Source organism: Lactuca saligna, chromosome 6, assembly GCF_052625555.1.
Source record: "Lactuca saligna cultivar CGN05327 chromosome 6, ASM5262555v1, whole genome shotgun sequence".
Taxonomy (NCBI): Eukaryota; Viridiplantae; Streptophyta; class Magnoliopsida; order Asterales; family Asteraceae; genus Lactuca; species Lactuca saligna.
In genome coordinates, this window is record NC_136422.1 from 62,314,424 (window position 1) to 62,386,512 (window position 72,089).

The 72,089-nt window shown below is 35.2% G+C and overlaps 4 protein-coding genes across 4 annotated transcripts; 3 read left to right on the forward strand and 1 right to left on the reverse strand.

Annotated features, from left to right (window-relative positions):
* Positions 1 to 10,561: 10,561 nt before the first annotated feature.
* Positions 10,562 to 11,763, forward strand: LOC145001581 (uncharacterized). The gene has a single exon (XM_078960948.1). It carries the CDS (start codon positions 10,605 to 10,607, stop codon positions 11,325 to 11,327), a length of 723 nt encoding a protein of 240 aa, XP_078817074.1. The 5' UTR covers positions 10,562 to 10,604; the 3' UTR covers positions 11,328 to 11,763.
* Positions 11,764 to 12,491: 728 nt separating this feature from the next.
* LOC145002641 (uncharacterized) lies at positions 12,492 to 14,967 on the forward strand. Its single transcript, XM_078961871.1, has 5 exons — positions 12,492 to 12,635; positions 12,906 to 13,256; positions 13,304 to 13,391; positions 13,651 to 13,895; positions 14,020 to 14,967. The coding sequence occupies exons 1-5, from the start codon at positions 12,492 to 12,494 to the stop codon at positions 14,965 to 14,967; spliced, it is 1,776 nt and encodes a 591-aa protein (XP_078817997.1).
* A 12,109-nt stretch (positions 14,968 to 27,076) lies between these two features.
* Positions 27,077 to 27,777, forward strand: LOC145002642 (uncharacterized). Its single transcript, XM_078961872.1, has one exon. The coding sequence runs from the start codon at positions 27,085 to 27,087 to the stop codon at positions 27,775 to 27,777; it is 693 nt and encodes a 230-aa protein (XP_078817998.1). The 5' UTR covers positions 27,077 to 27,084.
* A 40,579-nt stretch (positions 27,778 to 68,356) lies between these two features.
* On the reverse strand, positions 68,357 to 69,630 carry LOC145002643 (protein FAR1-RELATED SEQUENCE 5-like). The gene is made up of 3 exons (XM_078961873.1): positions 68,972 to 69,630; positions 68,666 to 68,861; positions 68,357 to 68,485 (listed from the first exon to the last, which is right to left on the reverse strand). Exons 1-3 carry the CDS (start codon positions 69,628 to 69,630, stop codon positions 68,357 to 68,359), a joined length of 984 nt encoding a protein of 327 aa, XP_078817999.1.
* Positions 69,631 to 72,089: the final 2,459 nt, after the last annotated feature.

Genomic DNA, 72,089 nt, shown 5'->3' on the forward strand with positions numbered 1-72,089 from the left:
TTCATGTGATATGTCATGCGGAATTGATCATAGCACGATGGTAAGGAGCGCAAAATTATATCTATTGCAAGCTCCTCAGGGAGGTCCACATTAAGTTTCAGCAATCGATCCACATATCTTTGCATTTTCTGCATGTGGCTCGTGACGGAATCCCCGTCCTTCATCATGGTTGTTATCATGGAGCAGATGATTTCGTACCTCTCTTGTCGTGCACTTTGATGGTATCTTTCCATCAAATCTTGGTGCATTTCATAAGGGTAGAAATCATCATAAGATTTTTGGAGTTCTGCTGTCATTGTGGCCATCATGATGCATGCTACTTTCGTAGCATCCCTTTCATGTGCCTGAAAGTCAGCGATCTCCTGAGGAGTTGCAGTGGTCTCATCAATCTCCTTAAGCTCCTTGTCAAGGACATATTCTTTGTCCTCGTAGCAGGTAATCATCCTGATGTTTCTAATCCATTCATTGAAGTTGGATCCATCAAAGGTGACTTTCCCACACATACTCATAAGAGTAAAGGAGCCATTAGGATTCGAGCCAGAAGCATTATTTGAAGACATCTGAAAGAGGAGAACAAGCTTAGTATAGATTTAAGAGAGTCCTTAATAAAACACCCAAATGTAATATTAAGGCTAGGATCCAATCACAATATGATATAACTTAGAAGAGGTATGCCGTAATCTAAGCTATACCATATTTGAAAGGTAGGTGAATGACGATTCACCAATTTCCACCACGAAAACCGAAACATTAGGTTTTATAATTGGTTCTTAGAAATTCCTAGATTCTTTGAGATTCAATGAACTTTTCAAAGGCATGTTTCAATCTCGAGAGTGCCCTCTAGGTTTTGTGACTGGGATACCGAGGATCACAAAACGAGGTGTGAAGTAACCATGAAAATCACTTGGTACCCTTAAAGTTTATCACTCAATCGATGTGCCGGTAAACCACACATGCTCCACCGATACTATAATAAACCTTAAGTCACCCTCTACCTACCTTGTTAAGTCCACGTTAGTGTGCCGGTTAACCACACACGCTCCACCAACGACTAAGACAAAGTGTAAAGTTTAATTTCATGGATTAGCACCTTATTCACATTTTCCTAAAGTAACTAAGATTGGGAATTTAATAAAACATTTAGTTACTTTATAATATTCATCATACTTTGAATGAGAGTTTATAAGTCCTTGTCTTACCCGTTCGGATAACGACCCTCCACCAGTCAAGCAAGCAGTGAGTGAGAGTAGACACTCATTAAGTCACCATTTTATAGGCAACAACCTTATACCCACCTTATAGACCGGCTTCGTGAATGAGGCGTACTAGCGGTAAGACGACTTTATTCTTATACATATATATATATATATATATATATATATATATATATATATATATATATATATAATTATTAAATCATAATATAAGGGTTGAATTTTAACTTTTAAAATTCTAGGGGTTGGAACTTAAAGTTTTAACTTAACTTTACTTGTTCCAAAACTTGAGGGAAAGTTTTGTAACTTTTAAAACTTTTCATTTCTTGTAACTTATGAGTTTAATAGAGTAATAAAATGAAGGCTCTTCATTTTTATAACTCTTGTGTTTGTTTTTATGGTTTTTAATTCAAGTGTGACTTTTGGTTTTCCATAACTTGAGGACAAGTTATGGACTCCATTAAAACACATTATGATCAAGAATTAAACTACCACATAGGTTACAACAAATTCCTATGATCATCTAAAACATCATAAGAACAAGAACATGAATATGAACACATTCATATATCAAAAAATTACACTTAAAACTTTGTAATTTTGATAACTAGTTGTTGTAAATGAATTATCAAAGGCATTACACCATCTAAAACAAGTTTTTCAAGTACCAAAAACGTTTAGGGTAATGTTTATAATTCATTTCCAGCAACTAAATCGAAATTCTGCAGTCAATCGACCCTACTCGCCGAGTGCATGAACTTCACTCGCCGAGTTGGTTGAAGATGCACATGAATTCGACGAGTCCCCCCTATAGACTCGACGAGTCCATTCGCAGACAGCAAGATTTCCGATTTCTTTCAACTTTTAAGCACAAATAAGAGCAAACAAGCCTAGGCTCTGATACCACTGATGGGTTTTGAGCATTCTAACACTTCCTAAGTGTACATGCAACCCTAATAACCTTGGATCTATGTTTGTCTAATTATCATGCTAAGTTGAATTCCAAGGTTATATTCCTATCTAGCATACATGGGGAACACTTTTTCCTTAAAGTATAGATAGAATAACTTACCTTGTTGTTGTTTGTGTTCCTTGAAACCTTGTGAGCCTAGCACCCCAAGTGTGATGCCTCAAATGCTTCACACAACACCAAATGCTCTTGGAAGAACTTATGAGAGAACACACACTTCTCAAAATCGGCCAAGCCCTCTTGTTTCTAAGTGTCAACCTTAGTGTAGCCGATTTTAGGTGGAGAACATGTTTCTTATATAGTGTTGACACATCTAGGGTTAAACCCTAATGTGTCATGACTCTTCATTTCCATGACCCATGGGTTTGTAACTCCCATGGAGCATCCTATGGGTGGAACCCAACTTGATAGTCCATGGAGCCTTTTAGCCCACTATACAAGATATGGATGATTTACATAATCAACCCATATATTTAATTAGTTATCTTTTGATCACATAATTAATTTTAAATTAATTCTTGATCAAACTAATCAAATAATATTATTAATATATTAGAACTTATAATATATTAATAATCTCCAAGTGTTATTTCTCTCATTTAGTCTATCCAATTGCATGGTGCCATGCAACCCAAATGGACCATGTCGGGTCGGGTCAAGTACATACCAGAAATAGTTATGGACTTAGACACCTTATCCAACAATTTCTTCCAGAATCGAGAAGTGAAGCGCACATCACGGTCCGAAACAATCGAGATCGGCACCCCATGCCGAGATACAACTTCCCTCACATAAATCTCCGCCAATTTCTCCGCCGAAGAACTCTAACTGATGGCAAGAAAGTGAGCGCTCTTTGTCAATCTATCCACAATCACCCAAATTGCATCGACTCCTCTGGCAGTCCTCGGCAATTTGGTGATGAAATCCATAGTGATCTGTTCCCACTTCCACTCGGGAACCTCCAATGGCTGCAACTTGCCATGCGGTCTCTGGTGCTCGGCCTTCACCCTTCGACTAGTCAAACACCTCTCGACAAACCACGCGACGTCCCTCTTCATACAAGGCCACCAATATTCTTTCCTCAGATCTAAGTACATCTTTGTAGCCCCAGGATGGATCGAAAATTTCGATCTATGAGCTTCCTCCATCAATGTAGTACGCGTACCGCCCACAAACGGTACCCAAATCCGACCTTGATAAGTTATAAGCTCTCGACTATCCGTCACAAACTCAGAAACCAAACCAACAACCCGTTCTCTCTTCTGCATCTCCGGATGCACAGCCTCGGCCTGTGCCCCACGAATGGCGTCCAGAACTGGAGCTATCACGGTCAATCTCAAACATACATTTCGCAGTGGAGTACTCTCCGCCCTGCGACTCAATGCGTCGGCTACCACATTAGCCTTGCCCGAGTGGTACAAGATCTCGCAATCATAATCCTTGACTACATCTAACCACCTCCTTTGCCGCATATTTAGGTTAGGCTGATCCATCAAGTACTTCAAGCTCCTATGGTCCGTGCCCATACAAGTAGTGCCGCCAAATCTTGAGAGCGAGCACCACTGCCCCCAACTCCAAATCATGTGTGGGGTACCTCGTCTCATGAGGCTTCAACTGCCTCGATGCATATGCTATCACATGTCCCTTCTGCATCAGCACCGCTCCCAGCCCTAAAATCGATGCATCACAGAATACCACAAAATCTTCCACCCCTTTCGGAAGAGCTAATACCAGAGCTTCACACAACCTTTGGCGAAGCGTCTCAAAGGAGGTCTGATGCTCGGGACCCCATAAAAATGTAACACCCTTCCGGGTCAATCTGGTGAGTGGCACTGCAATCTTGGAGAAATCCTTGATAAACCTCCGATAATACCCTGCCAACCCAAGGAAGCTCCTGATCTCAGAAGGTGACTTTGGCACCTCCCACCTCATCACCGCGTCAACCTTGGCCGGATCGACCAATATCCCTTTCTAATTAACGAGGTGCCCCAGAAACTGGACCTCCCACAACCAGAAATCGCACTTGGAAAACTTTGCATAAAGTTTCTCCGATCTCAAAACTCCAAGAACCTCCCTCAAATGCTCCTCATGTTGCTCTCTCGATATCGAATATACCAGAATATCATCGATAAACACAATCACCGACCGATCCAACATCGGTCTGTATACCCTGTTCATGAGGTCCATGAACACAGCCGGGGCATTGGTGAGCCTAAAAGGCATCACCACAAACTCATAATGCCCATAACGCGTCCTGAATGCTGTCTTCTGGACGTCCTCGTCCCGCACTCTCACCTGATGATAGCCCGACCTCAAATCGATCTTGGAGAACCAAGATGCTCTCTGCAACTGATCGAATAAATCGTCGATCCTCGACAACGGGTAACGGTTCTTGACTGTCAGCTTATTCAATTCTCGGTAATCAATACACATTCGATGCGAGCCGTCCTTCTTCTTCACAAACAGAATGGGTGCTCCCCACGGCGAGCTACTCGGCCGAATAAACCCCTTCCCCAGCAGTTCCTGAAGCTGCGAGGATAACTCTTGCATCTCTGGAGGTGCAAGGCGATAAGGTACCTTAGCGATAGGCGCGGCTCCCGGAACCAAATCGATACCGAACTCCAGTTGCCTCACGGGAGGCACACCTGGTAACTCTTCGGGAAACACATCTGGAAACTCACGCACCACCGAAACTTCATCCACTGAGCTCGGTCTCTCGGAGATCACTCGCGTATCCATCACATACGCCACGAAACCCTTACACCCTGCTGTAAACACTGCCTTGCCCTAGCGGCCGAACAAAAGGCCGATCCAGAACGTGTACCCTCGCCGTAAACCGAAAGAACTCCCCCACTAGGATCTCGTATGGTCACCAGCTGACGCTCGCAGTCGATAACCGCGCCGAATCGTCTCAACCAGTCCATGCCCACTATGACACAGACATCCCCCATCGCAATAGGAACCAGATCGATCGGAAACTCGACCCCAAAAATCTCTAACACACATCCCCGGAGGACCTCCGTGGCACAAATTACTCTGTCGGCGGCTATGGAAACCCGTAGAGGCCGACTCAATGCCTCACGACTAACACTGATATGCTGACTAAAGGCCAAAGATACAAAAGACCGACTCGCACCCGAGTCAAATAACACTAAAGCAGACACAGAGTTCACAAGGAAGGTACCTATGCATAGCATAATATAAGCATAATATCTCAACACCAAAAATAAATATATAAAAGGAAACGTACCAGCCACAACGTCGGGTGCAGCGCGGACCTCTTCCGCAGTCAGCTGAAAGGCTCTCCCTCGAGCTCTCGGTGCCTCGGCCTTCACGAGCCGACTTTCTATAGCTCTGATGGCGGCGGGAGCAGATCCCTGAGACGCTCCACGCAGCAGCAGACACTCCGCCTTCCGGTGTCCGGTCTGGTTGCAGTGAAAACACACTGCAAACCCCTTGGGGCGGTCCTTGGCCATATGCCCCTCCTTGCTACATTTGTAGCAAGACCCTGCTCGACAAACTCCATCGTGACCCTTGCTGCACTTCCCGCAAGTGCGGCCCTTCTGACTCCCGAGCTTGGGATCAGCGGGCTTGGCCCGCTTGGCTGCCGGCTGAAGCTGTGCCGGCCGCCGATCCCTCCCCAGAGACTCCGCCTCCTCCCTGGCCTGAGTCTCAAGCTCAATCTCCCTCTTCCAGGCATTTGCCTGAAGCTTAGCAAATGTCCGATACGAGGAGTTCGCAGCGAACTCCCGAATATCCCGTCTCAAAATGCTCAGGTAGCGGCTCATACGTGCCTGCTCAGTGGACACGTGCTCAGGGCAAAACATCTCCCTCTCATGAAACATCCTCGTGATCGCTGTAACTGACTCAGTACCCTGCTTGAGGGTCAAAAACTCCTGTGCCAGACGCTTCCTCTCCACCTGGGGAACGTACTCATCTCGGAACATGGTAGTGAACCTCTCCCAGGTCACTGCCGAAAGCTCAGTAGGCGTGAAGTGCGCCGTCACAAACTTCCACCAGTCCTTCGCTCCCAAGCGAAGCTGGTTCAGCGCGAACCGAACCTTCAAATGCTCAGGGGATGAGCAAGTGAAGAAGCACCCCTCCATATCAGATATCCACCTCATAGCTGCCACCGGATCCTGTGTACCATCAAACTCTGGTGGTTTGGTGTTGCTGAACTCCCGAAACAGTGACGCATCACCTCCCTGGGGTCTCACCGCAGCGATCGCTGCGGTAGCCGCTGCAACAGCAGCCTCAGAAAGAGCGGCATAACGCTCGTCAAATGTCTCAATCAGCGCGATCTTAATAGACCCGAACATCTCTGGTATCTCAGCTCTGATGACCGCAGCCACCTCCTCATGAATGATCTGTCGAATCTCCTCATCACTAGCTCCGGCATCCTCTGGCATATGACGTGTCCTCACCATGATCAACCTCTGAAATACAACATGCGATAAATTAGAATTCACTCGAACACTCTTACACCCGACAATTCACCCCTCCTTGATTCTTGGTATCCCAAGATTCTTATTTGGACTCTGTACTGCCCCGGTGCTTTCAGTAGTACGGGCCCAATACTACTGTCCACACCGTCTCAGTACACACCCCAAACCTTCCTCTTCGGATCCCAATTCCCAAGTACTCTATCATGCGTAAACCACTTTCTAACAGATCTCTCATAAACCCCTTGTGCTAACTACTCACTATCAGCATCTCATAGCAGCACACCCCTCCCTAGGCTAAGGCCACTCTAGTCCTATTAGCAATACCTAGCCTACTCTAGCATGCAAATACATCATATTAATATTAATATCACGTAATATAAAGGTATTTTGGGAATTCACCGTTCGGGCGCTGACTGATCGTACACACGTTTCTTCCTGGAATTTGTTTCTTTTTCAAGAAAGTCTTTTACTCTTAGAAAATTTTGGTTTTTATTTTGAAAATATCTTTCCAATTCCTCAGTTTGAGTTCAAATACTCCCGAAGGTGTACCCGAATCCCTCAAACCTAGGCTCTGATACCAATTTGTAACACCGTAAATTTCAAAACAAAATTTTCAATTTTTATAAAACATAATTCCATCAATATTCATCCAACAACCATATTAATTATCCAAAGTAGGCTAATACAAAATCCCAAGATCACAATGTAGAAACTCCGAGTGTGTGTGTGTACGGATCAAGCCGGCGCCTTCCCGCGATCGTCACTAGTACCTGAAACAATAACATCAAACACTGTAAGCGCAAGGCTTAGTGAGTTCCTGAAAATACCACATATAACACATATTAGCCACTCGAGGCTATACCTCTGTGGGTCCGTGCACCCAAACTCTGTGAACCCTCAGGTTCTAGCTCTGATAAACATGCACTACATAAATCACATAGAAATAATGCAGTACAACACATAACATGCATAGCATACAATACTCTATCACATAACTCAGGTTACCTACTCAAGGTAATATAGTATAGTGAGAAGACTCACCTCGCATATCTCGGTATCTCACGAATCCTGGAAATCCCTCGTGCTCGATCCTATGAGCTCTAATCCTCCTATAACATTATATGCTTCTAATTAACACTTTATATCTCTAAGGTTGACTATCTATAAGGAGTCAACAAAGGTCAACTCTGGTCAACGGTCAACGGTCAACTCTGACCGGACTCGGCGAGTACCAAGGCGACTCGGCGAGTCTAGACGTTTTTATCAACCCTCTGAAATCCTCTTACTACACGTCGAGTATCCCCCCCTTTACTCGACAAGTTTCACCTGAATGAATCGCGGGGCCACCCCAACTCAACTCGCCGAGTCTCAAGGACAACTCGGCGAGTCTATGTTTGACTCCGTCCACTCGTCATCCCTCTCCAACTCACCCTGACTCATTGAGTCTACCCATGACTCGATTGGACCACTCGCTGAGCAGTCCCAAGGCAATCTTCAAGCTACTCGCCGAGTCGGATGAACAGACTCGGCGAGTCCATGCCATGCAACCACTCCAACTCGCTTCTAAGGTCAGATCTGCTTCCAAAAACTATAGATCTGGCCTCCCTTGACTGATTCATCACGTAAAGCTCCTATCTTGGTGCTCATAACACACCATATAACTCAATAATGGCGTTTTTGACCCAAGGCATGAGGATTCCAATCCAAAGCCTCCATTGATCCCCAAAAGCTTTGGGTAAAGGGACACTCTGGACCTCTAAGGGTCCAGATCTATGGTTCCAACCTCATAAGGGACCAAAAGAATACCAAATCTTGCCATAAAAGGGTTCAACAAACCCTAAATCTAGATAAGCAACAACAACAAGAAGGTAACTCGGATTTATTACCACAAAAGTGATGCTCTGGACTCCAAACCCACAGAAGTTGCTCCTTCTTGCTTTCCCTTGGCTAGCTCTTCTCCTTTCCTTGCAAAAATGGCACCTCCAAGGTCAATAATGGCCTCCTACTTAGCTCCAATGCTCACACTCGATTAGGGTTTCACTCAAGGGGCTGGTGGGTACAAATGACGGCCATTAGGCCCTTTAAATAAGTCTCAAACCCGAGAAATTAGGGTTTCATTACTCAGCGCAGACTCGCCGAGTCTATATCCTGGACTCGCCGAGTCCAGGCGTGATCCTGCGTCCAAATCCGCATCCCTACTCGGCGAGTCTGAGCTCCAACTCGCCGAGTCCCCCTCACAAATCAACAAAATGCAATAAACAAGATACCTGATAAAATCCGGCTGTTACATTTTCATATGTTGTTGGTTCACTTGGTTGGTAGAGATGAAAATGAAAGAATAGAAAAAAAATGATATGACATCTAAATGAAACTGTAAGTTAAGAGAGACGAGAGGGATATAGTCTAAGGGTGAGCATTTGGATCGAACCGGATCGGACTGCACCAGATCGGCTCTTCGACCGGACTGGTTATAGAGAATATTGTGGACCGTGGACCAGACCAGATGAGTCGTGTTCGTGTCCGTGTCCGGGTTTGGGTCCAGGTCCGGGTTTTCCGGTTCTTGGACCCATTTGGATCTGTACAACTTTAATTGCATAGTGCACAAGTCGTTAAAATAAGTTTTTGGGTTTGATAGAACTCGTTAAAATGAATATGTTATTGAGTTTGATACGATACAATTTGTAAAAATGATTACGTTTTCGTTTCATACATAGCTAATCTACCTTGATGTAACAATATTATTACTTGCAAAATTAATTTTCCAAATAAAAGGAAGTAAGATATAAATCAAGTTCACCGAGATCCTTTTCATATGACTTATCTGTCAAATATACATAAAATTCAGAATTATAGTCTAAAATAATAGTTAAAAAGTTAAAATATTTCAGTTTTAATAGCTCAACTTTGAAAGATTGTAATTCACTGAATATAATACCAAAATCAACAAAATTATAGTCTAAATTCATCTACAAACTGTAAACTAAATTTTGGAAAAAAAAAACGCAGGTCAATCCGACTTAAAACGAATGAGTTATGGTTGTTTAAAATATTCACAGATTACAAAATTTTAAAAATCTTGCTGAAAAACTAAAAATTTTCAACTTTGATAGCTCAACTTTCAAACACTGTAGCTCATTAAATATAATATCAAAATCAATAAAACTATAGTCTAAATTAATCTACAAACTGTAAATTAAACGTTGGAAAAAATCACGTATCAATCCGACTTAAAATGAATAAGTTATGGTTGTTTAAAATTTTCACAGATTACAAAATTTTAAAAATATTGTTGAAAAACTGAAGATTTTCACCTTTGATAGCTCAACTTTGAAAGAGTGTAGCTCATTGAATATAATACCAAAATCAATAAAATTATAGTCTAAATTCATTTAAAAACTGTAAATTAAACATTGAAAAAAACCACGTGTCAATCCAACTTAAAATGAATGAGTTATTGTTTTTTTTTTAAATTTCACAGGTTACAATTTTTTTTTAAAAATCGGGTCCAACCGGTTTTGATGGATTTCTAAAACCGAGAACCGGCCCGATGGTCCAAAAAAACAGTCCGGTCCGGTCCGATCCACGGGTTCAAATGTTCACCCCTAACATAATCCATGCACCCAAATCGGTTAATTGCTAAATTTCAAAAAATCACGGAATTAAATATGGAAAAATGCTGCAAGAACACTTTTCTTTTTTCATATGTTTGGTACTATTATCACGTCATGTAAAGTTCGGCAAGTCATTTGAATTGAAAAGGTTCTTATTGAATAATATCCCTACATTTCACTGTCAAAAGTGAATAATGTATTCAGTCCACAATATTAATAATGGTAAAAAAAGACAACAAGTGAATGGCTTAAAATTTGATTAGGATCTTAGTTGTTGGTAAATTGACTTGTAACCAACTTAACACTTATATATATGATACATGTGTCGTATTTATTACATGAACCTCGAGTGCATAGATGATCCATGGCTCACTATTACTTTTTCCTTTGTATCCTCCTCACCTTCTCATTGTCTTTTTATGGAATATCCGCCGTGAACTACCAAGTAATTAACCTTGCTGAGAAAACGCCTGGCGGAATCCGTTTCACAAAAGAAATCGGAATTCCCTTCACAAAGACACTAATGGGTACCATTAACAACTACGTATGGAACACCATCTTGCAACAAAGCGATCCTGCTGACCGAAAGCCTGTGCCCACTATGACCATTTACATCATGGAGTACAAAGGAGCCGAAGCTATCGCTTGGGGTGATAATATTAATGTTAGTTCTGTTTATCTACAAGGGTATCAAGGGAACCTGAAATGGCAATTCACGTCCCTTTTGTACCATGAAATTACCCACGTTTTTCAATGGGATGGTGAGGGTAAAGCTCCTACAGGCTTGGTAGAAGGGGTGGCGGACTATACAAAATTAAAAGCGAATTATGCCCAAGTTGGTTATGCAAAAGCAGGAACTGGTAATAAGTGGGACCAGGGGTATGATTTCACAGCTCGTTTTCTTGATTATTGTGATGGGATTACCCCAGGGTTTGTGGGAAAGCTAAACAAAAAGATGAGGAAAACTTTTGACGTCAAGTTTTTTCAAGAGTTGACAGGAAAGCCCGTGGATACACTATGGAAGAACTACAAGGCTAAATATGGGAATATAAAACATGGTGATGAAATAACTGAATTTGTTAACTGAAAAGATATTAAAACTGGGTTCTTTACGAATAGTAATTCTAACAGGTCGCAAGATATCAAAAAAAAATGTTATGTTGGTTTTTTATTAAACAAGAAACGTAACTGTTCCTTGAAAGATCTATTTTTATGTGAATACTAGAAAAAATAACAAAAACCTTCACTCGCAACATGATGTCTCGAAATATAAATAATGTATAGATCGTTGAATGATGAATAATGATGTAATATATCTTTAGTTAGGAGATAACTAGTTGATGCTTATCAGAAATGCAAATCTAGCTAGTGTTCTTCTATCAAAACTTTATTTTTAGCCAGGAAAATTAACTCAACCAATCCCGAGCAAATTGTAACATTATAGGCTGGCAATATAAAGCTTGAAGGTTGGGGAAATCCTACGCTTCATGGGTCTAATTAATCTTCAACGCTTATACAAAATTTATATAGAGAAATTAGTTTAAGATTTAGATGGTATAACCTTACATTACTTGCAAGAAATTACAGCTTCATGACAAGGAACTAACTCCCTAAACAAAACACAAGCTAAAGTTTTTGGAACCGAAGTTTGTTTCTAACATAAAACCTTTTCTTACATAAAACACTGAAAATAAAATTGGTTAAATGTCTCTCTTCTATATCCTTTAGCTACTATTATTTAAACTCTAACATAATATGTTTGTTTTTACGCAAAAAATATTTGTAACAAGTAACGTATTTACATTGAGTAGTGATGATGACGTAACTATATATATATATCTCTTTAACCAATATTGTTAGTTTCAACAGTTTTAACTGTTAGGGTAGAATCATCTTTTTTTACTGAAGCAAGGGTATATTTGTAATTTTGATCAATTGGTTGTTATGAAAGTAGTTAGTGAGATGATTACTATTTATGTAATAAGTATTGTAATGATTCGGATGTATGAATGAATTCAAAAATGATAAAGATATTAATTTCTTGATTCTCTTTCAATCTACGTGGTATCAGTCTGATCCTTTTTTCTTCCACTGATTTCATTGCTCTTCATCCAAATTGTTTCAATTCCTTTTGTTTCAATGTCTTCATCATCATCGATTCCTTCTCAATCATTGAATATTGACATCACAAGTCCTTATTACCTCGGATCTTCTGATAATCCGAGTCAAATTCTTGTTACTACTGTCTTTAATGGCGTCGGTTTTTTCGGCCTGGAAGAAATCAATGATCATCTCTCTTTCAGCTAAGAAAAAATTGCCATTTTTCGATGGCACGAATACTGCACCACCTGTCAATTCTTCGACTTATTCTGGATGTCTTCGTGTCAATTCAATGGTAATTAGCTGGATTCTCAATTCATTACACAAGAACATCACTGAAAGCATTCTTCTCTTACCAACTGCACACGAGATTTGGCAAGAATTAAAACAGAGGTATGATCAGTCTAATAATGCATTGATCTATCAAATTCAACAACTCTATTATGTTGCTTAAAATTTGGATGACTTTTCCACTTATTTCACAAAATTGACTAAGATCTGGGATGAATTACGTGTTGTTTAAGACATTCTTTCTTGTACTTGTGGTTCTGCTGCTAAAATACAGAAAATCCTTGAAGATCAACGCTTAATTCAGCTTCCCATGGGACTTAATGAATCATACAAGATCATTCGAGGACAAATTCAGATGATGCAGCCTTTGCCATCTCTTTCTACTGCATATTCCTTGATCATTCAAGAAGAACGTGAACGCACTATTACTGCTTCATCTTTTGTCAATACTGAGGCTATTGCTATGCATGTGTCTTCAGATTTATCTCCAAATTCAGTCAAGAAAACTCTAACATGCACTCATTGTAAAAAGACTGGTCATAGCAAGAGTCAATGTTACCGATTAGTTGGTTTTCCTTCCAACTTCAAGTTTACTAAAGCAAAGAAAGAAGAATCCAAGTCCAATGTTCATAATACTACTTTTTTCCATTTACTTCAAAGCAATATCAACAGTTACTTCAATTGCTCAACAACAATACTTCTCAACCTTCAACAGGCCATGTCAACGACTTTATTACTGATAATGCCATGAATCCAGAGGGTAATTGTTTTTCATTCAAATCCTTTGCTGCAAATGTTTACAAATCATCATTTCTTCTTCACAAACATCATTCATGGATTGTTGATACTGGAGCAACTGATCATATGTGCTCTAATAAATCTTTTTTTTGTTTCTATGACACCAATTACTCAGAATCACACGATTGGTTTGTCTAATGGTCAACACACATCTGTTTCTTATATTGGAGATGTTAAATTACATGATTCTATTATGTTACATTGAGTGTTATATATTCTAGAATTCAAGTATAACCTTGTTTCTATTTCAAAATTGACATCTCAACTCAATACCTTTGCTATTTTTACTGATGAAGCCTGCCTTTTGCAGGACCCTTCATTGAAGAATATCTTCTCTCTTGGAGTTCTTGCAGAAAGAATCAATGATTTGTATATCTTTGATCATAATCATCTTCAGCATCATCTTTCCCACAGTTTTTCTGTTTTTTCATCTTTTTCTAGTTCTAAATCTTTTGTTTCCAATTCTGTAATGAATTCATCTTCTCAATTGTGGCATAATCGTTTAGGTCACATTTCATATCATAAAACGAAAATGATGTTAATAACCTCCGATCATTCTTCTATTCAAAGTTGTATGATTTGTTCTAAAGCTAACTCACAAAATTTATGCCTTTCCTTTGATTAAAGCATTTATTTCACTCATTCAAACTCAATTTCAAGTTGCCATCAAAACCATTCGAACAGACAATGCTTTTGAACTTGGATCTAGTACCGAAGGTGTTGCTTATTTTCAGTCCAAGAGCATAATTCATCAGAAATCAACACCCTACACCCCACAACAAAATGGAATAGTGGAAAGGAAACATAAACACATTTTGGAGACTACTAGAGCATTATATTTTCAATCTGGACTTGGGATTGCTTATTGGGGTGAATGTGTAAAGACTGCAGTCCATCTGATTAAAAGAATCCCTTCAAAAGTTCTTCATAACAAGTCTCCTTTTGAAGTCCATCATAATAAGCCACCAAATTTACAACGTTTAAAAGCATTTGGGTGTTTGTGTCATGTTTCCACTAGTTTACAAGTTAGGGATAAATTCATGCCCAGGTCAACTTCTTGCATTTTCATGGGATACCCTTATGGTCAAAAGGTATACAAAGTAATGGATTTAACCACAAAACATATTACCATTTCCAGAAATGTTAAATTTTTTGAAAACATCTTTCCATTACATTCTTCATTCATTCCTTTATTCTCTTCCCCACCTTCATATTTACCAATATCTTCTGTTGATTCACAATTTTCAGAAACTTCTTCTACATCTGTTCATATATCTTCTGATTCTCAATCATCAACTTTTCCACGAAGAAGCACACGAACTAGACAACCATCCACAAGATTACATGATTACATTTGTAATCATGTTAACTCTCAAGATCAATCAGATGTTTGTACCCATACTATCACTAATCTTTGCATTTCCTCTTCATCATTTCATAATTCTTCTGAGATTCCAACTACTTCATTCGCTTTTCATGTGGCCTCTACTTTAAAAGAACCAGCATTTTATCATGAAGCAAAAGGAATTCCAGAATAGGAAGAAGCAATGACTAATGAACTCAATGCTTTAGATTCCAATAACACTTGGGAACTTGTCAAACTTCCTAAGGGTAAAAAACCAATAGCTTGTCGATGGGTCTACAAGATTAAATACAAAACAGATGGTACAATTGAAAGACATTAAGCCCGTTTAGTAGACATAGGATTTACATAATAAGAGGGAGTAAATTTTCATGAAACCTTTTCTCCTGTTGTGAAATTCAACACAATTCGTTGTCTTGTATCTCTAGCTGTCAAACGAAAGTAGAACATCCACCAATTTGATGTTAATAATGCCTTCTTGCATGGTGATCTCCATGAAGAAGTGTATATGAAACTTCCACCAGGACATCAAGCTGCTGCTTCTTCATCAATTGTTTGTAAGCTCAAAAAGTCCCTCTATGGATTAAAGCAGGCTTCACGATAGTGGTATGACAAGCTTTCACATACACTTCTCAACAAAGGGTATCATAAGTCTGCAAATGATTACTCTTTATTTCTAAAATTTACAAATCAAAAGATAGTGGTAATTGCAGTCTATGTTGATGATATTCTCTTTACAGGGAATGATGAGGATGAAATTACAGATATCAAGTCTTCTCTTCATACTTAGTTTCAAATCAAGGATTTGGGACAAATTTATTATTTTTTGGGACTTGAATTCAACAAAATATCAAATGGCATGATAGTTCATCAACAAAAATACATAAACGAACTTCTTCAATCATCTTCTTTATCTGATTGTGCTTCTGTTTCAATGCCTTTACCATCTAAATTATCACCCTCATCTAATATGGATATTCCCTTAGAAGATTCCACAATTTACCGGCAATTAATTGGAAAATTGAATTTTTTTTGGTTCATACCAGACCCGATATTGCTTTTTTAGTTCAATATCTAAGTCAATTCAACCAGAAACCATCTCAATTTCATTATGATACTGCTTTACATGTCTTTCGATATCTCAAAGGCACACTCAAGAAAGGCTTGTTCTTCATTATGTTTGGTGACAGTCCAATATCATGGAAATCAAAGAAGCAGGTCACAGTTTCTCTTTCTTCAGCTGAAGCTGAATATCGCTCAATGTGTCCCGTATGTGCAGAACTTGCTTGGTTAAGTCGTTTACTTATTGAACTTCAAGTTGAAGGTGTTACTCCTATACCTTTGAAATGTGATAATTAAGCTGCTATTTACATTGCTACTAATCCAGTATTTCATGAGCGAACTAAACACATTGAACTGCGTTGTCACTATGTTCATGAAAAATTACAAGCTAGACTTATATCTTTACATCATGTGCCTACAAATGATCAATTAGCTGATGTTTTGACAAAAAATTTGTCTGGTATTCGTCATCAAGATGTTATTTCCAAGCTTGGTCTACTTCCATATCCTCTAGTTGAGAGGGGGGGGGGGGGGTGTTAGTTTCAATAGTTTTAGCTGTAAGGGTAGAATCATCTTTTTTTTTACTGAAGCAAGGGCATATTTGTAATTTTGATCATTTGGTTGTTATGAAAGTACTTAGTGAGATAATTACTATTTATGTAATAAGTATTGTAACAATTTAGACGTATGAATGAATTTAGAAATGAGAAAGATGTTAATTTCTTGATTCTCTTTCAATCTAACAAATATACCTTATGAAAACCAATTAAACGGTTATTTTTCTATAAATATTTTCTTCAAGTTAAAAAACTATCATTTTAAATCTCAGCCATGCATATTTTATTTCTTCTTGCATCATAAAGTTTGGATTGGTTATTTGGGTGATGTTTTTATTATATTTAATGTTCTCATTGCGTGGTTATTTGGTTAATTTTCTTATTTTATTTAAAGATTTTATTGTGTGATATTTTAGAATTCAAATTTTACGAGAACCAAATATCGAGCCGTTGGATTAAATTGGTTGGAACATGGGCATGATGGTCATTGTTAACAGGCTCGGTCCACAGGTAATTTCTCATATTTTTAATCAAAAGTACGTCGTTTTGAATGGTTCTATACACAAGCTTATATACAAAACAACCACATATCCATATATATATATATATATATATATATATATATATATATATATATATATATATATATATATATATAGAGAGAGAGAGAGAGAGAGATCATTTGAAAAATCATAGTTTCCCGTGAACCTGAGAACGAAAGGTGGAATGGTAGATTAAAATTTTGAATGACTTGGATTGATCATGACATAATTGTAATTCTCACTTGTTTTAATGGCATCAAATACATGTTTTAAGCAATTATAGGGGCATATTAGGAATTAAAAATATCATTTCCTAATAATTAATATCTAATTTTTAGTTTATATACCAAACACACACTATTTCTCTCTCTATTCCTCATCAGATCTCTCTTTCCCTCTCTCTAACTCTCACGTCCTTCTGCATCTTTATCATCAGTTCGTTGGAGTTCATCGCCATCGTTGACCTCACCTCGGCATCCTCTGTTGACTCAAGATCTGAACGGATTTTCTCTATTCGAACAATCGCCTTTTTACTCTTTAGGTCTACTACCTCTGCCTCTACTCTTCCCACCATTGGAAACAATGTCTCACCACTTTCCTCCTCCTTCCATCAACCACTTCTACCTCTTCCGATAATGAACAACGATTTACTGATCCATTGTCCTCATCTGTTATTTAATCGATAACGAATCCACGAGCCAAGAGATTGACGTCGTTCATTTTCATCTTCGATTGCAACAGTTGTCGTCAAATCACATTTGTAGATCACTTCGATCTGGCGAGGGTGTCTATCTACCTAACCTCCGAGATTAGATTTTTATGAGCTTGAGTCTCACTCTAAATTTGGTATATGCTGATGAAAATTTAGCTATCATCTGTTTCTATTGTTCATTCCTTACGTTTGTTTGACCTTTTTGAGTTGTTTTTGCCTAATCATTAACTTTAACCTGTTTAGTCAATATGTTTTTAAAAAGAGTTAAATCCTTGTGTTGATTGTAGGTATAAAAATAAACACTTGTGTTATTGAAAAATATAGATATTTGTTTGCATTCAACATGTTCGATTAAATGCCTCAATAAGAAATATCACATGTTAACTTCACTTTGACTTCAATAATGATGAACCAATTCCAACTTAGGATTCTGTCCAAGTCAACATCAAAAATGTCAATGAACTCGTTGCCAATAAAGTCATTACACAGGTACTAACTATATCATTCTACCTAAAGTGGCTGAAATTTGAGTTATTGTTTTTTTATAGTATTGTATGACTGGATAAATCTTCATGATATTCATAAAATATGTTAAAGGTTAGTGTCTTGATACATTAATCCTAGTTTTTTTATTTAACTTATTAATACATTGTGTCCAGATTAAGATTAAGTAACAAAAAGAAAGTCATAATAGCTATCTGGATTTATTGAGTTAAAAAGAAAAGGATCCTAAATCATTGAAACTTAGTAAAAAAGAGATACCCTGTAAATGTTTGAAATGGTTGTGGTTGCAGCATATTAAAATGTTGATCATGGATATTTAGCAAGTTCTTATCATTCTTGAACAATATCTGGATTTATGCTCTTAACATCATCTGGAACAACAGTAAGATCTTTTGCAATCTTTTTTTTTTCTTTTTTTTTTTCAATATGGAATTGGAATAAAAAATACATACTTTTCCAGTTTAGGGTAGTTGTAATTGGTCTTGGTGCTCTTTTTATACATATTTTTCTAAGTTAATGTTGTATTGGAAAGTAAAAAGTTGAATCTTTGGTTACATAATAATTAGAAAACATTATGTTGGTAAAGAACTATAACATTTTTGTGTTGTTTTGTTATAGAAAAATATTTCATGATCCATTAATATATATATATATATATATATATATATATATATATATATATATATATATATATATATATATATATATATTTTATTACAGAAGTACATTTCTGAAAGAGATTATGAACAATTTGGTATTTTATTATTTTCGTGCAATTTGAAAGTATATAAAAATCATATATTTCATCCATGTAACATAATTTGAGATTTTTTTGGAAGTTTTGAGTGAAAATTGACATGAGACATTGGTGGATCTATTAATCGTGAGATAGCTTAATTCTTATTGATTTGATTGGCTGATGCAAGATGATTTTTGTTTATCCTTATTTTATCTTGTTTTCTAATAGGACCCTTTGGAGATTATTAAAGAATTGGCTGAGTAATTTTTTCGGGCCGTGAATTCCGGCGGAAAATGTTGGCTTTATTGGAGGTTTTGACTTGCACCATTCCTAACGAAACACCCTCAGGTAAAATCTCATAATTTAAATAAATAACTTTCAATTAAATTGCTTGAAACTTTATGTTCCATGAAATGTACAATTGCTATTGCTTTGTGTATAAGTTCTCATTGCATGACTCCTCAGAATTAGTTGATGTCAGCTCTAGAAAAGGTGTTATAATATTATCATGACAATTTGATGAAGATAGATATGAATTATATATAGTTCACATGTAAATCGCATATAGTTCACATGTAAATCACATATTAATCACATGTGATTCACATGTAAATCAAATATGAATCACATGTAATTCACATATAAATCACAAGTGAATCGCATATGAATTACATGTGATTCATATGTAAATCATATGTAATGCATATATAAATCACATGTAATTCACATGTAAATCAAAAGTGAATCAGATATGAATCACATGTAAATCCCAAGTGAATCACATATGAATCACATGTGATTCACATATAAATCACATGTGATTCACATGTAATTCACATATGAATCACATGTAATTCACATGTAAATCACAAGTGAATCACATATGAATTACATGTGATTCGCATGTAAATCACATATAATTTACATATGAATCACATGTAAATCACAAGTGAATCACATATGAATTACTGTGATTCACATGTAATTCATATATGAATCACATGTAATTCACATATGAATTAAATGTGATTCTCATGTAATTCACATATTAATCACATGTAATTCACATGAAAATCACATATCAATTACATGTGATTCACATGTAAATCACAAGTAAATAACATATGAATTACATGTTATTCACATGCATTTTGTGTGTATGTTCTTCGTTAATTAATTTTTTTTTCAAATTTTATTGTCAATTTCACATTTGAATCTTAAAATATACAATTACATATGAATATCACATTATATAATAATTATGTGAATCTTACATGAGATAATCATATGTGACTCTTACATGATATATATACATGTGCATTTTTGTGAGTGTTTTTGCATTAATCAACTTTTTTTTTTAAATTTTATTGTAGATTTTGAAGAATTTGTGGAAAATATTGAAGAAGTGAAAAGTGATACATTGAAGAAAATATAGAAATTTTAATATGAAGAATTGACAACATTATAAATCTTTGTAGCATTTCTTATTTATTTTATTTTATTTTGTATCAAATAAAATTATTGTATTATTATGTTTATAGATTTATTAATAAAAACTAGATTTTTATGATTTAGTTACGAATATTATAATATAAGAGATATGCATATATGCATTTGAAAAAAATATGAATATGCGCACTTAAAAATTTGATTTATTTTTTTGTTAAAAAAATTGGATTATTTTTTTTAAATATTCTAGTTTTTTTTTTTCTTTTTTTTTTTTAACTTTGATTTTTAAATGTTTACTTTTCAACAAAATGCAGTTTTTTTTGAAAAAATTTACCGTGTTTTTTTTTTTTTTAATTTTAAATGCAGTTTTTTTAGAAAAAATTGAACTTTGTTTTTTTTTTTAATACAATTATTTTTGGAAAAAAATAAACTTTTTGAAAAAAAATTGCAACTTACTTTTTTTTTTTTAAATTTCATTTTTTCTTTTTAAATTCATGTTTTCATATTACAATAAAAAATCTATATATATTAAAAATCAAATCCAAAATTATTTTAAAAAAAATTGAAATTTGATTTATTATGTTAATTTTTAGAAAATTTTATTAACACTTCTAATAACAAAAAAATTAAACATTAAATGAGATCGGTAAAATGACGATCATGTCTTTAATGAGTTAATTTTTATTTAACGCTCCACCCCCTCTCTCTCTCTCTCTCTCTCTCTCTCTCTCTCTCTTTCTCCCCCCCCCCCCCTCTCTCTCTCTCTCTCTCTCTATATATATATATATATATATATATATATATATATATATATATATATATATATATATATATATATATATATCAATGTTGTAAAAATCATTCGACGTTAGTTAGTCGGTAGACTGGGGTTAAAGAATTAATCGGCTAGACGGAGATTAATCGGGGACCATTAATTGCTAATTCGGTCGACTAGCACCTAAGGATTAATTGGAGATTAATCGAGATATTTACAACACTGATATATATATATATATATATATATATATATATATATATATATATATATATATATATATATATATATATATATATATATATATATATATATATATATATATATAAAGGGAAAAGTAAATATATCTTTAACGGTATAAAAGCTTAGGTACCCAAACTCACCATATTACGTCGTTGTATAATATATATATATACACACACACACACACATTGTAATTTTCAAATGTTCTTCTACTTCAACTTCTAACTTAATTTAATTCCAACATTTTAATAAATTTTTATTTATCTTCCTATTATATAATTTTCATTTTCAAATATAATATATGATAAGGTATAGCGTAATAGGTGTTTGACATAAAGATGTGATGTAAAAAGAAGATTATAGTGAAATTTCAAAAATCTTGAAAGTAAATCAAGTTAGGGGTTGAAGTTTAAGAACATTATAATGAATATATAAAAAAAAGCGACATACTATGGTGGGTTAGAGTAGCTAAGCTTATATACCCTTAAGGGTATATTCACTTTTCACACACACACACACACACACACACACACACACACACACACATATATATATATATATATATATATATATATATATATAAGGCTAGGTTATAATATTGATTAACAACTATTATGTGTATATGTGGACAATACTATTCTATAAGAATTACTAAGAGAATACCTTGTTCAATAATGTGAATACGTTAAAATTCACACAATTGTTGTCGCTTTTTTTTATGAGAATAACTAAACAACCTATTCTCTTAGAATTCTGTGAGAATTACTAAGAGAATATATATGGTGATGTTTAATAGATAACCATAATTAGCCAACGAACAAATCTTTTTTTCAATTTTTAGAACTTATTTTTTATCAAAAATAAAAATATCTAAAAATATAGAAATTCATAACTTTTTATCCTTTTTCCAATTATATCAAATTCAATAAATTTTTTACGTCAAATTCACAATGTGAATCTTTGAAAATTCACAATGTGAATCTAAATTCACACGGTGAATCAGAAAAATATATTCAACAATCACAACGTTAAGTTATGAATTTAGATATTTTTAGTTTTTTTTTTTTCGATAAAGAATAAGCACTAAAATTGAAAAAAAAAATTTGGTTCCTTGGAGAACTAATAATTATGGTTCTCGATTGAACTTTTGCATATATATATATATATATATATATATATATATATATATATATATATATATATATATATATATATATATATATATATATATATATATATATATATATATATAGGGTTAGGTTTATTTTAGACTACCTATATTTTGTGAGACCGTGAGACATATTTTTTTATTTTATTTTTTTTAGTTAATTGAACTTTCGAAAATAATATTTTAAAAAAAAAAAGAATATGTGGATTTTTCCATTTATTTTTCATTTTAAAATTATTTTTTAGAATATGTAAAGTGTAATATTCTATTAGAATATTTCACGTATTTAAAAAACAAAAAACGGTTTTTTTATTTTATTTTTTTTAGTTAATTCAAGTTCCGAAAATAATATTTAGAAAAAGATTTTTTTAGATTTTTCCATTTATTTTGCATTTTAAAATTATTTTTTAGAATATGTACAGTGTAATATTCTATTAAAATATTTCACGTATTAAAAAAAAAACATGATTTTTTTTTTAATTTTTTTTTTTTTTTTTTTTAATTTTTTTTAGTTAGTTGAAGTTCCGAGAATTATATTTAAAAAAGAATTTTTGGATTTTTCCATTTATTTTGCATTTTAAAATTATTTTTAGTTTTAGTCTCAAGGTCTCACAAAATTAAAATGGTGTCAAATGAACCTGAATATATATATATATATATATATATATATATATATATATATATATATATATATATATATATATATATATATATATATATATATATATATATATAAAAGCCTAAATGTTTAACGCGTAATTGAAAAAACCTATAATATTTTTTTTATTAGTGCTGTGGGCACAACTTTCTCGCAGAATTATCAGTCTAGTCCACTTAATAAGTTTCATGGTTAAGTTGGTTAACTTTTTTGCAAGATCCGTCCTAAAAAGTTCGACTTTAGTCCCTAAGGTTTAAAAAAAAATTATACCACATTGTTTTTTACTTTATTTTTCGTTTTTTGTATACTTTATTTATTTTCATTTTTTTTTATAAATATATGTACATTTTTTATTCCCTTATATATATATATATATATATATATATATATATATATATATATATATATATATATATATATATGTATATATATATATATTTTCTTATTTTCTTTTTTTAACTTTATTTTTCAACAATTTTTTAAAACGTTTTTACCTTTTGGAGTTTTTTTCTTATTTCTTTTCGTATCATATTTTATTTTTTTCATCGTTCTGTTTTTTTTTTCTTATTTGTTTCCAATTATTTGTTTTTTTTTGTTTTTTGTATTTTTATATTTTTATTGACATTTTTCAAAAAATATAAAATGAATTAACATATTAGAGTACATTACAATTTTAATAATTTATAGTTTTTGTCATTGTTTTTTATTTTTATTCAATTAAATAAAGTAGTTATGTTTATATTTGTAATTTCTGTCCAACTTTTTTTTTTTTTTTCCTTTAGTGTTATTATATTTATGTTACGAAAAACGAAAATTAAAAAAAAAGTTTGTTTACTAAGATTAGTGTTTCAATGTGCTATATAACTTGCAAATTAAATCATATTTCTATATCTGATATCAATAGATTAAATTGAAGATAATATTTTTTAATTTGATAATAGACTAAAAAATAATAATAATAATAATAGTCGATCTTTATAAAAAAAAACTTTTTATAGTAATTTATATTGAATTCAAGTGCGTTTACTTGAATCAAATTAAATAAAAACATTAGAAAAACCATAAATAACTAAAACTGGAAAAAAAAAAATAGAAAACAAAAATTGTAATATGAAAAAACCTTAAAAAAAATATTAGAAAAACCATAAATAACAAAAAATAGAAAAAAAATATAAAAAAATAAAAAGGTGAAAAAAATAAAATATAATACGAAAAAAATATGAAAAAACCTAAAAAAAAACCTCTAATATACTCTAAAAAATAGAAAACAAAAGGTAAAATGGTTTAAAAAAATTGTTGAAAAATAAAGGTAAAAAATGAAAATAAATAAAGTATATATATAAAAAGAAAATAAAAAACGTACATATATTTATAAAAAAACCGAAAATAAATAAAGTATACAAAAAAATAAAAATAAAGTTAAAAAACCATGTGTTATAATTTTTTTCAAACCTCATGGACTAAATTTGAACCTTTTAAGACTAATTTTGGAAAAAAGTTAACCAACTTAACCATGAAACTCGTTAAGTGGCTAGAGTGATAATTCTGCGAGAAAGTTGTGGCCACAACAATAATAAAAAATATATCAGGGATTTTTCCAATTACACGTTAAAAATTTAAGACTTTTATATATATATATATATATATATATATATATATATATATATATATATATATATATATATATATATATATATATATATATATATATATTCAGGTTCATTTGAGATCATTCTAATTTTGTAAGACCGTGAGACCAAATCTAAAAATATTTTTAAAATGCAAAATAATGGAAAAATCAAAAAATTCTTTTTTTAAATATTATTTTCGGAACTTGAATTAACTAAAAAAAATAAAAAATATAAAAAAAAAATCCCGTTTTTTTTTTTTTTTGAAAAATACGTGAAATATTCTAAATAGAATATTATACTGACATATTCTACAAAATAATTTTAAAATGCAAAATAAATGGAAAAATCTAAAAATTCTTTTTTTAAATATTATTTTCGGAACTTGAATTAACTAAAAAAAATCCTATTTTTTTGAAAAATACGTGAAATATTCTAAATAGAATATTACACTGTACATATTGTAAAAATAATTTTAAAATGCAAAATAAATGGAAAAATCAAAAAATTCTTTTTTTAGATATTATTTTTGGAACTTGAATGAACTAAAAAAAATAAAAAAAATAAAAAAATGCGTCTCACGGTCCCACAAAATTAGGACGTCTCACATGAACCTAACCCTATATATATATATATATATATATATATATATATATATATATATATATATATATATATATATATATACGGAAGGGTTATATGGAAAATAGGGTAACAACTCGTTAACTAATGAAAACATGAATTACGTAAATGGTCCATATGGTTTGGTATAATCTGTCTTGATATCCCTAACTTCTATTTTAGAAAATATGGTTGTTTCAATTGTAATTATGGTTTTAAACCCACGATCAAAGAAATTACTGTTACCTTTAACGATTAAAAACTAACATCAAGAATTTTTAGTTTCCAACTTCCGTTCGGATGAAAGTAACATGTGTTAATTTAAAGAAGTAATGGAAGTTAATATACACTTTCCTTTTAAACCGATGGATTTCCATTGACATATTTAAGAATAAATACAAATCTTATGAATTTGTAATTTATGACTTCTGTTTTAATTCAAAGTGCTTAATTAATAATATCAAGCATTAATGGAAGGAAATTATATTTTCATTCATCCCAAAAAGCCTAGTAAGTTAAAAGATGTTTAATTCAATAAATTAGACATTTATTTGAATAAGTAACGGTTATTTGAATATGTAACAACTTTGTTCATCATAAAAAAAAAAGTTAACCGTCAATCACGTCCTACTAAGAATGAATTTTGCAAATTTTAGAATACTCAAGATCTAAAACTGTTTGATAGTTATAATTTATCCATAATTTAAAATATAATAATTTTAGGATAAACACACAAATTATCCTAATTTAGAGGGACCATTCGTGTAATTCACCCATTAGAGAATAAAGTAACACGTGTCAATTATTCATTGGTTCCTAACTTGATGCCCTAGTTTTTATTTTCCATAGAATCTAATCCTATATATATATATATATATATATATATATATATATATATATATATATATATATATATATATATATATATATATATATATATATATGGGTAAAGTGAATATACCTAACAACCTTATATAAGCTTAGGTACCTAACTACATCATACTACGTAATTTTGTATCATATTTGCATTGTAATCACTCAATGTTCCTAAAATTCAACCTCATAACTTGATTGTTTCCAAAATCTTTGGACTTTCACCAATATCTTTTTTCAAATGACGTTTTTCTATCGGAGACCCCCTGGTGGACTTCATATACTACTGTTACAAATCAAATGGTGTAGGAGGAATATAATGGTGAATGTCTGAAAATTTTGAAAGTAAATTAAGTTAAAGGTTGAAGTTTAAGAACCTTAGACGATTGCAATGGAAATATAATGCAAAACAATATAGTATAATGTGGTTAGGTACCTAAGCTTATATAAGATTGTTAGGTATATTCACTTTTCCATATATATATATATATATATATATATATATATATATATATATATATATATATATATATATATATATATATATATATATATATATATTATTTACCATATATTGTCCATATATAAAAACATAATATAATTTCAGATTCAGTAAATCGACCAAAATATTTAGAAAATATTTGAGATGCAATTAATTTTCATAATGACAAAATTGAAAAATATCAATTACACATGATACCTATATTTAGATGATGGCTGCATGTGTCTTTTTTCTTACCCGAACCTCAAATAGATTATTCATGGCTCTCTATTACTTTTTCCTTTATACCCTCTTCTCCTTGTCATTGTCTTTTTGTGGAACATCCGCCGTGAACTACCAAGCAATTAACGATGCTTCAAATACTCCCGGCGGCATCCGTTTCACTAATAAAATCGGAATTCCATACACAAAGCAAATAATGAGAACCATCAACAACTTCGTATGGACCACCATCTTGCAACAAAGCGATCCTGCTGACCAAAAGCATGTGTCCACTATGATCGTTTACATCCAACAGTACAAAGGAGCCGAAGCTATCGCTTGGGGTGATAATATTAATGTTAGTTCTGTTTATCTAGAAGGGTATCAAGGGGACGTGAAATGGGAATTCACGTCTCTTTTGCACCATGAAATTACCCACGTTTTTCAATGGGATGGTGAGGGTCAAGCTCCAGTAGGCTTGGTAGAAGGGGTGGCGGACTATACGAAATTAAAAGCGAATTATGCCCAAGTTGGTTTTGCAGAACCGGGATCTGGGGATAGATGGGACCAGGGATATGATTTCACAGCCCGTTTTCTCGAATATTGTGATGGGATTGTCCCAGGGTTCGTCGCAAAGCTTAACAAGATGATGAGGTTTTCTTTTGACGTCAAGTATTTTGAAGACTTGACAGGAAAGCCCGTGGATCAACTATGGCAGGAATACAAGGCTCAATATGGGCATGTAGTATGAAATAATTGAATTTGTTAATTGGAAAATATAATAAAACTGGCTTCTGCGTTCTTTACGAATGGTAATTATAACAGCCCTCAAGATCTCAAAATAATGTTATGATATCTTTTTATTAAACAAGAAACCAACAAAACAAATGTGTTTATTCCTTGAAAGTTCTATTTTTATATGAACACTTGAAGAAACAACAAAAACCTTCACTCGTAACATAATGTTTAGGAATATACATAAAGTATAGATCGTTGAATGATGAATAATAGTTTTCTTTAGGTCTTTTAGAAATTAACCATTGTCAAAAGTTAGATATAACTGTTTTTACTTATTTATTTATTTATTTTTGCCGTTGATTGATTAAGATTTATAAAAATAGAGGTCAACACTTCCGGTCCTATTGAACTAATTTTTGGCAAAGAACATACATATAGGTAGGGGTGTGCGTGATGCGGTATGGTGCAGTTTATACCCAAAGCCACAAACCGTACCGCATAAGCGGTTTGAATTTATCGGAAACCGCAAACCGCACCGCGAAAGCTGTAAACAGCGTAGTGCCGTGCGGTTTAATGTGGGCGTTTTTGTGCGGTTTTACGGTGTTTGCGGTTTGATAAACTCTGCTACAGTCTAATATATTTACAAATCAAATTCGAGACAACGATATATAACTTGTGCATAACACATGTAACATATTATTAATCTTAAATTCATAATTACAAAATAACATTCTCTTATTTCATTATGATTTACATATGGAAAATTAAGTTTCATCCAACATTTTGTATAAAGTTTATATCCATGTTTATTGATGTGATGATACAATATCCATTTGTAGAACTTATATCCTAATAATGTCACTTTTAACAAGATCTATAATTACAGGTGGTTTTCAAAAACAATATTATTAACAATTAATTAATACCATAATAACATTAATTAAAATACATAGCTATATAAGGATAAACTATAATAACCATTGGTTATCTAGTTATGTATTTCCTTTTATATATATATATATATATATATATATATATATATATATATATATATATATATATATATATATATATATATATATATATAGGAGTATGATCAATTGAGAAAACCAAAAAGGTTGAGAATGCGAGAACAAATCTGAACCATTTAAATCCTAAAATCAAAGGTTCATATTAATGTGTCATTTATGTAAATTACAAGAAATGTGGAACCAAATTGTAATTATTATATTTACAATTAAGGGTCTTAAGGGTAGTAATGGAATTTCAATTTTGAGTGTTCCATAAAATCAACTTAACTGATTCGGTCATGGCATCATTCTTTCTCCATCTCTCTAATTAAATTAGGGTTTTAACCAATTGAAGATGGAAATACTCTTCCATCCCTACCACATAGCATATCGGTTGTTAGACCTCGTGTGTCGAAGGAAGATAAATGAAATTGATGAGGAAGGATAGTTGTGTCTCACCTCCAGCAAGAAGGTAAGCCCGCTTCAATCGACACTTTCAATCGGTCTTCAATCATCATTGCAAATCGCCGCGTCCTGATCTTCAATCGATACCGGAGCCACCATCAACCTACAGGCTTACTAGTTATTTCAATTTTTTGAGCCGCCTTCTGATCTTCAAACGATACCGGAGCCTCCTATTCCACCGCGTCTCTCCCTGTTTTCTTCTTCTTTACGCCTCCATCATGGATTGGGTTATAATATTCAGTGACTTTTTGATGCTCTTGTCAGATTCTCAATTTGAGTGGTTCGATTAATGCAGAAACGAGTTCCCCTTTTCATATTATGGTGCTCCCTTATGTCTATGAATATAATTTCCAGACAGCTGACTTTCTGCTTGTCGGGCCCTAGGTAATTTTTTATACTGCACTATCTACAATAACCTAATCAGTTAGTTCTGGCCATGCTTTAAAATAATATCAGGTGATATAGAAATGATTGGTGTGCATAGTAAGTGTTTGATGAAATGCCTAACTATGATTTTCTTTGAATTTGCATGATTTTGAAGTATTCCATTTTATGAGTAATCATTTTCTTGTTTTAAGTGCTTATGGTTTTGTTTAACTGTTCTAAGCATTGCTTCTGCAGGTGAGTTATTTTTTGTTTTCCCTTCACTTCTTCTCAGTTGTTTCCCGATTGGAATAAAGATTTAGGGGGATCAAACAATTTTAGAACAAAAAGTAATTTGTACTATGATATTAATTTATGATTAGAAGTGTATTCATCTTTTGTTAATGATATATATATATATATATATATATATATATATATATATATATATATATATATATATATATTCATGTATGAATATAATTACAAGTATAGGAATTCATATGTATTTTATTTTTTGTTCATGTCTCATATTAACTTATGATTAGAATTGTATCATATGTGATATATTCATATATGAATATAATTTCAATTATAGGAATGCATATGTATTTTTTTTTTTTCATGTCTCTTCATTTATAATTTGACGTCATATGTGTTTTTCTAAACCCTTTTCATTTAATTGATTGTTAATTGTATTTATTTCTTTATTTGACAGTATGTAGAGGAAATCGAGATGCATCTACAAACGGGATGTTGGAGTGCTAATATACAACCAAACAATACAAAGTGGAAAAGATATCGTCTTATTCATTTATGATTATATAGTAATAGTTAATTATTTTTATTCGAACTTTTGTTTATGTTGTGTTCATATGTGATTATAGAAAAATAGATATGTATTCTATTGTAACTTTTTGTGTTACTATTATTTATGAATAGATGTATAATCTAGATATATATCCACTATGTTTTTATTTATTTATGATTATAGTTGTATTGTAATTTTTCTCTATAAATTGCGTTACATTCGTTTATTATTACAACTTAATTCATCTATTCATTTATGATTACATCAAATTCATATATGATTACAAATATGTTTTATTTTTGTAAGATTATACATATTCGGTTGAAATGATAAATTCATCATTTTTTTGATATACTGGTAAAAAAACGTTTTTTAATCATGGTAAAAAAGTTTTTTTTTTTTTTTTTTTTTTTTTAATAATCTGTTTGATTAAAAATAGATTAAATTCATTTATAATATTTAGGTAAAAAATCAATTAATTAGACAACATCCCATGATTGTAGGAAATTATTAAAATATCCATATTTAATTACATTGTAAAATTCCTTTTACGCCTTTATGGAATGATTGGTCTATAATTGTTCTCGTGTTCTCAACCTTTTAGGTGTTCTCATTTGATCCTCTCCCTATATACACACACACACACATGCGGTGCGGTTTGGACCGCAATCTTATAATTATAAACCGCAAACCGCACCACTATAGTTCTAAACCGCATTATGCGGTGCGGTTTGAGGCGGTGCGGGCGGTTTATGTGGTTTGTGCGGTTTTATGTACACCCCTACATATAGGGATTTTAATTATAGAATTGGCTCATTAAGTTTATCGACTAACAAAGTACTCATCTTAGTTCCATTCATATGGATATCGAAGTTGCAAATTACGAAATACAAATCGAAAGCAATTTAATACTAGGTATTATATTTGCTTTATTAATATTAATACAAGTTTCATTACGATTAATAATAATTTTATATAGGTATAGGGATTCCCAAGTGATGTTAGATGCATCAGGTTTTATACCCATCTGGGTAGGAGTAGCAAATCAGGTATCATGTCATGTTTTTGTCTGAAACAACACGTCAAAGATGACATAATATAACAATTAAGTTATTTAATTAATACTTAATCATAAATAACACGACAAACACAAAAAACACAACTGACAAATGCAAAATCGTGTTAATTTTGAACACGAACACGAACACGAATTTGAATTTCAGTTTCGTCCCAATTTAGTTTCGTGTCGTGTATTTTTTTTCGTATAGTGTCATCAATTGCCACCCGTACACGTGGGGCATGAGGTTAGGAGTTTAATTCTCTTAAACTACTACTTGTAGTGGCACATTTGGGGAATTTTTCCCTAGAAATCTCTATGGGAGCTTGTTTTCCCCTGTAAAAGAACTCGAACTCGGGGTACTCGCTGAAATATTGCGAGTATGCTTCTGCTTAATTCGTTTGTTGTTTCCAAAAAAAGGTAGAAGGATTTATTTATTTAGTTTATGGTTGTAATTGAAATAGGGGGAAGTATAAAGGAGTTTGATTTTAATTTGGATTCCCATTTATTTTTGTCTACCGATCTAGTTTTCTTATTCTATTTTTGTTTACTATTCAAGCAATTTTCTAGTATATATTTTCAATGGTTCTTCAATAATAACACCAAGCAAGGAACGTAATTTTTCCTATTAACCTTTTATTGTTTTCTTTATGGTATCAGAGTGGGTCTCTTGATTTGTTTGAAAACTTTGAAGCACCATGACCAGACCTATTGTTGCTGAAGCAGGTTCATCTACAAATCCATCAAAATGACCCCAACTCACCATTATATATTCACCCAAACGATTACCCTCTCCAACTACACGTCAACAAAACACTAAATGATGGAAACTATGCAAATTGGTATAGAAAATTCAAAGACTTTCTATTTGTAAAGAATAGGATCGACTTCATTGATGGTATCCTAGAACGACCAACGAAGAACTCACCGAATCTAATATGACATGGCAACGCAGTGATGCGATTATCGAAGGATGGTTGACCACTGCTATGGAGAAGGAGATCTGTGATAATTTAAATTATGCACGCACAACAAGAGAGATCTGGAAAGATCTTGAGGAACACTTCGGAAAAGAGAATGCACCTAGGGCATACAAAAACAAAAGCTTGCTTCAACGAGACTAGAAGTCCTGTTTGTGTCGACATATTTCATAAAACTAAGAGGAATCTGGGATGAAATTCAATCCTTCTCCTCGCAACCTAGGTGTACGTGTGGAAAGTGTTCTTGCAATGTTGAAAAAGGCTCACTGAGGACAAGGAGGAAGAACATTCTACAAGTTCTTGATAGCACTCAACGAAGATTCTGGAACTGTTAGAACTCAAGTACTAAGCATCAAACCTATACTTACCCTTTGTACTATTTATCACATGGTTGAAAAAGATGAACAACAAAGGAGTATTACCATGTCCCACAAAATTGTTGTTGAAGCCGCTGCTTATAAAATACGAAACTAAACAAACAAGGACAAAAGTATCGTTAACAAGAAAGATTAAAATGAAAACACCGCAGGAAAAATGGACACAGTATTAACGGATGATTTGAAAAAAATCAGATACCCAGATTGGTGGGAAACCCTTCAATGAAGACCGACAAATGATTTAAAGCAAAAGCCTAAGGCGAAACCTAAGGCTGATGCAGTTGAAGTTGAGAGCAACCCAATACCCGACCTCATCGTTGAACAATCCAAAAGATTCCTAATACAACTGAATGATCCACCAAAACCAGAAGTAAACATGGAAGGTAAAATGGGTTTCACTTCTCCTTGGGTTAGTGACTTTGGAGCTACAAAAAAATATTTCATGTAGTGATTTCGTCTTAACATCTCTAAATAAATCTAACGCCGAGGTACCCATTAGAATTCCTAATGGAGACAAAGTTGCAGTAAAAGGCGTTGGGAGTGTACAATTACCAAACAATTTGGATGTCAATGACGTTCTATATATTCCTGATTTTAAATGGAACTTGTTATATGTTAGAAAAATCACTAAAGGGCTTAACTATTTTGTAATCTTCTTTCCCGGTTATTGTTATTTATAGTACTTACACTTGAGGAAGATGATTTTCATAGGGATAGCTGGCGACCGAAGCCCCGGTGAACGGCGGCCGTAACTATAACGGTCCTAAGGTAGCGAAATTCCTTGTCGGGTAAGTTCCGACCCGCACGAAAGGCGTAACGATCTGGGCACTGTCTCGGAGAGAGACTCGGTGAAATAGACATGTCTGTGAAGATGCGGACTACCTGCACCTGGACAAAAAGACCCGATGGTCTCTATCATATGGAGAAGACGGACAAAGGAGCTACTTCCATGGATGTCACTATGAATTCTCAAATCAGGAATAGAAGACTTGGTCATATTTCAAATTCTAAACTTCAACAAATTAATTGTATAGGTAGCATAGCTTGTATTGATAACTGTAATTCCTGTGTATGAGCTAAACAAACTCAATTACCTTTTTTTTTTTTATAGTAATATTAAAACCACTTCATGTTTTGATTTAATTCATTGTGATATATGGGGTGGGTATCGAGTACTTCAATGAAGGGGGCTCGATATTTTCTTACAATAGTGGATGATTATACTAGAACCACATGGGTCTAATTGATGAAACAAAAACGTTTGACACAAGATCATTCTTAGTTAAACTTTTACAATGTGGTTTTCACCCAATTCAATGGAAGAATCAAGAGAATACACAACGATAACGGGGGATATTTCACCTCCAATGTTATTACAAAGTATTATGAAGATCATGATATTCTTCTAGAGACCTCATGTGCACACACCCCACAACAAATCAGGGTTGTTAAAAGAAAACATAGGCATCTTTTAGAAATTACAAGAGCGTTATGTTTTCAAGCTAGCCTACCTATAGAACTTTGCGGAGAATGTATCCTTACTGCTACTTACATCATCAATAGGTCACCTTCACGAGCTATCGGCAACAAGACACCCTTTGAAATCCTTTTAAATAAAAAACCACAATATGATCATATATGTTCTCGACTACTTAGCACATATAAAGGAAAATAGTGCAGGTAATGATAAGTTTGAAGAAAAGGGGAGGGCTTGTGTCTTTATAGGATATCCTCAAGGTCAAAAATGATATCGTGTATATGATCTACAAGAAAAGAAGTCCATAGTGTCAAGAGAAGTAACATTCATTGAGTGGTCTTTCCCGTATCAAACTTATAAAACAAACCAAGAAGCAAAGAAAACTATCACACCCCCAAACCAAGGATGGTGGAAATGTTCGGGGGTGGAGGACTTCATTTATAGTATCATAAAAACGAGTATAATAGTGATAACAGTACATACAACCAATCATAAATATAATTGAAAAGGTTACATGGTTTCATGTGTTATATGTTTCAAAATCGATTACAATATGATGTCAACATAGTTTGTCAAACGCCGTAGCATACCATTGTGACAACCCCAAATCTATTGCCGTTACAAATCTCATCTTCACTAACGGAATGCGTCGATATATGTTATTTTTCTGTAATGTTGGAGTCGTTAATAAAAAAATATCTAGTTATTTATATGTCCCGATATTATCATAAGTAAATTATAACTTGTAAGTGTTAACCCCGTTTAACTAAATAGAGTTATATTACTTTTCAACCACTTCACCCGGGTAAAAATGTTTTGACCCCGTTAAACTTTAGCATCGGGTAGCCATGTACCGGGTGCAATACCCGAGACATATATAAGCAAATGAACACCACTTTTAAGCCTTTTACCACTCATTCACTCTCTCTCGCTACTTTCGCTCTCTAGACCCGAACCCGACTCCAAAACCGCGAATTCCGGCTTCCAAACATAAGGGTTTCTTCCCTATCTTGTTCTAATCATAGTCCATAACATTTAGAGGCCAAAAATCATAGGATTTAGGGGATTAAATGGAGTTTACGGCCTAGGAAGCCCCTTAGGCCGTAAACACCTAAAACCTTGCCAAAAGCCCCATTTTTCCTTCCTTTAAGCTTGTGTACTAATTAAGGGATTTACCTAGGTGAGTTTGGACTTGAAAACATAAGAGTTTGAAGACTAAAAATGACTTTACGACCCAAGCTTATGCTTAGGCCGTAAACACGCAAAAACCTTTGATAAAAGTCCCAAAAACTCATCTAGGGCATGTAATAAATTAGCTATGACCCTTGGAAATGTTTAAGGCCATTAAACAACACAATTTAGGGACAAAAAGAGGAGTTTACAGCCAAGACTAGTCTTGGGCCGTAAACACCCAAAAATTTTACCAAAAAGTCCCTAAAACCCCACCTAAGGCCTTCATAAATTTATCTAAGGTGTAGAAGAGTGTTTTGGACCATTTAACATGTCATTTTGAAGAACAAAATGGAGTTTACAGCCCAAGCACAGGCCTGGACCGTAAACTCCCCAAAATGCCCCAAAATGAGGGTTTAAACCCTCCAATTTAGTTCAAGACACTTGCTAGAAAATTTGAGAAGTGAAATAAGGCCTTAACTTGCAATTTTGGAGGACTACATCAGTTTACGGCCAAGCCTAGGGGGCTTACGGCCGTAAACTCCCAAGGAGTGGCCTTTGGGCCGTAAACTCCAAGGGAGTGAACTCATGGACTCCCCCATAAACCTCTCTTGGCCTTGTACCACTCCCGGGAACCCCTTCTAGGCCCTAAAACCCCGAATTGATGCTAGAATGCCTAAATACTTAAATGGAAAGCATAAAATGATTAATATCTTATAAAATACATATTTCATATGACATCAGGGTCCTAAAAGGTGCACAAGTCGTTATTTGGTACAAAACGCTCAACCGACACTTTTACCTGATTTACCCGATTCACTCGATTTACGCGATTTCAAGTGAGTTCATACCCCTTTAATGAACCTTTCAAATGTTTTATATGTTTTAGGGGAAGGGGGATACAAGTTTATTATACATGTTTATGGAAATTTATACAATACAATTATCCATGTTACAGAAATTAATCACATGTGATTTACTATCCCTAGTTCAAATCACATGTGATTTATCACTATGCCTTATAAATAAATCCTACGTTTTCAAAACTTTTTTTGATAAATAATCAAGTTTTTAAATGCTCCTTTTGGACAATACTTTTATTAAACAAATATTCTTATAAAATGTAACCACACTAATATAATTATATAAGTAAGACTTGAAGGACTTAGGACCGATAGCTCGCCTTATTTCGTGTTCTTGTTTGATTGTGGGCTTAGGGTAGTGGTTATCCGTCCGACTGTCATTGATTTCTTAGTTATATATCTTGTATATTAGTATGGGACATGAGTATTTCTCATTTCATTAGATGCCTAAATCACTAACATGACAAGAACCATACACACTAAGTTAACTATATTAGGTATAGTTAATGCTACTACTACTACTATTCACTATAGCTATTACTCTCTACACTATAATATGCACTATTACCAAACAATACACTAGTAAGAGAACACACTATGAACTATACTAAAAGACTACTACACTATAACAAAAGAGAAAGCACTAAACAGACGATAACACACTAACTCACTACGAGATACTCTACTCGCTACCCACTACGCCCAGAGTTTTCCGACAGGAAGACGACGCTATATGTATAGATCTATACGGGGAAGACGCTATTACATCCCGACTGTTAACTTCAGTCCGAGCCGCACAGGTCTAGGGATGCCACTACTTCACTACACTGTGCATGACCGGGAAGTTCATGGGGTCCGCTATTACTCACATTATTGGTAACATACAAGAAATACACTATAACAGCACTAAAATACTAAACTAAAGGTTAAGTTAATATCCCGAAGTAAACAAGCATCTAACACTAAAGGAAGTTGGTACCACTATTATTGACTTCAGGCATAACTTACTATATTGCATTATTTATCGGGAAAATCACTATTATACTTTTACGATAAATGGTTTTCAAAGGTGAAAATGACATATTTCTTAAAGGTTTTCACTTACAATGCATTTCTGGAAAATATAGGATTTTCTATGTTTTACTACTACTTATGACTGTAAATTTTAGCTTTTCATACTATCGATTCTAATGCTTTTTATACGAAAACTCACACTAAACTCTTATGAACTCACCAGCTTTATGCTGATATTCGTTTTCAAAATAACTTGTATCCTCAGGTCAAAGATAGACAGGTACAGGTGCAACATTTTGGAGAAGGTGGAGCATACAAGATCCATCTCTTATTTTTGTATTACTTTTGGTGTTTGTTGAACATTACAAAACACACTTGTAATTAAAATCACTATGTAAATGAAAGGGTTGTATGTTTCTTGTTTACTATTATACCATTGTGATGATACTGTACACTACGTCCTCCACCCCGAAACGTATTCCGCCGTTATCGGTTTTGGGGTATGACGGATTGGTATCAGAAAATTGTTTATAGTGAATCAAGTATATCAACCTATAAAATATATACGAACTATAAACACTTCGGGACTAAAACACTCTGACCAAGAATGTATACTGTTAAGTATCTAAAGGATTTAACTAAGTATATATATATATATATATATATATATATATATATATATATATATATATATATACACACATCACTATAAAACACAGATGTCAGTATCACCCTAGAACAAAACAAAAGTATTAAGATTGTTGGATAGCACAATTGGGCTTAGAGACATATAGTCACATTTAGGAGGATGTAGCCTGATCAACTACGTTTTCCTGGGAGTGAGTAGCATGTGCCTAAGCTTGGTGGTGGTGTTACAACAAGTCTAAAACTTACCAACACTACCACAATAACGTTAGCATAAGAATACTATAGGAGTATTATGTACCTCTAAAACATACATGTGTGAGAACTAAAAAGGGTCGTTACTGATGGAGCAATAGTTGCTAAATGGATACTTTCCGGTTACATGTGACTAGGGCATTATAGACTTAGAATCTGTGATCTTTGCTTTACTTCCTGTTCCTTGTTTGGTGGTGGATTTAGAGTTAGGGTCACTTATTTGACGGACTATCCTGCCCCGGTCACATGTAATTAGTATGCATTATGCAAGTATTGGTCTAACTCGTGACGATCATCTTATAAGTAAGTTAGGATTAGTGCGCCTATTAATCTTCTTTTCCCCTTTTCTCGCATAGATATCATGGCTGGCTTCCACCTTCCAGGCGACCCGTACTACCCAAACTAGGACAATGGAGGATGGCTCAGTGAAGAGTCGGACGACGATCACCCAATCCCTCTGGATGACCACCGAGCAGAAGGCTTTTCGGATAACTCCGACTCCGAGCCAGAAGTTAATAACCTACGTCCCGGAACTCCAAACCCCAACCCCCGTCCGACATTTCGGGGTCCCACTCCTATGTGGGCCATATCCTTGCACCGATGGAGCGAGGAGCAGGGCCAGCCCTTGCCTTACAATGGAGATCGAAGCTTCTACAACATAAACGAAGGAGGATCAGCGGACCGAGTTCTACCCATCATGGTCCGAAGGATCGCCAGGAATGTTGAGCAGGGTCAAGCAGCCATTGGTCGAGTTGTAGAAGTGGATGCCAACTCGAATCTCAACACTGCCCGCATCCGCCAACTCGAAGAAGCCGTGGACAGGATAAGGAGGACCAACGAGGCTTTGCAGCATCATCTAGCTGCATCTCGAGCCGAAGTTAGAGAACTCCGAGCACGTCAAAGGATTCATGATCGACACCTTCAAGAAGTTATGAGTCAGCTAGCGGATCTGAGGGTTCACCCAACAAGTAACCGTCTCCAGTAGAAGACGTCTAGTACCCCACTCTTTTGTTTAAAGGACTAGCCTTCCCTCTCGATGTTCCGTAAATCTCTTGTCTGTAAACATTCGTAGCTTAAAAGTACTCTAGTTAGACCTCTAAACTGCCAACATTTTCCCTATGGTTTGATGTAAGACCTACTGTTAGGTCAATTTTTCATGAACTTGTGTTGCATCATTAATACCAGTATATTGGCAGTTAACTACTCTATTGCCATGACTCTCATTCTGATCTTGAATTATGTGATTCAATCCATGAGACACTTTATTCATATTCGAAATAGGCTCTTACTATTGCTATCATTTCTATAATCTTCTAGTGAAGGATGCCTCCACGAAAGCGTCCAAGCAGAGGAAGACCAACAACTCAAACCCCTCCCCCACCACCTCCTCCTCCGCAGTTCGACCCGGTGTTGTTCCAAACAGCGGTGACCGCGGCTGTGACAGCAGCCATGGCCCAAATGAACTCTGGGGGCGCGAGCGGTGGTAACTCCAGGTTCAGTGAAGTCCATCAAAGGGTGCAGGGATGCACTTATAAGGATTTCATGAACTGTAAACCTACCTTCTTCAATGGTACCGGAGGAATTCTGGCACTGTCCCAATGGTTCGAAAGGACCGAAGCTTTATTTGAAATGTACTCTTGCCCCGAAGAGAGCAAAACCAAGTTCGTTACTGCTACCCTCACTAACAGGGCCTTGACATGGTGGAACGGCCATGTCAGTGCACTCTCCTTGGTCACAGCCAGTGCCATGGGCTGGGATACTCTAAAAGATCTCATGAGAGGGGAGTACTGCCCTAGGGGCGAAATTCAGAAACTTGAGGAAGAACTCTGGAACCTCAAGATGAAAGGGACTGACATAACAGCTTATATGGCCAGGTTTTGCGAATTGGCGGCTATGTGTCCCAACACGATCCCCTCCGAAAGCAAGAAGATTGAACGATACATCTGGGGTTCAGTGCCCCCATATCGAGGAAATGTTCTAGCCTCACACCCTACCACTTTTGACAGCGCCAAGGAATTGGACCAGAGTTTGATCAACCATGAAGTCTCTTCCACACCAACAACAGCAACCCCCACTACCACTGCACCAACCGATTCATCTGATAGAAAGAGGAAGCGATGGGATAAGAAGAAGGGCAAGAAAACTCAAACCTCCTCCAAGGACCAACAGATCGTGGCGGTCCATGCTGCCACCACTCCAGCTGCACCAACCCCGCCAAAAGCTTATAGCGGAATCTGCCCAAGTGTCCTAAGTGCCCGTTCCACCACATCGGCCCCTGCCGTGAATTGCAGTGTTCCAACTGCGGTCGGAAGGGCCATACTGTCCGATTTTGCAAGGCCCCTCCCAAACCTATCACACAGGTTCCTGGTGCAGGAGTGACCCTGACTTGTTATGGCTGCGGTGAAGCAGGTCATTTTAAGAAGAACTGCCCGAAGGCTACAAATGTTGGGGGAACTGGAAGGTTACTCGCTATCGGTCACAATGAAGCGGTAGCTGATCCCACGGTAGTCACGGGTACGTTTCTTCTCAACAACTCCTATGCTTGTGTCTTATTTGATAGTGGTGCAGAAAGAAGCTTCGTAAATCATAACTTTAAACACTTACTCAAACAAACCCCTCAACCACTAAAAGAAACATTCGTCGTAGAAATGGCTAATGGGAAAACAGAAAGCTCTAGCGAAATCTACATAGGTTGCACTCTCATGTTAGACTATCACTCATTTCCAGTCGATCTTATACCAGTCTCAATCAAGAATTTCGATGTTATTGTTGGTATGGACTGGTTGAGTCTTCATCGCACTGATATCCTATGCTACAAGAAAGCCCTTCTCCTGAACCTTTCGGATTCCGAAGCCCTAATGATCTATGGAGATAAACCAGGTACGAGTCTTCGTATGATCTCCAGTATGCAGGCCCAGAAATACTTGTGCATGGAATATCGCGCCTTTCTTGCTCACGTCGTCGACACTAACCAGAAATCGAAAGATCCAAAAGACATTCCGTAGTATGCGATTTCCCTGATGTCTTCCCGGAGGATCTTCCCGGCCTACCTCCCAAACGTCAGGTTGAGTTCAGAATCGACCTAGTCCCAGGAGCTACCCCCGTAGCTAAGTCGCCCTACCGTCTAGCGCCTGCCTGAATGCAAGAACTATCCGGTCAACTCAACGAACTGCTCAGCAAGGGTTTTATAAGACCGAGCTTCTCACCTTGGGGAGCTCCGGTCTTATTCGTGAAGAAGAAGGATGGATCGTTTCGGATGTGCATCGATTATAGGGAACTCAATAAACTCACGGTCAAAAATCGCTACCCTCTCCTTCGTATCGACGATCTATTCGACCAACTACAAGGAGAAAGTTACTTCTCCAAGATTGATCTTAGATCTGGGTATCATGAGTTACGGGTGCTTGAGGAATATGTTCCGAAGACAGCCTTCCGAACCCGCTACGGGCATTTTGAGTTCGTAGTGAGGCCCTTTGGACTGACTAACGCCCCCGCAGTATTCATGGACTTGATGAATAGGGTGTGCCGTCCATACCTGGATCAGTTCGTCATCGTCTTCATTGACAATATCCTCGTCTACTCTCGGAGCGAGGAAGAACACAGGGATCATTTACGATGAGTCCTGGAAACATTGTGATCCGAAAAGTTATATGCGAAGTTCTCTAAGTGCGAGTTTTGGATCCGAAGAGTTGAATTCTTAGGTCACGTGGTTAGTGAAGAAGGAATCCACGTGGATCCCTCCAAAATTAAAGCTATTGAGAACTGGTCAGCACCGAAGACGCCTACAGAAATTCGTCAATTTCTAGGCCTCGTTGGCTACTACTGTAGATTCATCCAAAACTTCTCTCGGATTGCGAAGCCTCTCATTATGCTGACACAGAAGGGTGTATCATTCGACTGGGAAGAGAAACAGGACAAGGCATTTCAGACCCTGAAGCGAGCCCTATTCACCGCACCAATATTATCCCTTCCTGAAGGGACAGAAGATTTTGTTGTATATTGTGATGCATCCAATCAGGGACTCGGTTGTGTCTTAATGCAACGAGGTAAGGTTATCGCCTATGCCTCGAGGCAGCTAAAGACCCATGAAGTAAACTACACTACTTACGACCTCGAGTTAGGAGCGGTAGTCTTTGCACTAAAAATCTGGAGGCACTACTTGTATGGGACGAAGAGCGTGGTGTACACTGACCATAAAAGCCTCCAACACATACTGAACCAAAAAGAACTCAACATGAGGCAGCGTCGATGGGTCGAGCTACTTAACGATTACGATTGTGAAATTAGATATCACTAGGGAAAAGCTAACGTAGTAGCAGACGCACTGAGTAGGAAGGAGTATTCTGGTCGAAGGACCAAGTCGTTGACGATGACTATCCATTCGCATCTATCCACACAGATCAAAGAGGCTCAGCTGGAAGCCTTAAAGCCTGAGAACGTGACGGGAGAATCCCTGCGCGAAATGGATAAAAATCTGGAGGTTAAGGGTGACGGAGCCTACTACTTCATGAACCGAATCTGGACACCACGCCATGGGGGTTTCAGAGACTTGGTTATGAGGGAAGCACACAAAACTCGCTACTCCATCCACCCGGGTTCAGATAAGATGTATCTGGATCTCAAAAAGCTATATTGGTGGCCGAACATGAAAGCAGAGATCGCTACCTTTGTGAGTAAGTGCCTTACTTGCACGAAGGTCAAGGTCGAATATCAAAAGCCATCAGGACTCCTTCAACAACTTGAGATACTGGAATGGAAGTGGGAGCGGATCACAATGGACTTTATAACCAAACTGCCTAGGACAGCGGGTGGGTTAGATACCATTTGGGTCATCGTCGACAGGTTGACCAAGTCCGCACACTTCCTACCCATCAAGGAGACGGACAAGATGTAGAAGCTCACTAGAACATACCTTAAAGAAATAGCACGACTGCATGGCGTCCCTATATCTATTATCTCAGACAGAGATAGTAGATTCACCTCTAGGTTTTGGCAATCATTACAAAAGGCACTGCAAAAGGCACTAGGGACGAGGCTGGACATGAGTACAGCCTACCATCTGCAGACCGACGGACAAAGTGAGAGGACGATCCAAACCTTAGAAGGTATGCTGTGAGCTTGTGTGATTGACTTCGGAAAATCATGGGACACACACTTACCTCTTGTGGAGTTTTCCTACAATAATAGTTATCATACGAGCATCAAGGCAGCTCCATTCGAAGCCCTCTATGGTCGGAAGTGCAGATCCCCTCTGTGCTGGGCTGAGGTGGGTGACACTCAACTAGCTAAAGGACGAGTTCCTGACAGCACCCTCACTGGTCCGGAGATCATTCGAGAGACGACCGAGAAGATTGTACATATACGTGAATGACTAAAAGCCGCTAGGGATCGACAGAAAAGGTACGCCGACAAACGAAGAAAACCCTTGGAATTCCAGTTGGGAGACCGAGTCCTTTTGAAGGTCTCGCCCTGGAAGTGCACGATCCGCTTCGGAAAGCATGGAAAGCTGAACACAAGGTACATAGGACCTTTCGATATTTTAGCCAGAATCGACCCCGTAGCTTATAAACTCAACTTACCCCACGAGCTAAGTAACATACATCCTACCTTCCACGTTTCAAACTTGAAGAAATGTTTGTCTGACGAGACTCTAGTGATCCCCCTCGAAGAGATCGAGGTAAATGAGAGCCTCAACTTCGTGGAAGAGCCTACGGAGATTATGGATCGAGAAGTAAAACGAACGAAACAAAGCCGCATCCCAATTGTGAAAGTTCGGTGGAACGCCAAGCGAGGACCGGAATTTACTTGGGAGCGCGAAGACCAAATGAAACTCAAATATCCCCATCTCTTCGCTTAGTAGTATTGTAATTCTTATCTGTATGAATCCTAAATTTCGGGACGAAATTCCCCTAACGGGGGGATGATGTCACAACCCCAAATCTATTGCTGTTACAAATCTCATCTTCACTAACGGAATGCGTCGATATATGTTATTTTTCTGTAATGTTGGAGTCGTTAATAAAAAAATATCTAGTTATTTATATGTCCCGATATTATCATAAGTAAATTATAACTTGTAAGTGTTAACCCCGTTTAACTAAATAGAGTTATATTACTTTTCAACCACTTCACCCGGGTAAAAATGTTTTGACCCCGTTAAACTTTAGCATCGGGTAGCCGTGTACTGGGTGCAATACCCGAGACATATATAAGCAAATGAACACCACTTTTAAGCCTTTTACCACTCATTCACTCTCTCTCGCTACTTTCGCTCTCTAGACCCGAACCCGACTCCAAAACCACGAATTCCGGCTTCCAAACGTAAGGGTTTCTTCCCTATCTTGTTCTAATCATAGTCCATAACATTTAGAGGCCAAAAATCATAGGATTTAGGGGATTAAATGGAGTTTACGGCCTAGGAAGCCCCTTAGGCCGTAAACACCTAAAACCTTGCCAAAAGCCCCATTTTTCCTTCCTTTAAGCTTGTGTACTAATTAAGGGATTTACTTAGGTGAGTTTGGACATGAAAACATAAGAGTTTGAAGACTAAAAAGGACTTTACGGCCCAAGCTTATGCTTAGGCCGTAAACACGCAAAAACCTTTGATAAAAGTCCCAAAAACTCATCTAGGGCATGTAATAAATTAGCTATGACCCTTGGAAATGTTTAAGGCCATTAAACAACACAATTTAGGGACAAAAAGAGGAGTTTACGGCCAAGACTAGTATTGGTCCGTAAACACCCAAAATTTTTACCAAAAAGTCCCGAAAACCCCACCTAAGGCCTTCATAAATTTATCTAAGGTGTAGGAGAGTGTTTTAGACCATTTAACATGTCATTTTGAAGAACATAATGGAGTTTACGGCCCAAGCACAAGCCTGGACCGTAAACTCCCCAAAATGCCCCAAAATGAGGGTTTAAACCCTCCAATTTAGTTCAAGACACTTGCTAGAAAATTTGAGAAGTGAAATAAGGCCTTAACTTGCAATTTTGGAGGACTACATGAGTTTACGGCCAAGCCTAGGGGGCTTACGGTCATAAACTCCCAAGGAGTGGACTTTGGGCCATAAACTCCAATGGAGTGAACTCATGGACTCCCCCGTAAACCTCTCTTGGCCTTGTACCACTCCTGGGAACCCCTTCTAGGCCCTAAAACCCCGAATTGATGCTAGAATGCCTAAATACTTAAATGGAAAGCACAAAATGATTAATATCTTATAAAATACATATTTCATATGACATTAGGGTCCTAAAAGGTGCACAAGTCGTTATTTGGTACAAAACGCTCAACCGACACTTTTACCCGATTTACCCGATTCACCCGATTTATGCGATTTCAAGTGAGTTCATACCCCTTTAATGAACCTTTCAAATGTTTTATATGTTTTAGGGGGGGATACAAGTTGATTATACATGTTTATGGAAATTTATACAATACATTTATCCATGTTACAGAAATTAATCACATGTGATTTACTATCCCTAGTTTAAATCACATGTGATTTATCACTATGCCTTATAAATAAATCCTACGTTTTCAAATTTTTTTTTGATAAATAATCAAGTTTTTAAATGCTCCTTTTGGAAAATACTTTTATTAAACAAATATTCTTATAAAATGTAACCACGCTAATATAATTCTATAAGTATTGTGGGCTTAGGGTAGTGGTTATCCATCCGAATGTTGTTAATTTCTTTGTTATATATCTTGTATATTAGTATGTGACACGAGTATTTCTCATTTCATTAGATGCCTAAATCACTAACATGACAAGAACCATACACACTAAGTTAACTATAATAGGTATAGTTAATGCTACTACTACTACTACTCACTATCGCTATTACTCTCTACACTATAATATGCACTATTACCAAACAATACACTAGTAAGAGAACACACTATGAACTATACTAAAAGACTACTACACTATAACAAAAGAGAAAGCACTAAACAAACGATAACACACTAACTCACTACGAGTACTCTACTCGCTACCCACTACGCCCAGAGTTTTCCGACAGGAAGACGACGCTATATGTATAGATCTATACGGGGCAGATGCTATTACATCCCGAATGTTAACTTCAGTCCGAGCCGCACAGGTCCAGGGATGCCACTACTTCACTACACTGTGCATGACCGGGAAGTTCATGGGGTCCGCTATTACTCACATTGTTGGTGACATACAAGAAATACACTATAACAGCACTAAAATACTAAACTAAAGGTTAAGTTAATATCCCGAAGTAAACAAGCATCTAATACTAAAGGAAGTTGGTACCACTATTATTGACTTCAGGCATAACTTACTATATTGCATTATTTATCGGGAAAATCACTATTATACTTTTACGATAAATGGTTTTCAAAGGTGAAAATGACATATTTCTTAAAGGTTTTCACTTACAATGCATTTCTGGAAAATATAGGATTTTCTAGGTTTTACTACTACTTATGACTGTAAATTTCAGCTTTTCATACTATCGGTTCTAATGCTTTTTATACGAAAACTCACACTAAACTCTTATGAACTCACCAGCTTTATGTTGATATTCGTTTTCAAAATAACTTGTATCCTCAGGTCAAAGATAGATAGGTACAGGTGCAGCATTTTGGAGAAGGTGGAGCATACAAGATCCATCTCTTATTTTTGTATTACTTTTGGTGTTTGTTGAACATTACAAAACACACTTGTAATTAAACTCACTATGTAAATGAAATGGTTGTATGTTTCTTTTTTACTATTATACAATTGGGATGATACTGTACACTACATCCTCCACCCCAAAACGTATTCCGCCGTTATCGGTTTTGGGGTGTGACAACCATCCTCAAAAGCTTGTAGTTACCTGATTTCATTGATTACCTGAGAATACGAGTAATTTGAAAGAGTGTCAACAATTAGGTTGGTGAGTGCATAAGCTTTTGTATCTAGAGGTGGAAAATTTTCTTTGTAAATGTAGTGTATGTTCAAGAAAAATCCAATATTTTTCTTATAAATTGAAGTGTAGTCTTAAAACCCAAAGACCGAAAGGTACACGTATTTTTGATACTTATGATAGTATATGTAGTTTTAAATAAATAAAAACCCTTTGTATGTGAGAATTCCCATAAACTATATGTGTCGTTGTATCCTTATGTGAGTTATTATAACCTTGCAATTGACATAGTAGGCCTGTTACGATGTTCTTCAGGCCTCGAAATGTTTTGACATTTATCACCCCAGACCTGCCGGTCTAGCTGTTGCATGCATCTAAGGTGTGGGATTGTTAGTCCCATTATAGAACTATACACAAGTATCACGCTCTCCCTACAGGAGAATAGGGTTATAATACAAGACTTCAAGCAATATTCTAAAGAATATAATGAAGTAAGCGTCTCACAACCTTGATTCAACGAGTGTACGTATTGTATTCATGAAAACCTTTTTGTAGTGTAAATGGAAACTTCCTTAGTATGTTTGTATGTTAATGTACCATAAAATACACCTATTATAGTTTATCATGTGTATTTGTACTTGCTGAAAATCCCTATGATGAATAACTACTTCTATTTCATGAAGGGAAACTAACATGAAACACGATTTACATGTAGCAAACCATTGTTATACACTTTGCTCAACATGTGACAAAGTGTTAATGAATGTATATACTATTTTACTAGTTTAACTTTTCCGTGACTGTTATTAGAAAAATCACAGCAAAATCACTTTAAGTCAAAATTTGAATCCGTAAACTATGAGAGTTTAAAATATATGTCTAGTTTGTTCATTATTTTTGTCATGATTTTTAGAGTCTCTAGCCAGTGTGAATATGTCCATCTTCACAGACTGGTTCGAAATCATTTCAGCAATGATAGGTTGTCTTGTTAAAATCTCCATAAATTGTAGAAACTTCGTATGAAATTGTTCAAGTATTCATTAGAAAGGTATAAACCTGAACTATTTGCATGTTAAACAGTTTTGAAAGACATTATGTTTAAGTTGGTCAAAACAGTTCGTGAGTGAACCTTAACTTTTCTGTTGAAAGCTGTTGGTTGTATTAGAGTATGTTTTTGGTGTTGTAACTTCTATTCTCCCCTTTAAAACTTGAAGAAAACATGAAACTATAGCGATATGAACTCACCTTGAGTGATTCCGTGAGATGGATGTTGAAGAAATGAGGTTCTTAAGTCAAGAACACTTGGAGAATGCTACAGAATTTGAAGATCCTAAGAACAAATATAACGATATTTGTGTAAGAAATCCATGATTTGAGTAAAGGAGTGTAGAATATTCGAAGTGGAAATGAAGAACTTACCAAAAATGGGAAAAGAGCTTGCGACTTCCTGGAATTCTTGGTTCCAGGAAGAAATAATTGAGAAAGAAAGAGAGAGAGTATTTGATTGAAGAGTGTGGTAAGTAGAACTTTTGGGAAGTGTGTGGGTGATATAGATTTTGTGTGGATTTGGTGTAAGGAAATATGGTGGAGTGTTGGTAAGTGTAAAAGAGTACAATGATTTGATTAGGTAAGGTGTGAATAGTGACATAAAGTGGGTATGGTGTCATAGCTTCTTGGAAAAGTCAACAACTCTTAGATAATATATTGTACAAAAGATATTATCCATAATTACAATTTCCCCTAAATACAGTTAAAATATGAATTTATGGGGTCTAATATGTTAAAATATGAGTTTGGGTGAAAATCCTCCGTCAAAATTATCAAAAACGAGCTTAAGAAGCGAAAGTGGTTCAAACCCGGGAAAGAGAGGCGAACCTGCGAAGTTCCAAAGTTCTCGGTACATGAGGTTGAGGACCGAAGGTAGGTTCGGACAGAAGGTAGTCCGAACCGAAATCAAGATGAACCGAAGATAGGCTGGACCAAAAGTAGGTCTCGGACCGAAGGTAGGTTTTGGTCTTATGGAGGGTTCAATCCTAAGTGGTTTCGGTCCTACTTTGTTGTTTTTCATAACATCTTCTCGTTTCGAGTGGTTTTTGATTATGTTAAGGGTCGGGATGCCCCTGGTGTTCATAAAAAGTTAAAAGAGAGATTTTGGAGATAGAGTGAGAAAGATTGAGAGAGACTTTGTTGGTGACCTTTGTTAATGTTTAACCTTGTAATGCAAGGTTTGTAAACCTCATTATGCCTTGTTATGAGTGTTATACGCTCCTGAAGGCTATGTAACAGTGTTTTATCGAGTCGTTATGCCACTTACCCTGCTTAGGGTTTAGATTTTCCGAACATATGAAATCGCTAAGTGGTACTTTGTATTAAAATAGAGAATTATTCACTAAAATTTTTAGAGTAAGCCCTAACATACAAGAGCTAGTTAAGTGGACCGGTTTGACCCGTTGACTTTATTCGAATTTGACTTGACTAGAAATTGACGGTTGTCACAACAACAAAAAGGAAAGTGATGATTTCATAAGTGAATCGCTTCTGGAACCCATAACATCCAACCCATGATGTGTTGAGTATATTTTTCTACAATTTTTGTGTTTAATCCAAATTCCTAGCTTCCAGCTTCCTGTTTCCAATTTCCAGCTTCCTTTTTGCTCCTTATCCATACAGCATAATATTTAAGAGATTAAGTACCTTTTGTTCTATAAAGGGCAAAAAAACTAGTAATATTAAGATATGATGTACAATTATATGTATTGATATGCACATATCAGCCACCTTTAGTCCGTCTACTTTTAATTAATCAAAGTAATCCTAAAATTAATTCTAATTAATTTCTGATTAATTCTTAATTAAATAATACTATTTCTCATTAATATATTATTTTCATAATATATTAATAAATCATCTATTTTATTTCTAATTAATTTTTAACAATAAATTAATAAATGAATCTCTCTCTCCAAATAACGTTCTAGTCTTTTACTAGGTTTGAGGGCAAACCAAAAGGACTGTGTTACTATCAATTCGAGTACATACCAATTATATTTATGTGCTTGGACACCTAATCCAATAGTCTCTCACTTGGATAAGTCTATAACTATAACTGCTAGTATAATTTCTAAATCGATCAGCAAATTGTAGCTTCTAAAAGCTGATGTCGACGTCTGATTCAGTCTGTTACATGTCGTAAGTTAAGTGATCAAATATTCCTCTATTCTTCTAGATATCGTAAACACATGAGACTTGGATTTGAATCAATCTCATTGTCCAAAATTTTGTTTCCCAATTTCTGATTTGTGATGACGTCATAAGACTTGTATTTGAACACATCAATTTAGTCTTGGCTAGGCCTAGCACTATAAGTAAACACCAAATCTCCGAGGGGCCCAAATGTGACATTCCCATTTTCACAACCAGAAAATACTGATTTTGTTTATGCTTTTTAAAAATCAAAGTACCTCTTTACAAAAATTTTGCAGAAATTTGTTCCCAGTAAAACATGATAAATACGTTATCAAAGCATTTCCGAAGAAATGTATTTTTATTCAATTTACAACATTTGGGATGTCTTTGTCAATACATAAACATAAGCATAAGCATAAGCAGAACTTACATTCATTTACACTAGTGATCTTCATAGCTTTAATCTCTCAGTGTAATGTAACTTCGTATCGACACTTGTGATACAAATAAGAATGAGTGGGTCAAGTTAGGAAACCTAGTGAGTACATAGGGATTTCGATCCCACAATGTTATAACATATATATATATATATATATATATATATATATATATATATATATAATTTAGAACTCTCACAATATACAATTTCCCTATATATAATCAACTCTTACCCCACCCCATCAACCCTCACAACGAGACTATCCATACTCACGGACCTTAAAATTTACCTCTTACTCCTGGATCTAATCCATGCTCTCGAGTCCATGATTGTGCCCATTCCGTACTCTCGGGTTGGGGACAATTAGACTATGTCTAAATCCATACTCCCAGATTAATGACAGATTCTATGTCCTATCCATACTCCCAGACTAAGGACAACTGACTATGTCTTAATCCATACTCTCAGATACAACTGACTAGGTCTTAATCCATACTTCCAGATTAATGGCAATTGACTAAGTCCAATCCATACGCTCAGACTAGGGACGAATGACTAGTCTAATCCGTGCTTCCGGATCAATGACATGTTTAAGGGTTCTATTCCTCGTGTATATCTCACTCGTACTCATAAATAGATACTACCCAATAACCCTCATAACAAATTTTAGGTTTACTCTTTAACCTAAATCATCATAAATAATCAGGTATGTTCTTTAACACGTAATTTAGAGAACATCAAATAACTCACACATAAAGATATATTTAATACTTCAAACAATACTTGTATTAAAATCATGTTCATGAAAGGGATTATGCACTCACTTGTTAAGGTGGTGACTCTGTACTCAAACAACGCTTCGTTTACTCAAAACAATTTTCCTTCAACGAAACCTAGTATCATTACCACTAGAGTTTAGTCTAATTTTCAACGAGACTAATTAATAGTCTAACTATTATTACTTTTATACAAGCGTTAAACAATACTCTTCACCCACTATGCACAGACAGGGGCCATACATGAAACAACGGAGGGCAGGATCATTTTGGCATATAACACTTCTGAATCCAGCAACCTAAGCGGCCCTTCAAATCGGATTCCCTGTACCACGAGTGGTTAAAAAGACATTATAAAAACACTTATATAACTCATAGTAATAGCCCAAATACTCATTAAAAGGTCCTAATAACGTTACTATATTTAAACATAAGCTATACTAAAGATAGGGTAGGTGTAGCTTACTTATAACGAGTTTTTCTCAAAACTGGGCTCTGCCAAAGCAGATTTTTTGAGCCGAAGGCTCTTTTTTTCGGAGACATCGGGCGCTCCGGAGCTTCCACCTCGTGCTAGGGAGTTACCCTAGGCTTTCGGGGGGGGGGGGGGGGGTTAGAGAGAGAGAGAGAGAGAGAGAGAGAGACTGAGGAGAGGCTTCACCCGACACCTCTATTTATAGGCTGGCTGATAGCCTGACTCGCCAATTCAGGGTACTAAATCGCCGAGTCCATGCCACATGTCACCATTCTAGTGGCAAAACGTGGGTGGCCTATATTGTGTTACGTCATCCCTTTTGCAGCAGCCTGCCGATTTCTAAACTTCGTAAATTTTTCATACAAGCTCCGTTTTTGACGTTATTTATATCCACGCGTAGGTAAAAACAAGATCTACAACTTTCATTTTGACTCTGTCAGCTAATTCTCGATCGATCTTAAATTTAACACTAGGAGGTGATTATACTGTTAGATGACTGCGTAAAATTCATAACTTTTACGTACGGACTCCGTTTTCGTCTATGTTTTTATCGTTGAGCTTCTATTAATGAGATCTTAAATTGTCATTTAGGTCTCGTTGGCCAAAAACTGATTGAGCTAAAATTCGAATTCTGGGTTGTGCACTGCTATGCCAAATCTTAGAAAAATCAGAACTTCCTCATACGAAGTTAGATTTGGGCGTTCTTTTTATGCATGTTCTCGGTTTAATGTATACTACCAGTTTTGTTTAGATCACTAAGGCTAAAAATCACTCTATCGTAAATTCACTATTTACGTTGCGCAGTGTCGTGTCGGTTCTGTCGCGAAACTTCGACGAGCTATAACTTCTTCATTATAACTCGGATTTCGGCGTTCTTTATATGTACGGAACCCTTGTAACATATAGTATACCTTAGTTAAGTTTAATACTTCTAAATTATCTTCCATAAAAAACTCATTTTTTATGCTTATTGTCTCTAAATTGATTGGCCCAAAACTGAGGGCGTTACACCAAAGATATCGTTTTTCCCATTAGGGCAAAAGGAACGAATAAACTTTGACTTATATGCTTGCATCTTTTACTCATCAAATCATACATGAATGTGCATTTTATAACATCATGTTACTGATGTGGTTCCACATTACCAATGTACAACTGACTTGTAAATTACAAATAATATATCTCTATTTTGTGAGACCGTGAGACCAAATCTAAAAATAATTTTAAAATGCAAAATAAAAGGAAAAAATCCAAAAAAAATTTAATTATTATTTTCATCACTTTAATTAATTAAAAAAAATAAAAAAAATGTCCATTGTTTTGAAAAATACGTGAAACATTCTAATAAAATATTACATTGTAAATATTTTAATGTGAGTTTTAGAATGTTAAATATTCTACTAGATATGTGGAATATTATAATATTCTACTAGAATATATAAAAAAATCTATTTTTAATATTATTTTTGGAAAGTATAAATGACGAAAATAATATTTGAAATGTTTTTTCCGAAAATTTTCAATTATTTTTCATTTTAAAAATATTTTTTTTATCTACCAAATGAGTGGCTAGGATTGCGTTTCACGGTCACAAAATCAGGCCGTCTTACATGAACCTAACCATATATATATATATATATATATATATATATATATATATATATATATATATATATATATATATTGTCACACCCCCGAACCAGACGGCGGAAACGTCCGGTAGCATGGGTGACTTAATCTTTAAATATCATCACAGTGAAGATAAATGAAACATAACATCATCATCATCTCACATACAATAATACAACTGTCATTGTTTCCATCAAGTATTTGAATTAAATATTACATGCCAAAACACTCAAAATATGATGATTCAAAACATAACATAATATCCTTGAATTCTTTTTGCATATCTGCTTAACGGTTTCCTGAGAATACAAGTTAATTTAAAACGGTCAACATAAAAATGTTGGTGAGTTCATAAGCATGTTTGTAAAAATGTTTTGTATTTCTTTATAAACACAAGAAAATCCGATATTATCTGAAAAACAGTTTGATATCCTTTGTGTCAGATCTTGTATTAATACATGTGTGTTATTATTTGATAAGTGTAGGTTGAGTATAAAGAGAATGACCAAGAGTATATGAGAATGCCCCAGACAACCCGATGTTGTATGCTAAGAGAATGCTGGTATATTACCATGTTATCCAACGAGCAAGAGAATGACTTCCTGTAAATTTAAAATGTTAATTCCTCTAAGTGAGTCGTTATAACCATACTAATAATGACGTTTCGCCTGTCTTGGCATCTTTTAGATGTCGATGGAAATAGAATAAGGATTTTTGTAAACCTAGACTGGCCTAGTCTAACTGTAGCGAGCAGCTCAGGTGTGGGGTGTCACCCCCATATAGATCTATACACAAACTCCCGCTCTCCCTCCAGGAGACTCTGGTTATAACTACAGTTTACGATGTACACTCAAGAGGTGTCAACTGATATGTCTCACTAGATACTTAATCAAATTTATGCGGAGAGAAGCATATAAAATCATTCCAGGCCCAATGAACCATGTAAGTGAGCAATTACGTCCCACTAAACATGTAAGTCATTCTCAGGCCTGAAAGGAATGAGATTATATAACATGGGCCCAAAATATGTAAAAGGACAACTGAGGCCCATTTCACTTGTGAGGTATTTACGGGCCCAAATAGTATGCAAATAGTATCCAAGGTCCGTCGTGCATGTTAATGGGTCAATGAAGCCCAAGAAACAAATAAAGAGTATTTAGGACTTAACAAGCATTTAAAGGGGCCACTAAGGCTCAATAAAGATGTAATTGTCGTGTTTAGCCCGTTTGTTATTACTTCGCTTGTTTTAATCTCCATTATTTATCAAAATGACACAAAAATGCCACTTTTTGTAACAACTACATTTTTGGTCCATTAGACTAAAAATATACCATTTAAGCACTATTTTGGTAAAAATGGCACTTTAGGCCCCCTTTATGACCAAAAATTTACTTTTAAGGGCTTGTTTCAAATGAAATGACGTTTTTAGTCCACTTTTGTTAAAAATATAGTTTTCGGCCTAGCTTTTGTGAAAGTTGTCATTTTCGGTCCAAACTTATAGCAATTATCATTTTCGGCCCAACTTCTTATATAATGATATTTTTGACCCATTTAAGCAAAAATGTACATTTATGATCCAAATAACAATTCAAGTCCACAAAAGTCAAAATTTTCACAAATAAGCCCATAAAATAGTGAAAGCACATTTTGAGTCCCATTTTTATAAAATTTACACTTTTGACCCGTTGATAATCGTGATTATCATAAAAATCAATATTTACTCAAAATAATCATTTTTATCAAAAATTCACATTTTTGACACAACTTTCTTGAAAATGACAATTAAGCCTACAAAAGACCAAAAATTACAATTTTTGGGCCCAAAACCGCGAGAAGCCTAAATAAGGTCCATTTATGAAAATATTTACATTTTTGGTCCTTATAAGTCCTCAAATGTCAAAATTTGCCATGTTTAGTAAAAAAAAAATCCTTTTTGAACTTCTTACTAGCCGTGAGTTACTTATATAACCCATACTTTGCCATTTTTGTCGATTTTAGCCCCCTTTATGAAGTTTTTCTTAGATTCAATTAACATAAGTGTATTTTAAATCTTTTTTTGTAAGATAGGTTGAAATAAGTATTATGTTATACCAATATCATCATCTTTTGGTAAATCTTTAAGTTCATGAACTTTACAATACATAAACACATATGTAACCAAAGATAACACACAAAATCATGCATATATATACATGGATCTACACAAGCAACTTGTATTCTCCCCCCAAACAAGGGAAAAATCGAAAATACAGGGTATGAACTCACATTAGGTTGTTGTCCTCAGTTTGATGAAGAGTTTGAAGGAGATTTCGGCCCTAGATGTTTCCTTGAGGAGATTTTCGAGATCTATGAAGTTATAAGAGCATGGATCATGAAATGATGTGGGTTAAGAAGAGATTTCTAAAGTAAACGTGAATCAAAAGTTATAGAGTTTCATAATAACTTACCAACGATGTATGAGTTTTGATGGAGAGCCCTTGATGTACCCTTAACACTCACGAGAATTAAGAGGATGGAAGAGAGGAGTTCTTTCGTTAGAGAGTGTTTGAAGTAGTTAGAATTAAGAGTAAAAATGGTGGTGGGAACCCTTGGCCGAGAATAAGAGGAAAATAGGGAAAAGAGAGGTAAAAGAAGATGTGATGTTTTCATGGATAAATGAGATTACTTGGTTACTTGTGAGATAATTAGCATAGAAGTCCACAAGGTAATAATAAGTTGGCACCTCAAGTTATCCCCTTGTTTTTCCTTTTTTTTTTTGAAGTTGTGTAAGATCCCGAATTTCAGAAGTACGATTTAAGAGTTTAAAGTGTAATTTCGAAGAAGGGACTCGACGAGTAGGTATGGTTACTCGCCGAGTCGGAGCGGGTTTTGGTCACAAATTAGGTGACCAACTCGCCGAGTCGGAAGCTGAATTCGACGAGTTGGTACTCGGATGAGAAAAACCCTAATCTTAGGGTTTGCACCCTATTTAAAGGACTTAGTGTCCTCCCCTCAGCTCCCTTAGCCCCCTTTAAGATCCAGTAAACCCTAGCTCATGTGTATATGGCCATTGGAGGGAGGTTGAAGCTTTGAGAGGTGTTCTAGTGGAAGAAACTAGAAGATAAAAAGGGGTTGCATCAAGAAAGTAGTGTAGATCCAGAATCTACTGCAGTTTTGGGCACATCTTGGAGGTAATGAGCCGTTACCTATCCTTTGTTGCTTTTAGATTTATTCTTGAATGTGATTTTGGGCCATTTTGGTATGATTGAGATCCACTTTGGGTTTGGAGTCCAGATCTGAGGTTGCTACTTCAGATCTAGACTTGTATTGGTCTAGAAAGTCATAAAGCATTAGTTATTGAATTGTTGGTGAAGCTCTTTTGTCTAACACCCAAGACTTAGTGTGTTTTGGGCCTATATCTCTTTGGCTTCACGTAAAGTTTGCAACTTTATGTGAGGGATAGATTGTAGAAGGGTGGATCTATGAATTGGAGCCTCAGCATGGCTTGAAAAGCCTCTGAATGGATGAGAACTGGAGAGACTCGGCGAGTCACATGGGTGTACTCGACGAGTTGTATGAACATGTGCATGGACTCGAAGAGTTGGAAGAACAACTCGGCGAGTCTGTTGAAGATTGCGTTGGACTCAGCGAGTCTGTTCTTGGACTCGACGAGTCAGGTCGTAGAACCCCAACCTCTTTTGGTTAAAGACTTGGATTTATGAGTCGGTTGGCGACTCAGTGAGTTGGATAGGATGGGACTCAGAGATCGATGGACTCGGCGAGTCTTGGGGCGACTCGGCGAGTTAAGTTGTGTCATGAGAGTTTTCTGGGTAAGGGAACTCGGCGAGTCGATGAGGTGACTCGGTGAGTAGAGTCAACCAAGAAGGTTGACTTCAACTGAGGACTTTGACCTTGACCAAGAGTTGACCAGTTTGACTTCCAAGGGTACTTTGGTAATATTGGTATTTATGGAATTGGTACTTTGGTAGTGTTCAGTGGCGGCGATTTGGTCGAAGGTCGGATCAGCTTGGTCTTATCTCTCCAGTCAGCAATTTCAGGTGAGTTATACTCACTATATCAATAGGGTCAAAGGTACCAAGGCCGACCCTCTTAGTTGTTATCTTGGTTACAGTATGCTACATGTGGTTATGATCTGTTAGATTGGTATCAGAATAGACAGTATGTTATTATGCTCATGTGATCCGTTAGGATTGGTATGTTAGTGACCTGGTTAGGTCGATGCCTTGGTCATGAGAGATTGCTATGATCGATGATATGTGAGATAGTTATATCTGATATCTGTACTCGTAGTGTTGATGTGCTTATTGATCTGTCAGGTCGGCGTCCTGGTAATTGGGACAGTATTATGTCAGTGACCTGGTTTAGGTCGGTATCCTGGTATATAGGATGATGTTATGTTAGTGACCTGGTTTAGGTCGGTATCCTAGTATATAGGATAATGCTATGTTAGTGACCTGGTTTAGGTCGGCATCCTGGTATATAGGATGATGCTATGTTAGTGACCGGTTAGGTCGATATCCTGGTAAGGATGATGCTATGCTTTATGATCTGCTAGATCGATTTGTTTGCCTATGGACTGTTATGTGATTTCCTGTTATATGTACACATGGTTATTTGCTTGATGTTTGGGTTGAGGCGGTCCTGCTTTGTGCTGAAGGCCAACATACCCTACGAGCGGTCCGGATAGATTGTAGGCTCGTATGGCGGTCCAATCATACCGAAGGCTCGAATAGATCTAGATAGACCGAAGGCCTGGTGTGGTCGGTCCAATCATACTGTAGACTCAGAGAGTGGATCAGGTGAACTGAATGCCTGTTGAGGGCGGACCAGTCACGATGCAGACTTGAGAGGCATGGATGTTCTGTATTGTGATACAATATGTTATGATTATGGTTGTATGTGGTTGGTATTATGGCGGTAACTTACTAAGCTTTCGGGCTTACAGTTCAGTGTATTGTTTCAGGTACTTCAGGAGATTGTGGCAAAGCGAAGGTGTGATCGTACCGCTCCTCATGTTTTATGATTCATGTGATATGGTTCTGGGGGATACTCTGATGTTTAAACTATTTTGAAAATAAGATGTATGAACTTAATGGTTTTTTAATGAAATAAAATGTTTTAAATTAGCTCAAAAAATTTGGTCGTTACAAGTTGGGTTGAGAATGAGAGGAAAGGTTGAAAGAAAAGAGAGTTTTGGGCTTATATTGAATATTCATGAAATTATGGGGCTCAAGTTGAAGGTTTTCAGCCTATTGGGCCCTTCTTAAGGTTTCACAGCCCAAAGGTGGTAAAAGAGTGGGGTTTACGACCCAATCACCATGAGAAGATGGGTTCACGGCCCATTATGGATCATTAGGATGGTTCATGGCCCATGATAAAAAAGTGAGTTATTTTAGGCCCACATGATCCAAAATGATTTAGTTTCATGAATGTGAGTCCAAATTAGGGCCCAAATAGGATTCCTTGGCCCAAAATAGCCAAATTGAGAGTTTACTAGTCCATTAGGCCCAATAAGAGGATCCTGGTTCATCTTGAGTTTGAACTGGAACTTTAGGGTTACAAACCCACAGTTGAATGTGTGTCATGTATTGAACTAGGTTTTGGACTTCACGAGTGAGTTTTGATTCAATACTTTGTTTTTGGAATGAACATTTGTACATAATATCAACTTAGAACTTTAGTTACACAAGAGTTGATTACATGAATACAAAATTTCCTGCCCGAAAATGCTAGTTGTGACATCATCCCCTGTTAGAGGGAATTTCGTACCTAAATTCTTCTTGGAAAGGTAGAACTATGAATGAGAGAATAGGTGAGGGTACTTCTGCTTCATCTGGTCTTCACGTTCCCATGTTAATTTCGGTCCATGTTGCGTTCCATCAAACTTTCACAATCGGAATGCGACTCTTCTTTGTACGATTCACTTCTCTGTCCATAATCTCGATCGGTTCTTCGATGAACAGGAGATTCTTGTTTATTTTCATTTCTTCAAGAGGGATGACAAGGGTTTCATCAGATAAGCACTTTTTTAGATTTGAGACGTGGAACACGGGGTGTACATTGCTGAGCTTCGCAAGTAGCTGCAACTTATAAGCCACTGGACCAATTCGGGCAAGAATCTCGAATGGCCTAATATATCGTGGGTTCAGTTTTCCCCGTTTTCCAAAACGGATCACCCCTTTCCAGGGAGAGACCTTTAGTAGCACTCGATCCCCGACTTGGAATTCCATTGACTTTCATCGTTTGTCAGCATAGCTCTTTTGCCGGTTTCACGATGCTTGGAGACGAGCTTTGATTTGGATTATTTTCTCTGTAGTCTCTCGAATGATTTCTGGTCCTGTAAGGGTGCTGTCCTGTGATTGCCCTTTTAACAGCTAGGTGTCACCCACCTTAGCCCATCATAGAGGCGATCTGTATTTGCGACCATATAAGGCCTCAAAAGGAGCAACCTTTATGCTTGTGTAATAGTTGTTGTTGTACGAGAATTCAATCAAGGGAATGTGGGTATCCCATGACTTGCCGAAATCAATCACACAGGCTCGAAGCATGTATTCAAGTTTTTGGATGGTTCATTCGTTTTGGCCATCGGTTTGAGGGTGGTAAGCAATGCTCACATCTAGCTGTGTTCCCATAGCCTTCTGGAGCGACTGCCAAAATCGTGAAGTAAATCTACTATCTCAATCCGAGATAATAGAAACTGGAACCCCGTGAAGTCTTATGATCTCTTTTATATAGATTCGTGTTAATCTTTCCATCTTGTATGATTATTTGATTGGCAGGAAATGAGCGGATTTAGTTAACCTATCGACAAATATCCAAATAGCATGCAACCCTTCTGTCGTCTTAGGTAATTTGATCATGAAGTCCATAGTAATCCTTTCCCATTTGCACTCGAGTATCACTGGCTGTTGTAATAGTCGTAAGGGCTTTTGGTACTCCACTTTCACCTTGGCGTAAGTAAGACACTTGCCCACGTAAGTGGTGATCTCTTCCTTCATATTTGTGATGGGTTTTGAACATTCTAACACTCCTACGTGTACATGCAACCCTAGAAAACCTTATATCTATGTTTGTCTAAAATACATGCAAAATATGGTTTCCATGGTTTATAATCCTATCTAGCATACATGGGGAACTTTTAATCTAAAAGATGGCTAGAATTACATACCTTGTAGTTGATTTGACTCCTTGAAAACCTTGAGAGCCTAGCACCTCAAGTGTGATGCCTCAAATGCTTCACACAACACCAAATGCTTTGGAATAACTTTGAGAATGTATAACACTTATAAAAAATCGGCCTAGCCCTCTCTTGTTCTTAGTGTGTAGCCGATTTTGGTGATTATGATGTCCTTTCTATAGTGTGTCACATCTAGGGTTACACCATGTAAACCCTAATGTGAGATGACTCTTCATTTCCATGACCCATGGGTTTGTAACTCCCATGGAGCATCCATGGAGCATCTTATGGGTTTTACCCAACTTGATAATCCATAGAGCCTTTTAGCGCACTATACAAGTTATGGATGATTTACATAATCAACCCATATATTTAATTAGTTATCTTTTGATCACTTAATTAATTCCAAATTAATCTTTTATCAATACTAATTAAATACTACTATTAATATATTAGAGCTTATAATATATTAATAAACCACAAGTGTTATTTCTCTCATTTAGTTTATCCAAATGCATGATGCCATGCAACCCAAATAGACCATGCCGAGTCGGGTGAAGTACATACCAGATATAGTTATGGACTTAGAGACCTTATCCAATAGTCTCCCACTTGGATAAGTCTAATAACTATAACTGCGAGTATGACTTCAGGAACCGACTAGCAATCATAGCTCTTTTCAAGGTCTCTCGAAACAGAGAAGATGATGATGTGCCATTTAAGATAAGTGATCATATAATCCCCTGTTCCATATATCAGTCAGAAAAATACATGGAACAATGTCTTACTTATTATCCAGCAGTTTTTTTCCAGACTTCCGATATGTCTGACATAGAAATTAATTGAACACATCAATTTAGTTCTGACCGGGCCCGGTACATAGGTCAAAACAAAATCATCGAGGGGCCCAGATATCGCTTCTAATCCAAGATGGAACAGATAAACTTTGACTCATATGCTTGTTCTACTACTTGTTAAATTACACACAAAGATACGTTTTATAACATCGAGTTACCAATGCGGTTTCGTACGATCAATGCATAACCAACTCATAGGAAACAAGTCATGTCTCTAGGTTTGAAGACTTATATGATATTACCATCTCGCGATCATTCGAGATAAATTCCATGAAGTGATACGAGCGAGCGTGGGTTGAATCCAATACTCAGAACTTATGAGCACTCATGAGTGTTTAGGCCATGTCCAACATCTTAGACCTCTACAACCAACTCATGACAGTCTTAATTCATATCTACTTCCGACATATGACCGACTGTGGATACTTTGAATAATATGTAAAACACAACATAAATATTCTAGAAGTCAAAACATGCAAAAGAAATAATAGTAAACGATTGACAAAAGATAGCAACACTTTACTCCTAAATAAACACAACTTGTATTCATCATCAAATGTCAATTACACTTTACAAATTTCAGAGTTATCTAACTACTAAAACTAATATCATCCTTCAGCCCTTTGCTCCTTGCATGCTGGAGATGCTTAACCCTTCCCAGTCCCTTCGTGAGGGGATCTGCCGGGTTCTCACCCGATGATACCCTCTTTGCCACGAGGAGTACTTCTTCTATTCGATGTCTGATAAAATGGTATTTTCTTTCAATGTTTTTGGATCTCCTGTGATCCCTTGGTTCCTTCACTAAGGCAACTTCACTTTCACTATCACAGAAGATTTCCATAGGCTCCTTCATAGCTGGTACAACTCCAAGATCTCCAATGAAGTTCTTCAGCCATATTGCCTCCTTTGCTGCCTCGCTTGCCGCTATGTACTCTGATTCTCAAGTTGAATCATGTAACGCCCGTAGATCCGGGCTAGTCAATTTAGAGATAATAGAGGTCGAAAATGACTTTTCGACAAAAGATTATTTAGAATAAATAATCTTAACCAAGTTGTATAATATTTCTCAAGCGTTCCGTACATATAAAGAATGCCGAAATCCAAGTTATAACAAAGAATTTATGGCTCGTCGAAGTTTTATGGCAAAACCGGTACAACACTGGGAGATGTAAATAGTGAATTTACGATGTAGGACTTTTTAGCCTTAGTGATATAAACCAAAGTTGTAGTATACATTAAACCAAGAACATCCATAAAAATAACGCCCAAATCTGATTTCGTATGAGGAAGTTATGATTTTTTTAAGATTCGGCTTAGCAGTGTAAAGCCCGAAACTCGAATTTTAGTTCGAGCGGTTTTTGGCTTACGCAGCCTTAATGAGAGTTGAAGATCTCATTAATAGGAACTCAATGGTAAAAACATAGACGAAAACGGAGTCCGTATATATACGTTATGAATTTTACGCGGACATTTAACAGTATAATCTCCTCCTACTGTTAAATTTACGATCGGTGGAGAATTAGCCATTGGAGTCTAAATGAGAGTTGTAGATATTTTTTACCTACGCGTGGATATAAAGAATGTCGAAAATGGAGTTCGTATGCTAAAGCTATGAATTTTTGAAAATTGGCTGATTTCCACCCTGTGTGCGATGCCACGTGTCAGCACCAGGTGAAAACTTGGAGCCTACGCAACACCACGATGTGGTGAGGGCCACCATGACGTGGTGACGCTCCTGGAGGCCTATAAATAGAGGCTCGAGGATTCCTCTTTTCCTCACACCTTTACTCACTTCTTTCTCTCTCTAGAACATCTCTCTAAGCCCCAAAACCCTCCTAAAGCCTAGGGTAACTCCCTAGCACGAGGCGGAAGCCCCGGAGCGCCCGACGGATCCGAGAAGAAGAGCCTTTCGGCTCGAGAACGTTGCTCCAGCGGAGCTCGGTTTTGAGAAAGACCCGCTGTAAGTAAGCTATACCTACCCTATCTTTAGTATAGCTTATGTTTTAATATAGTAACGTTATTAGGAACTTATAATGAGTATTTGGGCTATTATTATGAGTTATACAAGAGTGTTTCTAAAAGCTTATATAATCGTAATAATATATAGACTATTAATTAGTCGCAGTTAACGTTAGACTAAACTCTATTGGTAATGATACTAGGTTTTGTCCGAGGGAAATTGTTTTAACAGTAACGAATTGTTGTCCGAGTACCGAGTCATCACCTTATCAAGTGAGTGCATGGTCCCTTTCATGTTACACATAGATATGAAGTATAACAAATTTCACATATTTGTATTCATTTATGAATAATTTACCATATCAATATAACTTATTTTATAGTAATTTAAAAAAACAAATATCAACGTATCAATTTACCATATGAATATAAATGTGTATTATTCATACATGAATATTATTGTTTATTGTTTTTATCTGCATATATTCATAAATGAATAAAACCAAAAAACATAAAAAAAAAAAAAAAAAAAAAAAAACTAAAAAAAATCCCTAACTGCCTTTTGCTGATTTAGCGGCTCCAACTCTTTCTAGACAAGTATGTAAATTGTGTGGAATTCGTTTTCCACGTCCTGAACACATTCTATGTTCTTCTTTTAGAATTTTCATATGCTACTTCACCTGCACTTGGAATTCTTTTCTTGATTACAGAACCTTTATTGCTTTGAACTTCAGGAACATGAATATTAATCTGTTCTAGAATAGGAATAGTAACACCCAAAATCTTGCATACGACTTCACCATCTGTCTTGCTTTTCAATCCAAGAGAAATCTAATCACTCTCAAATTCCTTCAACAACATTTGTTGTTTCTCAGCAAACAAACCCAATCTCCTTTTGTCATCTCTTACAATATCCAAACATGATTGAAAACTATAATATGAATCATTGATTAGCTTTACATTCTCACAATCACCTGAATCGGACTGAAGAGAATTAAAACGATAATTTCTTGATATCACATCCTTTCTCCATCTTTTCAAAATGTACATTTCAGGAATTCTTTAACACCACATCTCATCATTATTGTAAAAGCATGTCTGCATAAAACACCCATACTTTTAAAATGTTCACAACTGCAATTTATTTCTTTCTCTCCAGCTTTTATTCCAACCTGATACAAAAACAAAATTTACACATTTACATTCATATAAGAATACTCATATCAACACTCATATATTCATATATTCATATATGAATATTCATATTAATATATGAATATTCTCATATTCATATATGAATATTCTCAAATTCTTATATGAATATTATTGCATTTTTCATAAAAACCTAATAAAATTACCTTAAATTCATTTTTAAATTCGCTTATACTGTTGTTGTGTTGCGCAATGTAAACTTCCCAACCATCTTCAATACCAACATATGAGTATGTATTGTGACAACCCGAAGTTCGTTCCATTATTTGTAACCCGTTTTCATTAATAAAGTCGTTAAGTTCCAAAATTTTCCGTTAACTTTGTTTTAAATAAATTATTGTGATTTATATTAATGTTTTAAAAGTGTTGGAATACATTTTAAAACATTAAAATATTTTCTATTTCATTCAGAAAATATTTAGTTTTATTTAAGTCGTAAATACGACAACTTTATCGGGTGCGACCAAAAGCATCGTATAACGTTGGTATCAGGTAGAATTCCACCGGGCCACAAACTCAACCCCTATATAAGGGATTGAGTGACATCATTTTGAAGCTTTTTCTCTCTCTCTAAACACTTTCTCTCACTACTCTCTCTCTAAAATCCGAAACTTAGCCAAAATCATCCAAAACAAGCTTTAAATCATCAAGGTAACTATCCTAGCTCCTAGTTTAAAGCCTTTGGCCTTCAAATTCGTGATTTATATGAGGAATGGGACCATAAACAAGTGTTTACGGTCTTGGAACCTCCTTAGGCCGTGAAAACATGTAATGAGGGTTTTGAAGCCTCAAAACCCCTCCAAAACACTTCTAGGGCTTATATTCGACTTAGAAACTTGCATGCATGGACTAAGGACCCCAAAATCATGACATTTGAGGTATGAACATGAGTTTACAGCCCAAGAACATTATTGGACCGTAAACCCCCATGCATGAGCCATAAACTCCTTTTAAGGTGTTAAAAATGCCCTTAAACACCACCACAAGCTTCCAAACGTGTCTAGGACCTTCTACTTCATCATTTGAAGCACCAAATAATACAAGAAGGGACCAAACATGAGTTTATAGTCCAAGAACATGCTTGGTCTATAAACCCTCAATCTTAGACCTTAAACACCTTTTTGGGTGTTAGTTTGCCCCTAAACACCTTCAATGAACTTCGATGAGTGCATATAACCTTATAACCCTTCAAGAAATGCACCAATACATTCATAAATGGGAAAAACTAGAGTTTACGGTCCAAGAACATTCTTAGACCGTAAACTCATCCCTTTAGACCTTAAACTCTTCAAATGGGTGTTTAAGTGCCCTTATCACCTTGAAAGGCTTATATGTTGGACTAGAATCACATGTGATTAACCTACAAACACCAACACCCATGAATCATGAACAACCATGATTTTACGGTTGTAAACTCATGTGTTTAAGGTAGTAAACTCCCCAAGAACATCTTCATAGACCGTAAACACCATTTCCAAGGCCATTTCAAGTCCTGATCACTTCCTAAGCCATGGAATCAACCCTAGAACTTTCCCGTGTGCATTGTAAACCTTTTTGGCATCCAAGAACACACCACCCATGATTTTACGGCCGTAAACTCATGGGGATATGGTCAATAGACCATAAACTCCTCAAATAGTTTACTTTTGAAGAGTAAACTCCATATTTAGGTCCTATACATCCATAGATGTCACCCGGGTCACTCCGAACACTTGTATTGAAGTGTTTTCACGTCTCAAAGTGTATATTCATATCTAATTATTGTTTCAAAGTCTAATTAGATACAATTGTGATCATTTCATATTACATAGGAACCTCGCGCGTTATCAAGCCCCGAACCGACACATAACATCCAAACCGACACGTTTTTTCGTCTGGTGAGTTCATAGCCCTACCCGTTTTCAATGTTTTCACTGTTTTCAGGGGGGAATACAAGCAAAGTACAAGTAATACTTGTACTCAAAACTTGTTTTATATGTGTTGTGTTTCATATTATATGCTTGTAACACCGACAGTCATAACAAACAACCGTTTGAACCTACAAAATACATTATCATATTATTTGTGAAAAACAATATAAATTGTTGTATTTATATTTTCACAAATGTTTTCCCACATTATATTAGTTAAAAGCATAAACTTTGAACATAGAACATTGTTTTGTCCTCGGTAACCCTCCACAGAGTTATGCGAGTGGAGGATAGTCATTTGATCTTTCAGTATTATTACTAGTAAATTTGTTATTCTTATAAATTGGAGACACGTCCTCGGAGAACACTCCACAGAGATACGCGAGTGGAGGACCGCCCCCGTAACCAAAATCTCTTAGATAGGGAGTGTGACTTGAGTGTATAGATCTATACGGGGCTGACTACCCCAAACCTGGCTGCTAGCTACAGCCGAACCGAAATGTTCAAGGGTGATGAAAGTCATAAGGATGTGGACTACATATTGCCATATCTAGTCTATTGTATGGTTATGGAACTCGCAATTTGGATAACAGAGATTTACTTTTTAGTAATAATGGGTTTAGTAATTAGTTTACTTTGTTTTTATTAGGTTTATATACGTGTTTAAAACTAATATATTTCACTATACATCTTTTACATTACATTTCGGGTTGGTAAACTAACATACACTTCACAAGGATAACCAGGTTTTCAGTATACATCTTTCACATTACATTTCAGATCGGTAGCCAACTTTTAGGAAAATATGGGATTTTCCTGGGATAACAATTGAACATAACCAGATTCGTATAACATAACAGATAACTAAACTTACATATAAGAAAATATGGGATTTTCTTGGGTCGTAACATTTTCAGAAATCAAAAGGAAACTCGTACATTTTCAGAAAACAGAATCGCTTATGAACTCACCAGCTTTATGCTGATTTTTAAAATGCTTGTATTCTCAGGTCCGCATTACACAGGTACCCGATGATCCTTTTGTTGAAGACGGAGTGTGTTGAAGACACGTCTTGTTTTTGTTCATATATTTACATATGTATCACACTTGTACAACTTTACTTTTGAACAAATGTAAATTTTCATATGTAATGTAATGGTTGTTTACTTTGCTTACTATGTGCATTGGATTTGATACTCAACGTGGAGTCCGCCCCGGAAATGTTTCCACCTTGGTTTTCGGGGTGTGACATGTATAGAAAAAACATGCTTTATATATTTCTTTTTGCACCTAAAAAAATAATGTATTTGTATAAACCTTTGATGCTTGCAGTTCTATTTCTCGAGGTGTTTGCATTATAAATGATACTTTCTTTGATGCCTTATCAAGCTCACGTTGAGTATTCCTTTGCTTTTGAATGGCAGTATCGTAATTCATCATGAAATTCAAAACTAAGTTCCCACTTTCTGAGTATGTATTAACGAATGAATTCATACGCTCTGACCTCGACGTAGTCTTCATTAAACTACACATTGGAATATCACTAAAATATCCAGGTATCCATGAATCACGTATTGTAAATATGTATTTAAACCATCTTGTGTCTTAAAGATTGAATTCCTTCATAAGCAAACCCCACTTCACCTCAAAAACATCAGGTTTCATATTAATGTCCCAAACAAGCTTCGAAAACCTTCTTCTAAAGTATGTGTTCGTAAATAAATCATATGATATCTGTATTAAAACAAAAATATTCATAAATGAATAAATAATAATAAGTAAAGTAACAATAAATATTCATAAATGAATATACTAATAAGTAATATATTTGAAATATATTAAAATAATACCTTTTTTTTTCAACTTTTTCATTATATGCCACATACATAATCAGTGCTTTGAATTAGGAAACACATTCTCAACAGCTTGCTTTATTGCAGCATCTTGATCAGTTAAAACAAGTGTTGGTTTTTTCCCATGAGTTTTAAGAAATGCTTTAAGCAACCAAGAGTAAGACTTAATTCTTTCATTGCTTAGCAACCCCGGTCCAACAGTAACTAATTTTTTACGATGGTCAAGAGCAGTAAATGGAACAAAAACCATTCGATACCTAACACACAAAAAAATGTTCATTAAATTCAATTTTTGATGTATTCATAAGTGAATATAAAAATATTAATATATGAATAAGGTATAAAAAAAGTAGATAGAATAACTTACTTGTTTGTTCGGAAATTTGCATCAAACGACATAACATCACCAAATTCAACATAATATGCCTTCTTCATCAGCCCAAAACATACAGTCCTAAAATCATCTTGACAATTAAACTCAAATGAGTAATTTGGATAGAGAGCTCGACGGTTATTCATTGTGTTTACTATCATTTGGGCATCTTTATAACCAATAACCTTGTTGATATCTCTCCTTAAATTTTTATAGTCAACTACTTTGGGCTTTACAAACTCATACCCACCTCTCAGACTTGCCCTCAACTTATGAGCCATACTTGGACCTATTTTTGATGTCGAAGCACACACAATAAACTCTTTTTTTGAATATGACATTTGCCTCGATTTTTTTAAATCGCTTCTCTTCTCAAGTGGATGGTTGTGAAGTTCGTCAAACTGAAAAACTTTATAATCTGGAGTTCCATACACATATTCAAATATAATCTTTGCTTGACAACCAATAGCTCTCGAATTTGAATTTCCTTTCCTCCTAACACCACTTGTACCCAATGTGTCACAAGATTTCTTTTTCTGTTTGCCACCACGATTACATATAACATGTTTCTTCTTTATAATCTTGTTATCAAACCTTGACTGTATGTTCAGTCTAACATCAAAACCACCAATTTCAACATACTCAGAATGCATTTAGATAGCCAACTTTAATGATTTGAAGATTAAACCCTTAAATGGAATAAGTTGAACAGGTACATCTGGCTTATAGACATGTTCTCCAATTATATCATCACAATATTGCGCATCACGTACTGAACTTTAAGATTCACCACCTAAAAACAACAAAATAATTCAATAACTGATAATTAACAAAATTAAAAACAACAAAATAATTCAATAACACATACTTTCAAAAAATGAGTTCTCAACATCTTCTTCTTCACTCTCACTCATAGAAGAATACAGATCACCATCAATAACACTAGAATTCGCCGTAATAAACCAAATGATCTGTATAAATAAAAAAAACAATTTTAATATCGAATATATCTCACAAAAGTCGTAAAGATGAAAACCCGGTTAATTTCGAATATATATCTCACCTCAACATACAAAATATCTGAAAGAAACTTAATTCAGATCGATCAGATAATGTAAGTAAGCAATCTCTCTCAGTTCAGAGCGTAAACACTACAACGATATATCCAATTAAAAATTAAATCAGCTCCGATTTGAAATAAATATCTCAAACTAATTAACAAAAATCCGATGAAATAACTCCAATACATATTCGAAACTTGATAATGTTCATAATGAACTCCGATGAAACAACTCCAAAATGAAGATAATAAGCGTAATTCCAAACAAATTATAAAAAACAATAATCTTGATAATGAAATCCGATCTATCCGATTCAAACGATATACATACCTGATTAAATCAGAAACTGAATACAAAGAAGAAAACTGAAATACATATGCAAAAATTCACGATTAATGGAATGAATATGTATAATTGCTAATGAGTTATATAAAGAAAATAATCTTGATAATGAAATCCTCATACCCAATTCAAACGAGCTAAAGATATCATCAAATTGGAAACTGATAACAACTAACATGTAAGTTCTATGTAAAAAAAGTTGCAAATTTACAAAGATACCCTTAATGAAAATGGACACGCACATTTTTTTATGGTGAACATGTTAGATAAATGATTGGTTGAGAATGATTCCCCCATTCTCAACTTTTTTTATTTTCTCAATTGAACTTACCTCTCTCTCTCTCTCTCTCTCTCTCTATATATATATATATATATATATATATATATATATATATATGGGTAAAGTGAATATACCTAACAACCTTATATAAGCTTAGGTACCTAACCACATTATACTACATTGTTTTGCATTATATTTTCATTGCAATCATCTAAGGTTCTTAAACTTCAACCCTTAACTTGATTTACTTCCAAGATTTTCAAACATTCACCATTATATTCCTCCTACACCATTTGATTTGTAACGGTGGTATATGAAGCCCACGAGGGGGTCTCCGATAGAAAGACGTCATTTGAAGGAAGATAATGGTGAAACTCCAAAGATTTTGGAAGCAATCAAGTTATTAGGTTGAATTTTAAGAACTTTGGGTGATTACAATGCAAATATGATACAAAATTACGTAGTATGATGTGGTTAGTACCTAAGCTAATATAAGGTTGTTAGGTATATTCACTTTATCCTATATATATATATATATATATATATATATATATATATATATATATATATATATATATATATATATATATATGGGATTTTCTAATATGTGCCCTAAAGGCATATATAAGAAGTATTAATTAATCACAATTATTACCATAATTAAATATGAAATGCATTAATTATAGAGATTATTAATGAATTTTATATTTAATTATGGTAATATTTCTTATAATTAATGTGTTTAATGTTTAATTATGGTAATAATTGTGATTAATTAATACTTCTTTTATGCATATTAGAAAAAATCCGTATATATATATATATATATATATATATATATATATATATATATGTATACATATATATATATATATATATATATATATATATATATATATATATATATATATATATATATGGGAAAAGTGAATATACCCTTAAGGGTATATAAGATTAGGTACCCAAACTCACCATACTACGTCATTTTATATTATATTATATTATAATTGTTCAATGGTCTTATAATTTAACTTCCAAATTTATTTACTTTCATGATTTTTATAAATTACACATTTATCTTCCTCTTATTTAATTTTCATTTTCAACTACAATAAATATAACCTAATAGGTGTTCGACAAAAAGATGTGACATAAGAGAAAGATAATAGTGAAATTTCGAAAATCTTGAAATTAAATTAAGTTAGGGGTTGAAGTTTAAGAACATTATAATGAATATATCAAACAAAACGACGTATTATGGTGTGTTTAGGTACCTATGCTTATATATCCTTAAGGGTTATATTCACTTTGCCCTATATATATATATATATATATATATATATATATATATATATATATATATATATATATATATATATATATATATATATATATATATATATATATATATGGTTTTTCATATCCATTT

What these genes read in the sequence shown, in the direction of transcription:
- LOC145001581 (XM_078960948.1), top strand. Translation starts at nt 10,605, where the DNA reads ATGGCTCACTATTACTTTTTCCTTTGTATCCTCCTCACCTTCTCATTG.
- LOC145002641 (XM_078961871.1), top strand. Translation starts at nt 12,492, where the DNA reads ATGGCGTCGGTTTTTTCGGCCTGGAAGAAATCAATGATCATCTCTCTT. An exon ending in GTCTTCGTGTCAATTCAATG is followed by an intron (nt 12,636 to 12,905) that starts GTAATTAGCTGG and finishes GCTAAAATACAG; the next exon opens with AAAATCCTTGAAGATCAACG. An exon ending in AAGAAGAATCCAAGTCCAAT is followed by an intron (nt 13,257 to 13,303) that starts GTTCATAATACT and finishes CAATATCAACAG; the next exon opens with TTACTTCAATTGCTCAACAA.
- LOC145002642 (XM_078961872.1), top strand. Translation starts at nt 27,085, where the DNA reads ATGGCTCTCTATTACTTTTTCCTTTATACCCTCTTCTCCTTGTCATTG.
- LOC145002643 (XM_078961873.1), bottom strand. Translation starts at nt 69,630, where the DNA reads ATGCATTCTGAGTATGTTGAAATTGGTGGTTTTGATGTTAGACTGAAC. An exon ending in GCAAATTTCCGAACAAACAA is followed by an intron (nt 68,862 to 68,971) that starts GTAAGTTATTCT and finishes TTTGTGTGTTAG; the next exon opens with GTATCGAATGGTTTTTGTTC. An exon ending in TAAAGCAAGCTGTTGAGAAT is followed by an intron (nt 68,486 to 68,665) that starts GTGTTTCCTAAT and finishes GTTTTAATACAG; the next exon opens with ATATCATATGATTTATTTAC.